Source organism: Paramormyrops kingsleyae, unplaced genomic scaffold (genome assembly GCF_048594095.1).
Source record: "Paramormyrops kingsleyae isolate MSU_618 unplaced genomic scaffold, PKINGS_0.4 ups193, whole genome shotgun sequence".
Classification (NCBI taxonomy): Eukaryota; Metazoa; Chordata; class Actinopteri; order Osteoglossiformes; family Mormyridae; genus Paramormyrops; species Paramormyrops kingsleyae.
In genome coordinates this window covers 1-53,908 of record NW_027326131.1, presented here as the reverse complement: position 1 = coordinate 53,908, position 53,908 = coordinate 1, and the positions used below count along the sequence as shown (strand labels likewise).

Below are 53,908 nucleotides of genomic sequence, written 5' to 3'. Positions count from 1 at the left end.
GAATGGAATGGACTCAAGTTGGGAAATGTATACAGGGTGCATTACATTCATGGGGCCGATGGACAAATCGAGGGGGATCATGTGATCCATCCTGGTGCCCACTGGTGAATATGCCTGCAAGTCCAAAGAGCATTTCCTCAGCTGGAGGGTTTTGTTCTTCTGGGCGGCTAGGTACTGCACCTGGTAGAAGCGACTGGCTGACATGAGGGTGATGACTGCTGCAGTGTCGATGAGGGCCTCGAGGGTGAGAACATCTTCCAGGGTGATGGAGAGGTAGAATTTCTTGGCTACCCACCTTTCCATCAGGTCACCCAGAAGCTGTGGCACAGGGGCCTGGCCAGGAATTGGTGAGGCGTCACCCCAGTAGGGTTGGTGCTCTTCTGAGTCACAGCTTACAACCAGGACAGCGCTGTCAGGCACTGGTGGGGGCTCATCCCCTCTCATCCCCCTGGTAGACTCCGACCTCTGCTTCAGTGCTCACATAAATAGCATTACCAGTACGGCATTTTACCATCTACGGAACATAGCCAAGCTTCGGAAGTTGCTTTCCTTTCAAGATGCAGAAAAACTAATACATGCCTTTATAACTTCTAGATTGGACTACTGCAATGCCCTCCTTTCGGGTTGTCCATCTGGATCCCTACATAAACTTCAGTTAGTACAAAATGCAGCTGCCAGAGTTCTCACAAAAACTAAAAAATTTGATCACATTAGCCCTATCCTGTCTTCCCTGCACTGGCTACCGGTCAAGTTTAGGATTGACTACAAATTATTGCTATTGACCTACAAAACTCTGAATGGCCTTGCACCACAATATCTCAATGATCTTCTGGTCCCTTACAACCCTTCTCGCCTGCTTCGTTCACAAGGAGCAGGATATCTATTAGTTCCTAAATTAGACAGGGCTACGGCAGGCTGCAGAGCATTCTCTTACAGAGCTCCGCAGCTGTGGAATGGTCTCCCGGTGGATGTGCGGGATTCAGGCACACTCTTGCTTTTCAAGTCAAGATTAAAAACGCACTTGTATAGCTTAGCGTATAGGAAACCTAGTTCTGGTTCCAGCTAGTCCCTCACTCCCAGTCAGACTAACAGTATGAGGTGATGAGCTGGGTGGGGATCGGTGTCATTGGCTTTGGATAAACTGAGGCGTCAGTGCTGTCACTCTAGCTTTACACTAGAGTGCTGATGTTCAGGGAGTCCCCATGCCTGTGTTCCCGCCTGTCTCTCCCTCTTTCTCATGCTGCTATACCCAGATCTGCCGGAGCCTAGATGAATATTGCACTCGATCATTTTGCTTGCACTGCCTCTGGTTTCCTCAACTCTGGCTAATACACAATTATTCTTACTTCCTCCCTCACCCCTTCTGGGGTGTGCTCCCTGGAGCACAATGTCGTTGAAGAATTTATGCCTCTGCTGCCTACAAGACAACTACCTCCACCACCAGCAACTACCCTCCAACCTGCCTGCCCTTGGCTCAACACGATGCCTCGCCATCCTTCCCTGCGGCTGTGCCTCTATTAATCCTGCCATCGTGCATCAAGCACCACGTGCCTGCACCGGTCGGCCGCTGCATTGAGACATATATTTCAACCCCTGTATTAGCTTAGTCATTTCATCTTGTTTGTTTGACTCATCTGCCGGCCCCTGGAGGATGGGCTCCTCCTTTGGGTCTGGTTCTTCCCAAGGTTTCTTCCTCTTAGGGAGTTTTTCCTTGCCACCGTTGCCTTTGGCTTACTCAATGGGGGGTCCTTATGAGGCAGAAATGTAAAGCGCATTGAGACAATGTAATGTGATAATGCGCTATATAAATAAAATTGAATTGAATTGAAAATCAAGCTCTGTTGGTGACGGCGACATCAGGTGCTCTTACCAGGCCTGAGTCAGCCGCTCTTTCTGGTTGAGGTGGAACTTCTTCAGTTATTCCAATATCTCTGGTAGGGAAGGCCGATGGCTGTTGAGCGTCATTTGGGGCTGACATCTGAGGGAGTTTGTGGGCATTGTCTGGTGTGGGTTCAGGTGAGGGTTGTGGGGTCCTGCGTGATTTGTGCTTCCGTCCTAGTCATTTTGGATCTTTCTTCCGAAAGTCATCTTGACCCTTGAGGGGATGCTGAGTAAAGAAATCACGCAGCAACTGTAGTAGATTAGCCTCTTCTTCTTCCTTGGTTCATCCAGGCCTCGAGTCTGGATCATAACCTCTCCTTCTGTCTTGCCAGTTCCATGGTGGATTCCGTCGGGAACTTGGGGGAGAGCTTGGCTTAGGAAACTGGTTTCCCTGTCGGTCTCTCCGCTTGTTCCATCGCTCCATTGGTCTTAGCTTACCCATGTTAGGATAGCGCCGTGTTTCCCACCAGTCTGGCTGAGTCTTTGACTGCTGTGGGGGTGCACCAGGGTAACGCTCACTGTGGCTTGCTGCTCTCCAACCTCGGTCATGGATTGGTGGTTGATGAGGAGAGTGGCCACCTTCCAACGCTAGGTTTGGATCTGTAGTGCCAAGGTTCAACACTGCCGGAGCCTTGGTTGCCTTCTCAGCTGCTGCTCTTTGTTTGTGGTACGCCTTGACCGCCAGGTCTCGCAGTTGTTGACTTGTCATGGTGCGGGGACAAGCCATGAGCCCCTGGTAGTGGTTAATGGTTGGGTGGAGGTTCCGAAGGAAGAGAGCCTTGAAGTTCGCATCTTCTTCCATGTCTTGCTCATTTCTGGACCCAAAATATGCCCGATGAAGGTGATTGTAGTAGGCTTGGGGAGCTTCTTGTCTGCTCTGTTTAATATCAAAGGCGACGGCAATACCTTGTTCTGACTCAGGATCAGCAAACTCCCGAGTCAGTGCTTCGTGTAGCAGCATGGCGTTGGCTTTGATTTGACTAGGTTGTCGATCCAAGAAGCTGCGGACCCCCAGGCTAGATGTGATCCTGATGAGGTAGACTCTGTCCTCATTGGTCACATTGTCCAGTCTTTGGAGGAGGAAGTCAATGTCTTGGAGGTAGGCATGAATGTCGTGGCCTCCTCTGGGATTCGGGGCAAACGTGTTGATATTCTGAGCTACTTTATCAAGCTCCTTTGTGGTAACCCGGTGCTGGTGTAACGTTCGCTTTGGTAGGCCTGTTCCATCTGTGGTGTCTTCTCTGAGAGAGACCTTCGGGGTTCTTGATTCCTCAAGGTCTGGTGAGGGGCAGGGAGTTACCTCGTCCCGATGAGAGATCCCTGTGTGCCTTGGGAGTGACCGCACTGTTGGAGATGACATCGGTCCCTCGCTGATTCGTAGGGTGCCTCGAATTCCAACTTCATCTCATATGCTTGCTTCAATTCCTGTCTCACCCGGTCAATCTCTTCTGCGTCAGCCCGATGTTTCATTATGGCATCGGTGAGCTGTTCCTGGGAGCTGATCAGTTGGTGATTCATCTTGTGTAGAGATCTCTGTGCCTCGGCCAGCTGGTTTTCCAGGGCCTAGATCCGACCATCCTTTTTCTTGAGCTCTGCGTGGGCTCTGTCCAGCAGGGTGTCGGCCTGGTCCAGTCTGGCTTCAAGGTTTTCTCTGGTGGCTCTGGCTTGCTGTTTTTGCTGGTCAGCTTCAGCTCTGAGCTCTTCCAGGGCGTATTGAAGCTTTTTGCTGGTGTGAGGCATTTCGCCTTCTTCCGTCTCCTCCTCCTCCTCATGGGGTGGAGAGCTTCTCTTTTGGAGTTCTTGCTCCAGATTCCCAATGTGATGCTGGGCCTGGGCGGCATCTCTCTGTGCCTCTGCCAGTAGTCGTTGGGTGTTTTCCTCCTGCTGCTTGAGTGATTGCACCCTTTGTTTGAGGCCAGACGTTTCCTCTTTGCTAATCTGCAGCCTGGCTAGGAGTTTGTGTGCGAGGGAGCCGAGTGTTTTGGTTAGCTCCTTACTCCCGCATTTCTGAGTGGGTGGTGTGGCCATCAGTTCGGCAATGTCCTCCTCAAGCTGGTCAGCTCCTTTGGACCGTGTGAGATCGGCCTGACCAGGCAGCAAGTTGGGAGTCACAACTTCAGACAAGGTACCAAAATCTTTCCACTGGTCCAGTGGGCTTTCCATGTGGGTCATTGTGACTCAGTCAACAGGAGGGTGGCTGCAGGAATCTGTTACTCAGGTTGGGTGTTGCCTAGGTGGGAGGCCTAACACCTAAATCTGGGCGAACAAATTAAACCAACAAAATAAAATTAAGTAGAACTGAGGCCTGTCAATGGGTAACTGGAAGGGTGTAGTGAACCACGGGAATAGTTACCCACGACAAAATAAACAAACAAAAATTGTTCCCTGGGAGAAGTTGTTGCAAGTTAGAACAGTGTGAGTTACTCTAGGGCCTGAGAGATGCCCTAGTGAGGGGGAAAGGATAAAGCCTTATCCTGGAAATTGCAGATCTGTGGCTATTGACAGTGTCAGAAGACCACAGGAGAAGTTGGGAACAGGAAATGAGAAATAACAGTTTGAAACTAATGGGACTGCATTCAAACGTAGCTTGCTGTTGCAGATCAGATTACCCCTGGGTTGGGCTCTGTTGTACAACTCCGCTTTGACCAGAAGAGGGGACCACTAGCAGGTTCTGCTTTATTTGTCCCTATATGAGGTGTTGCGGTGTTAAGCTAGTCATGCAGTTAGAGAGGTTTGAACGCTGTCAGGTGTCCCTTCTGTGTAGGGCACGTCCCACAAGCTCAATCCCAGCCAAGCAGGCCCAAGTCCAGCTCCCACTCCCCCGATCCCCAGCAATGTCAACTTGGAAGGGGGTGTTCTGTACGCACAACTGAAACAACCCAGGTGGGGCTCAGCTTATCGGCTGCACTGCCTGAGACCTGACTCGACCAAGGCTGGCAAAATAGCCTTCAGGTGTCACCCACCCTAGTGAGAATGGCCTCCTCTCGTTTGTATAGTTCTTATGTTCTTATGAGAGTCCAAGCTAGGGCCGTTCTCAGAACTCACCCTAGACGAGGTTCTGCTCAAAAGTTGTAGTGACTGCCTGAGGTACCTGTCAGCCTTGTCCTTAATGAGTCAGCGGGTGCAGCTGGGCTGGCGCGCTTTTGGGCGTCCAATTGCTGAGAACTCCCCTTCGGTTCTGACAAACTGTACGATCGTAAGCAGTGACAGCAGAGCCACAGGCAAGCTCAACCAATAGAGAGCGAATGGTAAGCACCCAGCACAGGAAAAGCTCAACCGATCACGTCCAAAACCTCAACGACTCCCTGATGTGATTGTATATGTAACTGGTTTCCTGTTATTAATAAGGGTTGAACTTCTATGCAAATCTCCTTGTTGGGGGAGAAGGAGTGGATGAAAGCATAAAATGAAGTAAAACCTAAAATAAATCAAAAAGGTAAAACAGAAATCAAACCAAATTAATTGTTTCTTATTGTTTAATTGTAAACATCAATTAGTTATGCAGCAACAACCTAATTAGATGTTAATGTGTTGTGATCTAATCGATTTGGTCTGTTAAGTTGATTCCTGCTTTCAGGCAAAAACCTGTGTCCAATTATGTGTGTTGGTATTACCGGTGTTGACCACTAGAGACCCAACTCAGATGTTGTTACACTACTATGGCTGACCACTAGAGACGCAATTTCGAAATGGAGTGGTATTTCTATGCCTGACCACTAGAGGCACACTTTTGAAATGGAGTGGTAGTTCTATGCCTGACCACTAGAGGCGCAATTTCGAAATGGAGTGGTAGTCCAATGCCTGACCACTAGAGGCGCACTTTTGAAATGGAGTGGTAGTTCTATGCCTGACCGCTAGAGGCTCAATGGGACGTTGCTCCCTTTGTGGGGGGGGGGGGTCCCAGGTACGTGAGCCTAAGGGGTGGGGTCACTGGTGACCCAGGAGAAAAAAAAACAAATGGCGTCAGGCAGGCCTTCAGGGCTCTGACCTTTAAGTGGTTAGAGTGGCGTTTGCTGACTGCACTCGTAACCAAGACGGTTGCTAGGCGGTTGCCGACGCTAGATGAGTGACATACACTTTTAATGTATGCACACGCCGCTTGCGGCTAACTTCTGTGTCTTGCGCAGTTTAAAATCCCTTAAAACAATTGCTGAAGCGAGACAGCACTCGCGTTACGGCGACGGATCTAAATAGCGAGTGCGCTATATCTCGTCGCAAATGGTGCTTAACCACGGCGGGTCTCAAGCACTGGAGACTCCCAAATTCTAAATAACACACACACTTGGCTCACAGCGCAAAGCAGTGTTAAACTTGCTTTGTCTAAAGCAGGCACACACATACGAGAAAGATCCTGATAGGTAGCTAAGCTATCGGTCTTATCTCAGGGAGTACAAATGCAACAGAATTCAGGTTAGAATCTCGTAACAAGAATTCCTGTTTGCTAATAGAGAGAGATCTCTGCCAGGATATATAGAAACGGAGAAACTCGTCCGAATCGATCCTGGAAACAACGCGCTATACCTGAGAATCTCGTCAGATATAGGGTTTAAGTTTACTGCAGTTTAAAACGAATGAAACCTAAAATAAAATTACCGAAAATAAAACAAAAGCAAATAACTACTAATAATAGAAATAAAAATAATAAGCCCGTATAATCCCGCTTAAATGCCTTCGGACTGCCGTGAGTGCAATTAATCCTCAACTTTGCAACCTGTTCACAGTAGCGCTTGTTCAACTGCACGTTCGGTCATAAAAAGTTTAAATTGTGTGCTCACAAAAAGTTTAAACCTTGTGCCCGCGTTCTTCCACCAATTATGTAGGAATTATTAGCTCAGGTAAATTTTAATATCTCCACCAATATGTTTGAATTAATTAAAGTTTAATTAATTATTATTTAATGCTGATTATTAATCAATTGTTATGCCAAATGGTCGGCTCCTCCAAACTCGATTGCGGTATCCCCGTGAGTCTGTTAATGTGAGACTTAAATGGGATTCACTAATTACCAGTATCACTTAGTAACCTGGGTTAGAAGGCTGGTCCACCGAGCTGCGTCACCAGGTAATGTAAACAATTGGTAGCGAAACCCCCCTCACGGCCAATGAGAGAGAGTCTCGCGATGTTTCAGGCGAGTTTGAGGTTCAGAGCGTGTAGCAAGATCGCACAAAGGCAGGAACTTATTGTGGAACACTCAATGACGGAGGCTAAAGTTGTGTAAAAGACATGCATTTATTCCTAGCTAACACTATAACTAACATAAGACAGACATTACACCTAACACAAACAACAAACATGAAATAACGGAATAAAACAAACAATGTAATTATGAAAATGCAATGACCGGATTTAAATGAGTAACCTTAAATGGGAAATACTGTTCTGCAAAGCAAGCACAGTTTGTGGAACACGACCCTAAAGTCTTATAGCAGGTTAACAGAACAGCTTAAGTTGTTAGAATGAAAGGAAGTTGGTTTACTTGGTTGAAGAGTGGGGGGGGGGGGGGTCTTGGCAGTTGATGGCAGAGCTGCTGAGCTGATGGCACTCAGGAAGGCGCTGCGTTTGGAGCAGTGGAGTGGAGTCCCTTTAGATTCTCTCTCGTGGTGAAGCTTTGTCTTGGGTGCTGTTCTCTGTTCAGCTGGGCCTTCACCGGAGGGTTGCCTGTGGTGCCCCTGAACGCCTCGGTTGGCCGTCCCTGCCGGCTGTGCGGGGTCAGGGATGGGGACTAATCGGGGCCAGTCGGGGATCTGGCCCCGGTGCCGGGGGGGGCCCACTCCTGGCACGCCCTTATTGCTCCCCTGGGCCCAACACCACATTTCACACAACACTAGGGCCTTGAGGGGTGGTGGGGAGGTGCGCCGAGACACTGCCCCTCAATTTTTACTTGCATGTTAGACACCACATGACACTAGGGCTGAGGAGGTGGGTTGAGGCAGGTGGGGCTCTGCCGTCTGCCAGCGGTGGGGTGCCCATGCCTCAACTGCTCGCCCACTTTTTGCACCTTAGTCATATACGCAGTCCATATTACATTAGGGCCTTGGGGGTGCGGGGAGGGGGATGGGGGACTCTGCCATCTGCCAGTGGTGGGGCCCTCATACCCGAACTGCACCCACTAATTTTAATGCATTGTAGACATAAACACACAACTCTCTCACACATGTACATGCACACTTCACACCAACATGGGTCAGGGAGGGGATGGGGGCTGAGGGGCCCCCCCTAACTCTCTGTCTCTGGCCCTGTGCGGGTGGGGTGGCCCGCCGGGGGGAAGACCCATCATGGGGGGGTTCGGGTGGCCCTGGCGGGTATGGGCGGCCTCCTCTCTTGGGCCGCGGGCCGGGTGGTGCTTGGCTCTGCTTCGCCGTGGTGGGGCCCTGGCGGGCGGTCCGGGGAATCTTGGGACACTCTGGGCCCTGCTAGGCGGATTGGGGGGTTCGGTCTGGGCTGGGCGGGGTGTCTGCCGCTCCCCGGTCTAGGCCTGTCGCGATAGTCGATAAATCGATTAATCGCACGATAAAAAAAAATGCCCTCGATAATTTTTCCAGCCGCGATAATTTCATTTGCATACTTGTTTGTTATCCGCGACTGAATGACAACTCTCGTTTCCTTAGCGTAGGACAGCGGTTCCCAAACTAGGGTAGGCGTACCCCCTGGGGTACGCAAGAGGCTGTAGGGGGTACGCGAGCGGGGGGAATCACGAATTCGAACAACGAGTCAGTCAGTAATTCTCACAACAGCGGAGTCGCTGTCCTCCAAAAAAGCCGTAAAACACAAAATACAGTCGTGTTTATGTCATATGTTTTTGTGCTTATTAAATTTAAGTGTTTCCAAAGATTAATCCCACAACAGTAATAAAATAAATGTCTTTAACATAAATACTAAAGAATAGATCGCTTTAATCGCTATTACAGTTGGGTATGGGCACGCGGTCTTATTTAGAAAACATACAAAAAGAGACGCATATAATGTTTAATCATTCGTTAATTAGTATTTGTCCGGTCCAGGAGGTTAATTTTGGGGATCGTTAAAGTGATAGATCACCTATCTTGATTAAGCCTGATTCGGTTCGTTATATATATTATTAAAAAGTAAATATTAAGTAAGAATGAGAATATGAACAACCATGGGAATTATTTTTACAGTGAAAACAATTGATATTAATTATATTGTATGTCCTTGAGTAATCGATAAAATCAGTATATGCAAGACATCAATCTGTAATAGTGGAAAATATGTCCAGTTGATATGTCCAGTATGATCTAGGTCTGTGTGGTCAGACACTGTGCAATAAACAGAATTTTTAGGAACATGGCAAATGTTCACATTGCAGCATGGAAGTAGGTTCACTGTCACAACGCTGACCGGGGAAGCAGAGGCGAGGAGACATATAGGATCGATCAGGGAAATGCGGGGTTTAATGAGCAAAAGGAACACACACTAGCGGTAAAGCAGAATTACAATACAATGACAGGACTGGAGAAACAAACGGAAACACGGACTAAATACAATGGACTAATGACAAGTTTGACAACAATCAGGAACAGCTGGTAAACACGGGGAATCCACACAGGGTTAACGAGGGGGCGTGGCACACGGAAAGAGCGGACGATCGAGGCATGACACTCACTGGAGTGCTTTGTCACAGATAACTTAATTTTCTTTAACAAAGTGCCTAACTGCACATTAAATAAAGTCCTGCATATTTTTCTATTCTGAAATTCTGCCATGGCATGCACCAGTATGATGCTGGTGCAACTTTCCCAGGACCCTAGTCAAAAATATCTGCCACTCTGGTCGCGGAAAACAAGCGCTAATGGAAATATATGAAAAACATGGGAGCGGTAGATTTTTTGAAATTTGACGGGAATGGGACGGTATGGGAATGACATCCCACGGGACTGAATGGGATGGGAATGGGTTTTGAAAATTTGGTTGAGCCTATTGTTTAATATTTTTTGAAGTGCAATTTTGTTTACTGTACATCCATTTTATTTATTGTTTTTGGTATTTATTCAAGTGCATTTTTTGTTAACAGAGACTAAATAAATATAATACTGTGTGTGTGTCATTGCTTTTATTGTTTTTGGTTGTTTTGTTCATTGTTATTGTGGATATTTAAAATGTTTTCCATTTTCAGTGTTAAATAGTCTAAAAATAAACGTTTTTGAATTTTGAAAGGCGTATGTACATTATTATGCCATTATCATTATTCTAGATGAAAATGGTCTCAGATCGACAATATTATCGTTTATCGCGATAATTTCTTGGACAATTTATCGTCCAGCAAAATTTGTTATCGTGACAGGCCTAATGGTAGACATTTGTAACTCCTTTCCAGACATCACCCCACAGTCTCTCAATGCGTTGGTTATGCGTGCTTCTTCCTCTTATAGCACTTCCCCGGTTTGAGCCTCGGAAGACATCCATAAAGAGACAAACAGCATTGTTTTCCCCTCCATGATCACATCTGACTCTGGATGGGACACCATAGTGGCTGATAGCCTCAACAAACAACTCCATTACAGTTTCACTTCTGTTGTTGTCAGAACCTTGAAGGAATACCACAAGTCTGCTGAAGCCATCAATTCCTCCATGGATCACAATCCTCCATCTAAAAAGAGGACGAAGGAGTTGGGAATAAGAGGTGGGGGAAAAGGCTATTTGCTGTAGAGCTTCAGTAAAACTGCTTTAATTGAAACTTACTTAATGAGCTTGTGGTTGCCATCAAGGTGCCATAGTGAATTTGGCCCGGCCACTTGATATGTTCTCCTCTGAAGCCTGTGGGACATAGTCCGAAGAGCAACACCTTCAGGATTGGTCCTGATGAGACTTTGTCGCACACGCCATCTCTGGACTATGATGCCCTCGCCCACAAGCCGTGCCCTGACAGCCTCTGCTCCAATTTCATCATTGGCAGAGAGGACCTCCAGCACACAGTTGTCCAGGGCGTCATCAGTGATGGTGGTGTAGCAACCTCTAAATGACAGATTATACTGTCTAAAGAAGACAATACAAAATAGAAAGCATCATAAGAACTTGGGAGCAAATTTACTCTGAGAAAAAGATAATGTTTCAGCTCCAGTGACAAAAATGTTGAAACCAAAAAAAGAGCAAAACATAGCTTAATTAAAATAAAGGAACAGAGACAAGGTCTGCTGTGAGCCTTACAGTGAACGTGACTTCACTGCAAGATTTGCAGATAGAGTTCCAATACATATCTTCATTGTAGACAGGGATATTCAGGAATGTTTTAACCTTAATTTATATGCAATTTGTAAATAAACAAAACAAACCTTAACCGACGCTTCACTGTGCATCTTGACACACCCAAGATCTCTGCAATATGTTTTCCAGCAAAGTTAAATGACAACAACATCTGCAACTGCTCTTGGGTTATTTGGTATGCCGGTCTCCCAGTCCTTCCTGCCATCCGAGGTGCAGTGAAACTATGAAGAACTGTACTCCAAAATAACAAACATCAAGGGATCTGATCAGAAAACAGTATGCTTAAAGACAGGGGACAGCCCAACCAGCCCCAAAGATATCAAAATTATATAAAATTATATGATTTAACTAGTACAAATTATATATTTCAAGATATACTAAACTTTAATTGTACTAATCTAAGTATCAAAATATCATTTAAAAGTACAAGTGGCCACTTTAACATTTCATTGCCAGACTGGACATATGGAGTTAACCATCTTCCTGGTCAAAATAGCTAAGAATATTAGACATCTGCTATGACATTCTTCCTACACACGATTGTCATTAAGATCACAATGTTGTTCTTTCTATGACAAATGAATGTCACTTTTGTCATTTGTGTATATTGGGCTTTCAAATTCAGATATCTGCAATTGTTTTTTCTTTTTGTGGAATAAACATCCTGAATATCTGTAATGAAATTATTAGAACAAACTCCCATTTTAAATATTTTTAAATAAACTGTCACAGGTCAAATGATTAGAAAATTGATTAAATAAAATGGCCTAGTTAGCTAGAGCTACATATTGAAGAATTATATCAGTAACATAACTGATAGATATGCCTAGCAAACCTACCAGGTTGTTGGTGGTGGTTGTTGGCTTCCTGAATGAACTCGCTTATAAGACTAAGCATTTCATCGGCCACCTGTGATTCAATTAGTCGCCCTCTGGCCCAATGAATACTCCTCGACATGGTCTCCATCCTGTTATTGTTAGACAATATGACGCCTGATCTTAGTTACCTTGTCTAAGTGCAGTTTTATACGTAAAATTAAGAATAAGCAAACTTCCAACCAAACTAAGCTAAACACCCACAACAAACATGTAAATTCTGCTGTATCAGAGATTATTGGAAAACCATGCAAATGATTGAAATACCGTCGTTAAACTTCTATCTATCACAATCTATACATATTTAACTTAAAATCAAAAAAATTCTAATAGCAATTTCCAATAGTGCGGAAAAGTTGTCACTGGACCTCTTTATTAAACGTGCACAGTGTTGGGCAAGCTACTTGTAAAGTGTAGTGAGCTAAGCTATTAGAGTTACTCAACAATAAATTAAGCTTCACTACACAAAAGCTTCCACCCATAGAAATATAGCAAGCTAAGTTAAACAAATATGGCAAAAGTAGTCTACTACATCAGAAGCTACTTCACGTTGTACCAACCTAATACCAGATCAGTGCAAAATGACAGTCAGATACACTGGTTAAGACATTTATTAAAGAACAACCCATGATTTAACACGGTGTAGACATTGCATTATGTGAAGCATCGAGACATAAATAAAAGGTTACTTTTGGGAATAAAACACAAAAAAAAGTTATAGGACTACCAGTACTCTAGTAAACAAATTATTTAGTACCAAATGAAAGCTACTGTGTAGTGTTCAATGGGCAAGACATGGCTATAGGTTTAAATCAATTTAAAATTTCTAGGGAAAAGAAAAACGATATTAACAGCCATCTTATTTCCTCAGGGCCTCCCTTAACGAGAAAACTTCTTCAGACCCCAATTAAACAAGTTGATTGAAGTTACAAATGAACTTTGTGTTTAAGAACTGTGTTAACTGTGTTTACGGACGACATGCAACACCATGATTAATAAACATGGCTCAGAGAGGGATCACTGAGGCAATAGCAAATGAACTGGTTCATACTGAAATGAGAATCAAAGTCCTGAATTACATGTTTTAGTGCTGGGGGGATGGAATGGAAGGGGAGGGGTGGGCGAGGGGGAGAGGGGTAATGGTGTATGGCTGGGCTCTTATTGTTCTAACAAGTGTTTGTTTACACGGCACAAGAGAAGCTTTTCAAAAGTGGCATCAGAAAGGTGGTTTTCTCTTTGGTTGCTACAGTAAATAGTCTTTCACAGGCTGCATTTGCTGGGACCCCTGTGTTGTAGGCTATCTATACTTTTTAATAATTAAGCTGGATGCATATCAAATTGATAAAGCTGGATTAATTTTCATTACTTGTAAGTGTTTTTTATGTATTAATTAGTTAAAAACCCAGGACAGAATTTGGGCAAACTTTATAAGTAAATAAATACTGTAGCGCGGAATGTTAGACTGATGCCAGCTTGTAAATAGTTCTCAGTAATCGCTTGTGTCATTATAAATGTGCTGTGTGTTATGTCATGTATAATCGTTGATGCTTTTTGTTGTACGTAGTGTGCGTGTATGTGTGCATGCACCCACCGTGTCTATGAGGATCAAGTAAACGGGGCGACATGCACGGTGTGCAGTGCGAGCTTGTGGATTGTTAGGGTGACCAGATAATCCATATCAGGTAGGACACTCTGAGCCAGGACAGAAATTGTAAATTGCCATTTCAATTAAAAGGACCTGGATTTCACTTGAGCACTGAGTTCTTGCTGTGTGCTGATTGGTCAGTCTCCTATAATCGTGCATATGTCACTAATGCTAATGTGAAACAGCAAGATGAGTCTTTCAGTCAAGGAAACAAACCAGTCAAAGCACAAAAAGAACTGAACTATTTAGCCGAGCACAGGAGCCTTTCAATTTGAAAGCAGTTTGTAAAATCCGAAGTAGCTCAAAGTGTCCTCCCTGACATGGATTATCTGGTCACCCTATGGATTGTAGTAATACTGTAATAAATGCCATCTGGTGATTAAACCACAAACTATCTCTGCTGTTTAATTATTGCGAGCATGGTTCGGCGGCCCACTAATTTAATACTTTTGATGTAAATATAATACTGTGTGTGTGAGTGTATGTGCGCGCGCACGTAAGTGAGCCTGTTTGCTTGCCTAGTGCCGCCGAGTCACGTGACAGCAGGGAGTGGCAATCGAGAGCAGCAGCGCGAACACAAGACAGCCGCAGTGCACTCAGGACAGAAATTAAAGCGGAAGTATCGATCTCATGACGCTGCCATAGATTTGTGAACTTTATTTCGATAGACAGGCAGTAGAAGCAGAGTACAAGGTCGTGTATGAACATGCTTTATTTCTGTCTGATTGTTGCGTTTCAAAATCATACTGCAGAGGAAACCTCTGCTTTTCTCAGACATGTCCTGGAAATTGCAGCTTTTGTGGACGCTATGTCGCTACTTGATCAAAAAAATAACGTAACAACTGCTAAGTTATTTGATTCAGAAATCAGCAAAGAGAAATCAGTGATGCTCCAGGCAAGCTCCTAGAAAATGTAGTTAAACTAATAGCTTCGCTACATGTAGTGGCGCTACCGCACATCACTGAACGTGCAAAATATCTTTGAAATAGATTAATATTTTCAGGTTCCGCAACGCGATCGAAGTTTTCACCTGTCATATCAAGGCGCAGATCCACGCTATGTATCATCCATATAACGCAATGTAAAATTGTTCCAATTTAATACAAGAACCTAACAATCGGTCAGTGACAATAGAGCCAGAGCGATGTAATGTATGTGTGTATAATACAATGTGAGTAGGATTATTTCTTCCGCATCTCATCCAACGACTCTTTTGCTAGTTCCAAAACGTCATTTTAAAGCTGGCAATGGAGGCTTGAGCCGTTGATAGCAGACTAATGCAGTTAATAATGAAGTTATTAGAAAGAGAGCGAGAGAGACAGAGACACAGAGAAAGAGAAACAGAGAGAGAGAGAGAGCTTGTATGAATTAGGCTACCTCTGTGTGTCCCTCAACAGTGTTCTGAAGCACCGTCTCTAAACTGTAAGTCTGCTTTAAGATGCAACGCTGTTATTACCTCGCTAGTGAGAAATGTTAATAATGTGTAGCCTTTAAGTTGCTACACTAGGCTAACTGATAAAATCGTCAGGGCAGCGCTGACACGTTTTTGTGTGAGTGTGTAACACATTCACATTTCATATTCACCGTAAATATTAAAATTTACTTTCGGAAAATCGTCTGTCATGTTGTTTTTGTTAGTCCTGTGTGCTGTATAGGTACTGTATGCTAATTTCCGTTATTACAGTTAACTATGCGAAGTGATATGGAACTGTAATGCGGTCAAGAGAGCTGCCTGGAACTACGTGCGCCGTGCGTTTCCCTGAAAATAATTGCACACCTCAGAACGTTCGTCAGCCAATCAGATTCAAGCATTCAACGGTCCCATAGTATAAGGATCCTTAATAGCATACTGGTTAGTGATGGGATTTATGGCTCTTTGAGGGGATCCGGATCTTGCCGGATCTTGCCGGATCTCGCAGTGCAGAACGATGGACACTTTAAATATTTAGTCAGTTTTAAGAAGCCAGCTTGGGGGCATCTCAGTTTATCCTGGAAATAATCACTGGGAGGAATGATGAGGTTAGATTTGTAGTCAAATAATTAAAACTCAGATATCACACACCAATATCTGAGTTTGAATTATTCTGAAATATTGATTATTACCTCATTTGTCACGTGTGGACTATATTCCATATGGTTGCACAACATCCCTCTGCTTAGACAGTGACATCACTATTTTGGATTTACCTTTAGTACAAAGTGTGTGTATGTGTAAAGCTACGTTGACTTATGTTATTCATACAATACCTACTCACAAATAAACATCAAAAACAAAGCCGGCTGCAATGAATTTCTGTGCAAAACAGCTTTTACTACAAACACTTCCACACAATGTGGAAGTGAAGGATGCGTGCACAGCTATCATCATGCTGTTAGGCAGTAGCACCCCTGCGCTGGGTGCGCCCCTCCCCCTATAACTATCTGAATCGCACTGAAAGTACCCGGATGGTGCACTGAAAACGGCCAGAAAACGCAGTGCAGAACGATGGACACTACTTGCACTAAACGGACGCCATTTTGACTACGTAGCGGAAGGGGAGGGACTTTCGGCAAGTTTAATAATGGCGGACAACACAGACACGCAAGCTCAAGCGGAGGCAACATGCGTCATATAAATGTAACATTAATAAAATTATTTTACTGATGTATACTTCGGTGTGTAGCCTGTCACTCTCTGACGACAGTTATAGATAATTTTGAGTTTGCGATTATATCGGCTTGGAAGAGTTCGCACAAGTAAATGTTAGCAGTTTTTTATCCGGTTAGGCGGTCGTAGATAAGTTATATACACGCAAATAAAACCACAAGGAAATTCATTGTAAACAAAACACGGCAAATATTTTGGGGCGCTGGAGAATCGCGATCAAATGCTAGTCTGTCACTTCCGGTAAGTGCAAAACGTTAGTGTTCCATTACCCATGGTAGTGTGCACTACAGGAGGAAGTGCGCAGTGCGCACTACATCTCAGTGCACTGAGGCAAGTGCGCGATTTCGGACACACCCAATATCTTTCATATTACTACACATTACATGGTGTGGGTGGGAAAGGGGAAATTAAACCAAGGCCCACCATCTTGTCTAATCTTATTCTAAAAGTGACGTATTTTTGTAAGGGTTGTAGGTGATTTTACTGTCATTTAAATTTGATATATATGGACATTAACTCCTAAATAAACTCCTTATTTGGATTTACATTTCATTAGCTGAATTACGTGTTTTATCTTAATTAAATATTTATCTGGGACTGTACAGGAAAACATATAACTAGCGTTACAGCGTTTACCTCATCCATCTCATCTTGACTGGCAGTGGTGCTTGGCCGTTGAAGACTTGCGAGTTCTGTTCGATGAAACGCTTTCAAGTGTTTCCACATGCACGACGTTGAACTGTTGAATTTTAAACAACGTTTACAAATATCACAACGAACTTTAGTTTTGTCTTCGGTCTGGTTGAAATATTTCCACACGGTTGAGGTCGGGGTTGCCATTATAAGTTAACGTTACTGGATTCAAAAACAGTCATCACTCAACAGTATCACTCAATCAACCACCACTTGCCAATTATGGGCATGTCCCACTCTCACCCTGAGGACTGGTACATGATTGGTTCGTAAAACCTACTGCAGTGTTTTGTGCCAATCACAACCAATTGACTGTATTGAACCACATCATGATTGATTGAGCCGCAAAACAGACCCAACAGAAAAAAACTATCTACACATTATTGTTCTTTGTTTTCCTGGCATTACTTATTTTTTCCTCTCATTTCTTTATCTTTTTTTTTAATTTCTGTATCTTTACATTCATTATAATCTTTTCGTTATAATGAACTGTTGCTGTGTTGAACTTGAAAAAAACACTCGACACTGGGAGTCGATTCCTGACCTGGAGTCGATTCTTCAACAACAAAATTTCTTATGTTCTTATGTTCTTATGATTCCGACACTAGGGCTAGTGAGAGTCGAGGAATCGACTCTTTTGGAGTCGACTCCCCATCTCTACTGCATAGATACAGTGAAAACCGCGCAAGTGGATAGTACTAAAGGTTGGTACAGTGTCATTCATATACAAATGTGCTGTTAGTGATTTAGTAATTCTAGTAATCAACTAGTCCGCTTACACTGATCATGTTGGCACTTTGTATGCGTTACAACATGGAATATTTAAAACGAAGGTCATTTTTAAACTTGTTTTTTTATCGTGCTCCATGGCAGAAACACAGATATTAGGGATGCACCGATACCACTTTTTTGGAAAACGAGTACGAGTACGAGTACTTGCAGTTCAGTACTCGCCGATACCGATACTGAGTACTTAATAAAAACATGATTTAAATTTACAGGTAACAGCTTTAGTCATATAATTTAACAAAAAAAACAAGGGACTAGTTTGGAATTAAGAACATTTATTTAAAATGAAAAGCATGTTGTATGCAACATATTACAAAATAAATAATTATAAAAAAAAATTTAAACAGTGACAGTGCAACTCAAGTATTTTTTTCAGTTTGTTGTAAACTCTGCCGCTTTGGACAACACAAGGGGCATTAATAAACATCTTTGCTATTTAGTGCACAATATTTGAATAGAGTGGCTGGTCACTCAATGCAATGTACTCGATAATTGCCTGTGTTATTTTCACAGCACGTGGATTGTCTCTGGACATTTTCTCTCGTCTTGCAAGAGTTTGCTGCAGCGTGGGTTGTGTTGGTTTAGAAGCGTGGGTAAACTCTTTGTACTCGTTGTCATGTTGGGATTTTAGGTGCTTGATTAAATTACTTGTGTTAAATGCGCTACCTTTTGAGCCTCCTCTGGACAATTTCGCTGAGCACAATTTGCAGTCCGCCTTTGTTTTATCGTCTTCATTCACTTTGAAATAGTTCCACACAGCTGACATGTCTCGCCTCGCCTTCTCCCTGCTCTGAGCTGCAGCCGGGGCCTGGGGGCGGGCACTCGGTGCCTGTGATTAACCCCTTACACGCCGCTCAAACATAGACATTTCTCAGACCATGGTATCGGTCCCCGGTATCGGGGGACTTTTAACGAGTACGAGTACTTTAGAAAATGTGGTATCGAGGCCGATACCAGATACCGGTATCGGTGCATCCCTAACAGATATGTTAGTTTCCTGGCCCTGGTTTAAGTAAGAGAGCTGGATGAAGGGCTTCTGTGGGCGACATGACAGAAAATAGTCTCTAAACCACATTTTGCATTAGAATGATTTATTGTTGGCATATAGTGGTCAGTTTCAAATGTTTTTTTTTTTGCTTCTTATTGAACAAATTCACTTCACTTCAATGTACATTGTTCCATTTACTGCATATTGCACTTTATTCATGTCTCTTATTCCACCTGCATCAACATTGTAAAGTTATTCACAAAGAGATTTATATATTTATATTTATAAATATTCTCTATTCTTTTCTGTACTGCTTTTTTATTGCCCAGTTTTTAGTTAGCCTTTGTTAAATTGTATGTCAATACATACGTATGTCACAAATAAAAGTATCTTCTAAAGTATCTTTTTGTATAGACTTTTCCCCCCAAATCATCATTTAGTTATTTCATGTTATGCTGCTAAATCGTTATCACGAAGCACAATGGTTTTAAACAGTAATTGTTACCAGTGTAACATTGAGAAATCACTATTACATGCTAAGTGTAATGTGTTATTTCTGCTAAAACCTGAACTGGTTTCCTTTTTTTTCCATCCAAAATGTATTTGATCTCATAATTTCAACTTAATCTGTTGTCTAGTACATTTTCTCTGCTCCCTCAATGTGGTCAGTAGAATAAGGGTCTCAGCACTTTGAAGAACATAGCATAAAGTAGCATCAAAATAGTTCAAATGTGTATATGGTGTTTATCTGCTTTTCTCTCTGTTTTAGATGCACATTTCAATGGGAGCACATTTTAAAACAAATTTGAGGAAGCATTTCTTTACACAGTGTGTAGTTAGAGTATGGAATAGTCTTCCTGCTAGTGTAGCGGAAGCTAAAACCCTGGGTTCCTTTAAATCAGAGATAGATCAGATTTTAGCAACTCTGAACTATTAGTTAAGTTCTCCTCAAACAAGCTTGATGGGCCGAATGGCCCCCTCTCGTTTGTAAATTTCTTATGTTCTTATATGTTCTTATGTAATTCTGCCTCAAAGCCAGCATTGCAGGAATGTACAACATGTTGCAAAAGACTCTCTCACTGCCTTCTGTGCCCTACTTTCAGCCCTACTGTCAGGGTAAAGATTGAGGAACATATAAATGGACACATTAAAAGTGCTTTTCAGCACTTCTGTAGTCTCTTTGTTGACTTTAAAGTTGCTATTCACATTGTACAGTTCAGTGCATTCATCAGCAAGAAAAAGCTTGTGTTTTTATTAAATATATTTTTCTTTCCTGTTCACCACATTGCTTGATGGCACTTGTGATCCATACCCTTTTGCTTTTATTAGGATTGGACGGTCATTGTTTTATTTATGTTTTTGTTAACATGTACACTCTGTTAGATAAATTGATTGCATTCTATATAACTACATTTAAATTACATGTGTTTTTTTCTCTCTTACAGACAAAATTATATGCCGGTGCAGGCTGCCATGTAGGATGAAAGGACACTTTCACTGCCCTGTCTGTAACAGGACAATCATATGGCATGGGGATATGGCAAGGCATTTATTGTCATGTCAGCATTCTTCGATGCCAAGTCAGCATTCTTCGATGCCAAGTCAGCCACCACTGTACTCTCCGAGGATCCCAGTCTCCCTCCCGCTGCATTCTCATTCCAGGGCAGTGGTCAGAAAAAATCTTTGACTTGAAGGTATGTAATGGTGTGAGTGTATGGTGAATTACATGAATTACGCTAGTCTTCTTTTAAGGGATTTTATTAATGAGCCTTTATTTTCTCTGTAATAAAGGGTTTTCTGAGCCAAGACTTAGGAATTGACTGTGGGATCTTCATGCTAATGGTTATTTTTCTGTTATTTAGTTTTCCTTGAGATTCATACAAAAGTAAAATTAAGCTCCAAAACAATGTAATTTTTATTTTTTGTCCCAAACAATCTGCTCTCTATGTCAGGCACGTGCACAGGTAGGGCTCAACCTGTGCAGAACACATGCCCTTTTTGTAATTACACTAGGAAATGCCCTTTTTTTGGGGGGGAGTTTTTTTTTTTTTTTAAATAAATAAATGCTATTGGTAACCCTTTACGTCTGTTTGTCTTTTTAACAAATATTTTACCAATTAAAGGCATTAAAAAGCGCATCTCTTAGAACCGCTCAAACTGTCAGTCAAACTTCACAACTTACGCGAACTTACGTTTCAGCACATCAGAGACAGAGTCATAGAGCAGAAGCAGATGAACGTCTTCATCTTGTAACGGTAAAATATCTTGTTGTTTGAATAAGTGCAACGTTGTCTTTATGAAATAAACACTAGTATGTCTATAAAGGTTCATATAATGCATCACCACACCGGTGTGATGTTGACGTAATGTAATGTCGTCGTTTTAATGATGGACAAATTGCACACATTCGCTGGTCAAAAACCCACGGTGTAACTGCATTTGAGTTTGACACAAAGCAACTGAGTGATCCTTGTCAGCTAGGTAAAATATATTATAAGAAATATCTATTTTGATTTTATGGCTATCTGCTGAATGTGCTGATGCATGTAAATTACATGATGTAATTTATTAATATTTCATCATATTATATAGCCTATGGTCACACAGCATGGTAGGTTAAAATTTACGATGCTATTATATTATGTATGTGTTTGCTGGCTAGATTTAAAAAAAAATCTAGTATTGTATACTCCCCACTCGTGTGGCTCAGTGGGCTAAGCCGTGTGCCTGTAATCACAAGGTCACTGGTTCAAGCCCAGCCTCAGCACGTCTGCGGGTCCTTGAGCAAGACCCTCAACCCCCAGCTCCCTGGGCGCCGCTACAGGTGGCTGCCCTTTGTGGACAGTTTGCTTTACAAAGAGCAAGTTGAGAGAGGTGTAAAAAAGAATTTCCCCACAGGGATTAATAAAGTGTAAAAATATGAATAGAAAAATATGGTATTATTGTGTGTTATTTTTTTGGTGGTGGAGGGGTTGGGGGGGTGCCCTTTTTTCAGATTCAGCACATGGCCCTCAAAAGGTCTGTGCACGGCCCTGCTCTACGTTGCACTGGATGCACATTTGATTATACTATAGTAAGTATCCTATTTAATTTGAGAGCAATGGAGTCTTGAATCTTTTGAAAGTTGTTAAATATGTTAAACATGTTTCATATTGATATTTTACAGTCAGACATGCCCTAATTGTGGAAATGGTGGTGCTTGCTGTTGATGGAGAACTTTGATCTCAGGAGGTATTTATATTTTGGCTTCTGTGCTATTTTGTCTCAAGGTTTAGACACATTAACAATATCAGAATTTTCTGTTAAGCTATGGCAAGCTTTTTGCACACTGGAGAGAGGACGCCAAAGCTGTGCTTCAAGGACAACATGTGCCCATTTTCAGAGTGAAAAAGCGTAAGTTACCGGAAGTCAGTAAGGTCAGTATTCACTTTAAACACTAGTGTAATTAAATGGTTAGTGACTTTTGACTCACTGTTAAAATAACCCCATTTGTTTGACACAGGAGCCAGCAGTTGTTCAAGATCTGCATACTGCTGTGCAGTGGGTTGTCCAAAATGAGGCGCTTTTCCATGGACATGTAACCACGCCAAAATATCTGTCCTTAAATAAAAAGGACCAGCAGAGGGTCTTAAGCAGAGTGCGAATTACCCCTCCATAACACTTCTATGACCATTATGGTCCGCTATCACATCAATATGAATAGTCGCCACCAGGATCAATGTTAAGAGTGCAAGATGCGCTAGGGGTGTTTACTAACATGTATGCAACACACGGTCATGGTCTGGACATGTGACAAAATGAGAATCAATACAGAAGATCTCATTATCCTTATCCCAATTCAAAAGATTTTGGTTTTGATAACTCCCAGGAATTATCCTGGATGAAGTATACTAGTAAAAGTAATAAGCCTATACATTTACAAACAGCCTGGTCTGGTCCAGCAGTCTGGTGTTATTCCTGCCCTCTCAGTACCCCCAGCTCCAACAGCCTTCAGAAATAAATATTTGCCTATTAGGCTAATATACTGTATGTCTTGATGATACAGTAGATCTTAAAGTTCAGCCTAATTTCTAACTCAACTCTTGGTCCTGCGCTCTGTCCTCATCCTGCCATCTTCCTGCTGCTTGCTCACTATCCTGCACACTGTCCTGATCCTGCCATCTCCCTGCTGCCTGCGCGCTGTCCTCATCCTGCCATCTCCCTGCTGCCTGCTCCTGTGCCTCTCCTGCCTTCTGCTGACCACCTCTTTCCTTCATACACATTGTTTGCAAAACTGCACCTATACTTTTAGCGTAATGTTCTGTAGCTCTTAACACTAATACTTCCTACTTACTCTTCTTTTACCACCAGAAAAGGGTCTGATGTCTCCATCTATCCTTTTCCTCATAGTGTATCTGTGAATAAAATCTAATCTATGTTTATCAAAACAGTATCTGGGCTATCAGATGAAGCTTCTAAAAATGTCCATAAATATGAAATTGTGGAGTGTAGAATCAATACCACTAAAATTCAAACAATAGGGCTTATTATTTGCTAGCTAATTTTTTTTACGTTGCCCCTATAGGTTTCACTTATAGTAATGTTTTTTCAGAGCAAAACGTTAGACCTTCTTATGCAATAACATTAGCCTAATAACAAACCACACAGGCTAAGTGCCAAATTAATTTCAGGAAGGCACAATTTATTCATGATAAAATGAGAATGAACCATGATCGATTTTACCTCACCAAATAAGCCTGGGTTTAAATAGAGAACTTAGCTTATCTTGCTAGTTAACGTAACTAATGTTGACTGTACCGGTGTTCTGTCGAGTTGAGCTACTTTGTCGAGGTAGGGAAGACATGCCTACCTTCAGCGTGCCACACGTGCTTCTAAAGTGTAATGCCCGGTACACACTGTGATTTCAGCAATCTTATAAAATCATTACCTATCACACTGTACGATACGGATCTAATAATCTTAGCTATGACAGGTATGCAGAGTGTACGACGACAACACCAACTCAATCATAAGATACGGCGCATAGGACAACAAAACAAAATGTAAACACTGACAGCAGGCTACTCCGTGATTTGTGATTGAAAAATTGACTTAAACAGAGTAAGTGATTACACAATCAGCTGAAATTTCATATCCTGTCTGATGCAAGAACTGTTCAGGTCAGAAGTAAAATTGAACCATTTATTTTCACAAGTATATAAAATGTTTGTATCATAATGTAAATTCTGAAGCGTCACAGAGTGGTCAAATCACTCATAGGTTATCTTGTTTTGACTCCCAAAAAGTTTATATTATGGACACACATTAGAATCTAATAACTAACTGAAGGCTGAGTTTTAACAATTTTTTTTTTTTTTTTTTTACATTTTAGGTATATTTTATGTAACATTAATGTCATGACTTGTTACACTGAGGGAATCTGGGTTTTCATGGAGTATGAAGTGAAGATCTATTCTTACCTGTTGTTTAAAATCATTATTAGGCCTGTATGGTATGTTTGGTATCTTTATTAAATTGATCAATTATAATCATGTTAATTCATGTATTGAAAGGAGTTTGACAGTATAGTCAGTGTTTAGTACTTCTGTAAGGTAAACATTACCAGGTTTTATTTATAAATGGCTAATGGTTGAGAATACTTTTCTAAATTATGAATGAATAATCAAAAAGTAATCAAATGTAATCAGTTACATTACTTTCATATAGTAACTGAAATAGTTACACTATTACAAGTTACTCTATTTAAAATGTAATTGTAACAAATTACATTTCCAAAGTAAACTTCCCAACACAGCCTACGTTTACCAATAGCCTAAACTCATTTTAAAGCAGGCTGAAAAATCCCAAGATCCCGACCCAAAATACAGGAAATTTAGAGCAGCTTCCCACTGCCATTCCTCTGTTAACAGCAAGAAAACAGACTCCAAAACTGCTGTTATTTTTAACGGAGCATACGCTCTCGCAGCACTTGCGACACCGGAGCCACTGTCCTGAACCTTGAGCTTCGGAGTTTTGGCTTCTTTATTTAAGCAATGGGTTTTCTCCACTGTTTTCCGACCTTTTTTAGCTACTATTAGCGAATGAGACACTTCATGACACACCACTGACTGCCAAACATAAATACGTTCTATTCCGATCTTTTTTGAAAATGTAAGATATACTGATAGCCTATTATTATTGGATATGCCAGGCAAGAAGTAGTCCGTGCCATTCACCCTTTTGCAGATCTCGTCTTTTAATGTCCCAAAACAAAGCCTTTGAGACTGATGTGGCACGAAATGCTGGGGAATTATTTTCTCCTTACTGTTAAGTTTGGCATCTTAAACAAGCGTCGGGAAATAGCTTGCAGCCTGTAGGCTACTCCGCACCCGTCAATGTTTAAGCGAACTGCTGAAACCATAATGTTTATTTGTAGGAAGAATAATTAAATCGTAATTAAACCAAAGAAAAAAGACAGCCTTTCCAGAACTTTGTTTGCCGAAGCTTGTTTAGCCCACCTCCCCCATTATTTTCCTTCGGATCTGCATCAATCTCATTATTAACCTTTAGTGCACTCAGTTCACATAAATCCATTATAGCGACGGAAAACAATCCATGGGTGCTATATAAATGTTCAATTCAATTCCCGCTTTGCAATATTGTCAAACTATTTTCATTCACTAGTAATGTGACATGCATCCACACAGCTGGACCTGCATTCACTATGCTCCATCTTCCTTCCAACCAAATGCCGAATAACTGAGAAGGAAAAATTTAATGGATTCTTTAATAACCAATTAATCAAGTTCAATCAAGTAATCATGATTTACGTCCAATTTATTTAGGTCCTGTAGGGTGGATAACCAAGGTATTGGTTCCTATATTGCAGTCCCCCTAGAGAAAGGGTTTATTTATTCATGAGTAGACATGTCCAAGATGAGTCTTTGATCCACTTAATACCATGACACAGCACAATTGCAGGAAAACAGGCAAGGATGACAGGACTTTTATAGTCAAACAAATCCTCATGAGAGATTTATTGAGCGATGAACAAATTATCGAAAAGATGTTCACTGGTCTTTCAGCTCCTTCAGTCTTCTAATTGCAGACTTCACAGTAACAGCAGATGTTGTGCTTAAAAACGAAAAAGAAAACTCCATGCATCACAACTGGGACCATTATTTGACAACTGATATCCCCTGTACACTTCAGCAATATGATCATATAGCCTTTGATAAGAAAACATGGAACAATCTTGAATTATTTCTATCAAGTGCAAACACTTTCTCCAAGCAGGAAACTTACTTGTATGTCCAAGCACCTCCAGCTACAGTCTTCATGCAAGAGCCACAGTTCCAGATGCCAACCGCCTCTCTCTTCATTTTCGTCTAAGAGAAATTAAACAGAAATACACATAAGACTATGCCTGTAACTAGGGACACACCGATAATCGGGTTAATACAGTGCTCATATACTCACTCATAAAAATTCTCATACCAAGAACCAATACTACTTTATTTGAAACATTATGTTAAAACTTAGCCGCGTCATTTTTTTTTCTTTACTGCTCAATCAGATTTTGGCATCAAGTGAGAGACCAGAAACATTTGGGATGGACAAATGCAGAGAACACCAGCATTGGCAAATTAGCGAGTGTGTGTGCAGAGAATGTCAGCAGATTGGACATATTTTAAGATAAGGGTCTCCATTCTAAAGTATCAAGAGGTGGAAGGGACAGCACATCATCCAAAACAAGCAATTTGATCAAACATCTAGATGCACCATAGTGCAGAGTACACAGTTTGCTAATGTAACCAGAGAAAGACAAATTTTAGCACAAATTCTGGAGAAGCGAGAGAAAATATCTACAGACAACCCACTAGCAGTAAAAACAAGAGGCTCTTACTCGGTACACTGCCAAGTAAGTCCTGTCGCACAGTTAGAGCGACTGCGTAGCAAGGTCCAGTAGAGCCATATATCCATTTCAGTCTAATGCATCACCCTCAAAAAAAAGGCTGACTACATACAGTGACACATTAACGAATGTTCTTCACATTACAACTCAGACTTTCAAAAAGTTTTGTTTATATTTGGTTGGAAATGGCCTCATGACATGCATTTTATTACAATTTAAATATTAGCATGGTTATGGGTGTAACAAGGTCTTGTGTCACGAGACAAAACACGAACCATCAAGCATTGTAGGAAAATGATGGCGTACACAGTACCGTCATAGCTCTTTATTCTGGTGAAATATGATGCTAGATATTTGTTCTGTTCTTTACTGCATATGATGGTGATTAACACATTTCACCATACATCTGCATTATTTAGCATTTTTTGTCTTTCAAATAAATCAAATAAAAGGCTTCTTTACAGTAATATATTTCCTCTTTGAAATTTTCCTTAAAATATCAAAAAACACGTGTCTGTGTTACAGGTGAATAAAAGATCAGTCAATTCTTTTTTAAAAGTTCACACATTTTTCAACATTAAAAGGTCACCTTAACAGCTATAAGGCATGAAGAGATTCCCCAGTACGTGTGTGCATGGGGATAGTTAGGACTCCAGGCTTTTCTATTCATGATTAAATTGGCATCAGAAGGGAGAATTTTAATTTTTGTTCTTGTAGCTGCTAAATACACTCATTATTAAAGCAATAATGTTGTCCGCCTGCTACATTACAATCTCCATTTAAATAAATGTTTGTGAAAATGTTTAGGCTACAATCTGGGTTTATTCGACATGGATTGACGGTGCCAATGTACGCGTTCATGCACGTTGGACTTGTTGGGACCAATGTGGTTACTGTAAACTAAAATGAAAACAGACAAGAAAATTCATGAAGTGAAATAAAAATGAAAACCACACTAAAAGTCTCCAATCTGCTAAAAGCACTGTCACACCACCATCTTTTAAAAGATGATACTAATCTGTCCCTTCATCGCAACCAGAGTCCTTATCACTTGTGTTGCATGTGGTGTGCTCCACTAACTGAATTTATCTAGCATGAAGATACGGCAAATTTATACAGATTACTGTGCATCACAATACGCATCAATTTTTTTTAGGCATACTACTAATATGCTCATCGAAATTTGGGCAAAAATAATGTCTGTATGGTACCGAAAAGCTGGTGTACATCATCTAAGGCTCTGAAATGGCATAGTTTGTCAAAATAAAATTAAACAGTCAAGTTGATTTTGTGGAGGAAAATTGTTTGGATCAATCAATTGATAAAATAATCTGCAGAAAAAGTTAGTGGCAGCCCTAACAAATTCTGCTAACCTGGGGATTTCAACCAGTGACCTTCTGATCACAGGCACAGCAGCCTAGCCTGCTGAGCTACACACCAACCTCATCGCATACTTAAAGTATGGACTATCAAACGACTGAATGCCTTTATCATTGCACAAGGTACAACAAAACTGGAAGACTCTCTTTGTAGGTGCATGAAAGAAGAGGAAAGATACAAAACAGAGAAAAAGAACAGAATATAAAATAAACAGAATATAAGTGAATAGAATGGAATTTAATATACAAGTACAAAGAATAAAAATGTAACCAATGTAATGTTATATACTGCTGCAATGTACCTGAGCTCATGTATCCAAATGGCAGAGCATGATAAATAATATAGTCATAGATCGTGATTATCAGGGTCTGTATAAGGGCCTATGGACACTGTAGCACCACCATAAGTTGGGCAATATGGCCTATTTTTTTAAACCTACAAAATTTAAAAATGAAATAGGCAGAGTCTCAATCTCATTTGCAATGTTTTTGGCAGAAACCAAGGAATGTCTGGATAATCTTGTTTCTATGACTCAGTTCTGGAGGTATAGGCTAAAATGTAAAACACGTAAAATGTAAAAAAGCTGAAATGACTAATCTGAATGACAATAAGGGTCATACTTGAAAATGAAATTGATATAGAAAATGAGTTTAATGATTACTGTGAACACCTGTGTAAAATAGGGGGTAGAAATAATCAGTTTAACTTGCATAACTTCAAAAGTAATGGAAGTCATAATCCATGTGAAAATGGTAAATTACCTGGATTCAAATAACATTCTGAGGGATAGCCAACATGGATTATGGAGAGGTAGGTCCTATTTAACTGATCTACTTCACTTCTTTGAGGAAGCTACAAGACTTAGATTTCCAGAAGGCCTTTGATGTTGTCCACCGCAAACAACTCATACTAAAGCTCAAAGCTGCAGGGATTTTAGGAACTGTAGCAGCTTGGATTAAAAACAGGATAACAGACAGGAGGCGGCGGGTAGTTATTAGATAGTTATTAGTTAGTAGAGACACATGTCACAGTGTGCCTGCACTCATAGTGGGGTTCAATTTTAGGACCACTATTGTTCCTAATTTACATTAATGATATTGACACCAATACATAAACTGATGAAATTTGCAGATGACACTAAAGTGGGTGGTGTAGCAGATACTGAACTAGCAGCACAGAGGGTACAACAGGATCTTGATTTAATTAGCGACTTGGCTGATACCTGGCAGATAAAATTTAACAGACAAATGTAAGGCAATCCATGCAGGGAGCAGAAATATAAAGTACAGATATTTTGTGGGTTCCACTGAAATAAAGGTAGCTGATTATGAGAAATGATTATAATTATGTGTCTGTTGATGCTTCCATGTGCCACTCTCGCCAGTGTGGGGAAGCAATTAAAAAAGGCTAATAGGATGTTGGGATGCATCTCTAGGTGTGTGGCAATACAGCATCTTAATTAGCAGTTAGCTTAGAGACCAATATGACAAACACGCGCAGGCAGTGATTCCCCACACAAACCTTTCCGCAGAAAGAGCAGGTGTACTTCGCGTGCTGGCTTATCTCGATCTTTTTCACCATCTTCCTGAGAGAGGCCCCGTAGCGGGTACCGTACTTCCCCACTATCCCCACCTTCTTGGTGCGCTTGGCCTACGGTACAAAGTCGCATTAAAAACAGTTCGCACGACTTTGCTCGCAGTCAGGAACGACCTGGCTTTTGCTTCTAAACATGAATACGCAATCATGCAGAAACTGACTTTATCGTATCGGTTAATGTTAGAATTACTAAGCACTTCAGTTTATGGGAGGACGCGACCATGAAGACAGCATGGAGGCACACTTACGACTCTATAAAAAAAACTCACAACCGAAGTATACACTCACAACATCTAAAGCGACATTACCAACCTTGGATATAACATCCGAGTAACCACAGATAAATAATCGACAACGTAATATTTAGAGCAGAAAAGAACGGGACACCCAACAGAGACATTTTATTATTAAAATACCGAAGTAGCTTCAAACACGTTTTAGGTCACATACTAAGTAATACAATTATTAAAATAAGCAAACATGACGTTCTTTTAACGGATGGATTTGGATTTAAAAGATACTGCAGACAACGACTTCGAACTCACCATTTCTTAGGACAACGCTTCGGTCCAAAAAAGAAAGAAGGCCCTGCGCATGCGCATTATAATCAAAATCGCCGACTGGCATTGTGGGATATAGGCGGACCGCGTTTTTTTCCCTTTAATAAACAATATAGTTACAATACAGCAACAAAGGAGGTGTCATGCAATACATTAACATTAACAAAGCAAGGGGGAAAAAAACACTGCCTGGGGCTCCGGTAACTGAGTGAAATGACACTGGTAGGTGCCCGATGCGTGCCGGCTGCACTCGGAAAGCGGCCATGTTGCCCGATGTATGCAGGTGTTATGCCGAAAAACGTATCCCTGTTGAAAAAGGCATCCCTGCCGTAGAATGCATGCCGGTGTTCTGATGAGTTGAGCTTTTAGGGTTTTTTTGGGGGTTACGGTTTTAGGGGTGTTTCGGGGGTTAGGGTTTTACGGGTTTTGGGGGGATTAGGGTTAGGGCTATCGATTAGCACTACGGTAGCAACTCGACAAAGTAGCTCAACTCGTTTCAGATCAGTGACCAATCGGTCATTTAGAGACAGGCATGCATTCTACGGCAGGGATGCCTTTTTCGGCATAACACCTGCTGCAGGGTCGGTTCCCCGCATGCGCCGCCATGTGATTGTAAAAAGACTGTTATACTTTATAGCACAGTCGGAGCCGCGTTGTCTGTTAGTTACTGCGTTGGAAGCCAGCGATAATGTCTGAGTTTTATGCAGCCCTCCGAGATTATCTCCAGAGCCGAAAATTTTGTCTACAGTTGGACAAATATTTGCGAAAGAAAGTCACCCGGGTGGCAGCAATCTGTCTGTAACCCTTTAGTCAATCACATATATTTTAATAGAAACAGGTTTGGAGCATTTTGCACTAACACTAGACAATATTGTATATAATCATTATGAATGAAATTAGATTTAATAAAATATAGGTTATATGTGCCATGCATTTGTGTGAAAATGTCCTATACTGTATGGTGGTATCTGATTTCCAACCCAGATTCTTCAGTAGTGGGTTTGGTGAAGAGTTTTGATATCTTTTAATAACATTTTTGACACCATAATTTCAAGTGGTCAGTGTTTAGTATTCCACAATGAATTAAATCTTAGTGTTTTATAAGTGAAATGTTAATGTATTTTAAAAATGTTATTCAAATTTAGAGATCTACACATATCCATATTATCACACATGTCCATATTATCTGCTTTTCCATCGACATCCCCATCTTCCTGAGGTGATGAATGCATGTCCCGTTGGAGAAGATTTCAAAATACAGGACCCGGAGGATGAATTTGAACAGAGACTGACTGACATTAAAGCCCTGGGTGTTCTATAACACATCTGTAACTGTATGTGCTGTACTGTAGTATACTAAATTCTTTTCACTGATCCTTCAGGTTCTTAGCAACATTGAGCAGGCACAAAGTCAGCAGAAAAAAAGCTTTTCTGAAAGAAAAGGTAAGCGAGTGAGACAGTGTACCCTGGAAGCTGGTGATGGGGTGCTGATAAGTGAGAAGCCCAATAAACGCAGAGTGGGAGACACACTTTTGAACAGGCACCAAGGACGGTTTACACTTACTTCAGTGTCAGCTAAAGGTGTGGCGACTATAAGAAAAGGCAGTGGCGACTTGCGTATTCATATTTAGAAGCAAACATGTCCAGACTGAGACCTTACTACAGGTTCAAAGGTTACATTAATTGCATTTGTCATTGTTTTTGTTGAGGTTTATTATTTTACAATTTTTATTCTTCACACAAGTGACAGAAAAATTATACATACTGTAATTATGCAAGGTCATGGCAAAACACATAGAGGACCTTAGGGAGTATGCAGCAAGTGCAGAGTTGACAGACCATCAGTATGCTAGCCATGGTCCTCTATGGTTCAATGATTTGGGGGTGCTCCAAAATGAACTTGTGAATGACAAATCTATAACTTTTCATGTACAGTATGTTAGTCTGCTTTCTAGACACTATCCATGACCTAAGTGTCCTCAGAAACATAATAAGTTTTATTGCCAAGGTATGATTGCATATATAATGAATTTGTTTTGATGGATGTTGCCTAAACATTAAGATAAAGTAGAGCTATAAATGGAGCAAAAATTAAATGTTGTCATAATTGCTAGTTTTCTTTTTCATTTTTAGTTGAAATATGTCCTTCATAAGACATGTCCAGCACAAGAGCTTATTGTGTGGGGTGGCTCCATCTGCCTAACACGAGAAGACTTTTGGAGTTTGGGATTAAAGCAGGACATCGAAAGTAATGTAAGCAGATATTTGCTACAGTTTTTTGCAGCAGGGCACTGGGTGAGAGATTTCGTAAACCTTTCTGCACTTTCTGTGTTTGTAGATTGGGAATGCTTGTTTCAAAATCATTGCGGAATCGGCCCACAGATATATACCTCATACTTGCCCCAATTTCACTTTTTAATTTTAAGTAATTGTGGATTTATTCATTTTAAAATACTGATTTATAATACTTAGGGAATGGATGTCCACATTGTGGATTTGTATACAGTTCCCACTTGGAAGATGGTGCATGAGATCCAATTACTGGTGAGTTCAATACCGGTACCTCAGTACATTGCATAAATGCAGCAAACTCGAAAACACAAATTGGAAATGTAGAGTTGTATGGATTTATGGGTGTCCAAACCTTATGTTTACAGGAGCACATGGGCTCCAAAGATGCCCTGATAATACCCGCATGGAGTAGGCAGCATGGTGAAGGGGACCACTACACGCCTTGTGTACATTTTCAGTTATTAGCATTCTTTTACATAGGGATGGCCCATATGTTTGTTACTGCATATCATAACGATTACAGAATGTTTTTTACAGGTACTTTTGATAGCACAGAGAGGTGCTTTTCTTGGAGTCTCTGTGTCTGGATGATTTTGGTGATGAGACCTACAGGAGCATATTTAGGTTCATTCAGTCTAAAGAGTTTGTTGGCCTTATTATGGCTTAAGGCTGACGTGTAGACATATAAAAACAGTACGAAATTGCGCACTTGCGCACTTTAATGCGTGATTTTAGGGCGTAGTGCGTTCACAAACTTCACACTGACAACTAAGCTAAAATTCAGTGCACTGAAAGTACCCGGTTGGTGCACTGAAAACGGCCAGAGAGAGAGATAGAATACCGCTTATGTCAAAGTGACAGGTTGGGTCAAAGGTCACAAAGGTCAAATAAATCAAAAAGTGACAGGCGGTGGGTGCAAGCCGGGTGACGTCATGAGGTAGTGGGAGGGGGGGTTTTTTTTTTGGCTGTGAGCCAGTTGAGCGTTGGGATAGGGGTTTATTTGTATATAGTTTATTTATTTATTATAATTTAATTATGTATTATTATTTAATTATTTATTATTATGTAATTATTATTATTTTATATTGAGTAGAGTGCTTATGAGTGTGGTGTTTTGTCTGCATCCAGCGGGTGCCGAGCAGGGGGGACTGAGCAGGGGGGTTGGTGCGTTAAGGTCCCAAACACTGGGTCTGAGTGGGGGTGGGTTACCTGATGGAGTGTGAGCGTACGCTGTACCACCGTGGTAAGGTCCGTGGCTTTGGAGAATCTGTAGAAAAGGGCTCTGAGAGAGCGATGCTGTGTCTGTTGCGGTACCGTGGTAAGGTCCCATGGCTTTGGATAATCCGCAAAGGACTCGGAGAGAGCGATGCCGGAGAGCTGAGAGTTGTGCTGCGCGAGACTGAAAGAAATCCTGTGAGAATGACCAAGTTGGAGCTAAGAATGAGAGGAGGAGCTGGGTCTGACGTCCAGTAAAAAAACGCTTAGCAGTAGTTTGACCGTCTGTGTGTGTATGTGTGTGTGTGTGTGAAAGCCGACACCCCCCTGCAGCAGTAGCAGTTTGGCCTTGTGTTTTTCCTCATGCAACCTATGTACATCCCGATAGGTCAAATCCCGGTCAAACTGTAATTTGGGGCACAGATCAAGTTTGACACTTTGTATTTCAGTAAATTTTGTTAAAAGTTTTGTCTTTTCCCCCCGACTCCCCGCCACACATCAAGTTTGACATTTTGTATTTCAGTAAATTTTGTCTTTTCCCCCCGACTCCCCCCATACCGTCTGCGCAGTTAAAATGTACATCGAAATAGACATCAGATAAAACTTGACAGGACGTATATTTCTCCTTAAAGAATCCTAAAAAGTAAGCAACCCCAGAAATTTTTAGTATGCCGAGAAGGGTTTCACTCCTTTGGTAGACACAAGTACCCCACACCCCGTATCATCAAGGCATTGCCCTACTGGAAAGAGAAAACTACATGGGACCTGCATAGAGTAAGTATATTATTTCTTTTACGCGTGTTTTATGATATTTTACGCGTGTTTTATGATAAACACAATACAATAAAATAACTTAAAATAATTATTTTATTTTTAGAGATTCAGCTATTTTGGGTTTGTTTTTTTTTCTCTACGGGAGACACTGCGGATAGAAAACTCCATATAGTGAGTATATTATTTCTTTTATACATATGATAAACGCTATACATTAAAAATAACTTATTCTAATAATAGGTATTCTCTATTATTTTATGTACAAGAGAGACGGCACGGACCGGTCAAGAGAAAATCTACGCAAGACCTGAATCAGCAGGTATGGATGGAGCAACACCCCCCCTCCTATACCTGAAGCGCTATTAAATGAAATAGACAACATCAACAACGCTAATAATGATGAAAATGATGCGGTTTACTTTGCTCAACACGACTCGCCACCCGCAGCGTCTGGTGAAGCGACGGCCCAAGAGCCCTGTTTGCTACCATCCTTAGAGACATTATTAATAACCTTCCGGTGCTGATAGGGTCGGCACCGACCCATTTTTAAGTTTAACATGCATAAAAGCACCACATATATTTGTGCATACTCTTAAAACAAAAGGCTCCATATTGAACCTTTTAGCTTGGTACATATATGACACTCCTTGGACATTCTCAATTAAAAGAAATGGCACCTTTTTGAAGGCAATGGTTATATTTCCTCTGGTTAGAACCCCTATAGTTCTATATAGCACACCCAAGAACCTTTTTTTTCGAAATATATACTGCATCAAAGTTTTTTGACTTTGTCAGGAATCTCTATTTAAACTAAATAAATTAAAACAAAATCAAGGTAAGGCATCCCCACACATGTAAGGTAAGATAAGACCAGTTCAGTTTATTTATATAATTCTCTAGAGGTTTATTTTATCATTATTTTTTATTGAAAACGAGAGGAATGCTGTCAAAAGAAAGGTCCAGAAAGCCACACCAAAAATATTAAAACCAATCTTTTCATGGATAAGGAAGCCTAACAAGGTAACCAAGAAGTAAGAAACAAATTGGATGATAAATAATTGTTTTGAGGGTATCTTATGGCTGATGTACTGTAAGACACGTGCTGCTTGACACCGACCCGTCTAACATAAGAGACAGGAACAGAAAGCTAACATAGGCCGAAGGTTAAGCGTGTTAAATGAAAGGCAGCGGGATAATTCCCCATAATGCCGCACTATAACAAAATCAAACGCGACGTGAAAACGTTTAATAGACCTCAATAAAAATGTCAGGGACGTCTACGACAAACGCAGATTGTTGCCTAGTGGGGAAACTGCCTTTTGGATACCGAAATGTAAAACTAGCAGCATCGCAAAAAGGGTGTTGTAAGTCTTTAAAAATATTTCATCGAATGAATTTGTTAGTGTAACATGAAAGTGTTTCAAAGATGTACAGATGTTTTAAAATGTAATATGAAAGTTTTTCAAAGTAAGATGTACAGATGTTTTAAAATGTAACATGAAAGTTTTTCAAAGTAAGATGTACAGATGTTTTAAAATGTAACATGAAAGTTTTTCAAAGTAAGATGTACAGATGTTTTAAAAAATGTAACATGAAAGTTTTTCAAAGTAAGATGTACAGATGCTTTAAAAATGTTCGGGTGTTTTATTTTCTAGACGCGTTGTACAAAAACGGTTTGTTATGTGTACGCAGCGCAAGCATGTTTGTACAAAGTTTTATGCATTCATTTTGCGAATCAGTTTTGAAATCTAATATGAACGTGGCTTTTATTTTACAAAAACAAAGTTGCAAAAAATTTGTAGGCTCTTTATCAAAGCAGATTTTGTTAATATAACATGAAGTTTTTTTTTATTATTTTCAAAGTTGCACAAGGGTTTTAAAATGTAACATGTACACGTGTGTTTTATTTTTCAAACTTGTACAAAAACGTGTGTGTACATTTATCAAATGAGTTTTAAAATGCAACATGTACAGGTATTTTATTATTCAAAATAAAAGTTGTACATACATTTTGTTATATGTATGCAGCACGGTCATGTTTTTAAAATGTGCTAATATTTGCGGGATGGTGGGAATAAAGCGTATTTAAAAGGGGTACCTCTCGTGGAATCTACCAATCTTTAGCAGCTTTTGAACCCTGAGCCACACGGGGACTGGGGTTTTTAACCGTGAGACTCGACACCTAGCTACGCATTAGATCCTTACTTCAGCAATGGTCCCCATGTACCCAGTGTAGGGTCAGGTCCATCGCAAGAGAATGTCTCCGCCGTGAAAGAACGATCCACCAGCATTTTGTGTATCAACGAATCTGTAATCATTCTTTCCATTCATTATATGCTGAGTTTTCCAAAATTGTTTTTTAGCTGAAGCATCAAAAGCTGTAACTTCGAGTGCACCTGGTTTAATAGCATTTTATTTATAACAGTAGGAGCTTGTAAACTGCATTTAGCGGTCGCATGAAAACACATTAAAAACTTTAAAGAATAAAGCTTTAGTTATTTTTAATAAAGACGGCTTTCTAGTAAATGGTTTTCCTACAAGGTGACCCCGCGGCCTATACTTAAGACATCCGGGCGCCTGATTTGAGATGTTTACTGAGGACGGTATGTTAAGTTAACAGTGGTGACTGAGCTGCACCGTGTTTGACTCTTAATGAAACTTAGACCTAATTCAACAGAACCAGTCGTCATCCACTTTGCAGTGAGATTTCTGTGCGAAATGTGAACAAAGATTCATTTTCTTACTTTACCACTTATCGGATAACAAGGGAAATGGCAGCGGCAATAACCTACACAGTTATTTGTTCCTTCCATATGTATATATATAGCACCGCAGAACGTTTTGCACTTTTTTGCACTATTTGTTTATTGTTTGTTGTGTGTTCTACATGCATGTTTGCACTGGAGGATCTGCTTTTTATTCTCATTGTACATGAGTATAGTGACAATAAAAAGGCATTTCATTCATTCATAATATGTCGGACACAATGGCTCTGAGCACCAGGGAGTCCGCCGTGAGGCGCACGAGCTGCTAGCTGATGTAATGCTGCGAACGGTCGGGGCTCTGACATTCTTAAGGTGCGGCTATCTATCCCCGAGACACTTTAGCCAGGAGCGTGTATATTTGCGCTTATTAATGCTGCAGTGTCAGGGTTTTGCTGACTCTTATAGGAAGCTGGCTAGCAATAACATTTTTAGCTGGTCTTTTTCATTTAGTACATACACGGTTTAGAAGAAAACCTAATCACCATTAAAAAAAATAAATAAATAAACGTACAAAACTATTGAAATCCCCCAGAAGCATGTGCATATTTTTCTGGTTTGCATGTTGTGTGTGTGTGTGTGTGTGTGTGTGTGTGTGTGTGGTTACCTAAGCACAGTCGGCCTAGTGTTTGATAGGTGATGGAGAAGCGTACGGTCGTGGGGACAATAAACTACATGCGCCTATGCCAACATGTGTTTAAGTATAGCGACAAACATGGACGCTTTCTTTAACGTAAAACAGTTAAAGGCTCATACGGTTTTGTTTACATTTTTATTTTTTTAATTTCAAGTAGCCTCTAATCACCTTACATTAGTTCTGATTTACTGTAGTCACCAATCAGAGTATTTTAAAACAATGGCACTGAAATGTCACCACATGTTAAAGCTAACAAAGTAACATGATTATATCAGCGGAACAAACCAGTCGCCGGTACGTATAGACAGATCATGTGTTGCTCAACAATCGACAGCATTTTGAAATCTATTTGTATTTAGACAAATATATTGGAAATAAAGCGTTGTGTTTTAAAAGGCAGACATTGAGGTCGAATTTAAATTGGTCACAATTGTATTGTTTTCCGCAGCTAGAAGTGTCGGCTGAGGTTGATTTTAATTGGCATGTCAGTTTAGGATTCTTGCAGTAGAAGTTATGTAGTGAATTGCGGTACTCTGAAATTAAGTGATATGTGTATTAGAATCGTGAAGCGTCATCTTCCTTTGTTTTAGGTTCACCCCGGGCATTTTATGAATTGTAATGTAATATCAGACAGTGTGTGATGAATTTCTGAAGGCCTGTTATAGGCCTATATGACAATTTCGTGGAAACGTCTCATGGAAAAATGTAGTTGCAGTTTGTCAGGACTAAAGACTGGCTAATGTGACATGGTGAACAAGTCCTGTGGTTAAAGAATGCCGGCCTGTTGCTTAAAACATTGTGTTGTATGCCGAATGTTTCTTGCCCATAGACTACATGTTGCTATACTGTTCCTTTATAATATTCAACTATTATTTTTTAAATCATTTAATGAAATAGGTAAATACCTCATCATTGATGACTATGGTCCACCTGAGTGACAAGTAACCCGTCCTGGACAGAGGTTTCTTCAAGGCCTGTTGTGGGAACCCCATGGTGTAGGATTAAGAGAAAGAATACAGGGAGTGGTACAAATGAGCAGTTGTCCTGCCCCCTTTTACTCATTTTGGATGCTTAAATTACTAAATTGTGATTTTAATGCTCATCTGTATGATTCTATGGTCTGAGCGAGTCTCCAGTACTACATGAATGGTAAACTTAAAAACTCTACTTCTCTTAGCTTAATGATATTTTCTTTTACTGTGTACGATTGGTAGAAATGAAAATCGTGATTTGTCTCTCAGCTTGTGTGTGTGTGTGTGTGTGTGTCTGTGTGTGTGCGTGCGGTGTGTCAACAATGGCAATTATTCACTAAATTCTAAACAAACCCACATATAAAACCCCCTCCCCACCCACCCCAGACACCTATAAAACACAGCATTCTTGCTCTCACCCCCCACTCATTTTGTGAAAAAGCATGTCTGTTGCCAAGACTACAGCTCGTGTCTTGAGTCGTACATACTATGACCCCAGCCACCCGGGGTCATACGGAGGGGCCTCCAGACTGCAGAGAGCCGTGCAGGAAGATACGGGGGAAAAAAGTGGCTACTGATGACATCAGAGAGTGGCTGTCTATGCAAGACAGTTATACTTTACATAAGCCGGCTAAAAAGAATTTCCCCAGGAGCAGAGTGTTTAATACCGAGAGCCATGTATCAGCGGCAGGCCGGTTTATGCGACATGCAAGGGCTGGCGATGTACAACGACGGGTTAAAGTATCTCCTTACGGCAAACCCACATATAAAACCCCCTCCCCAACCTCCCCAGACACCAGCCCTTTTCCTGGAGGACATGTCTGAATTTACTTTTGGGTCGATACAGCACAACAAGTCTTCTCCTCAACTTAACCCCCAGCGATCCCCATCCATGACCCTCTATACTTTTGGACAGCGAATGGATACAACGCCACCAGAGCTTCCTCAATACACTCCGCGGCAGGCCGCATCATGGTGCCCGTATGGGGTTCTGTTCCAGTCACAACCTCCGCGTGCGGACTCTGCCCTAATGGATACATCGCGGGTTACTGCATCGATGTTGGATGATTTCCGCGATCGTTTTGCGGCTCCATCATTATCTGGAGATTCTGGGTGTGGCGGCATCACCGTAGCTGCCATGAAGATAATCAAAGGGTCACTTGCCTTTATTCTGGATCGGCTAATCGAAGATGACTTGAAGGCGACCTGTATCGGCTGTACTGTGAAACACCCTAGCCTGCTTCAGCACACGTGTCGCTATGAACCTGTACCGTTTTATTTCTTTAACAATTTTGAAAAGCTGTTCAAAAAGCTGTATAGGCCACGGCTTAAACATATTATCACAAAGGCGGTGGCCATGTTTCACCCTCATACCGCTCCTGTAAAAATACATGCATCAATCGATGTGTTAGTTTCTGAACTTAAAGGCCAAATTAATGTACGGGCCAAATTGCGCGAGCTGAAACGCTTCGCTGAAGACGGTGATTGTGAGTATGCTGTAGATGAGGCGTTTAATGATTTCTGCAATTTGTACACATGCGAGCACCCTATGGCTGGTGTGTAAACGTCTGTCAAAATGTGATTGGCTGCTCATTTTTATATGCTTTCTAAATAAAATGAGTTGAGTCATGAAAACATTGTGTCGTTATTGCTAACAAGTACTTGACCGTGTTTATTTTACGCCATCAAAACCCTGGGTCATTTGGTGGCGTAGATAGATTATACAGGGTGGTACACATGTTGCCTGCTTAAGGGTGACATAATGGGGTAGTTGTACATCGCCAGCCCTTGCATGTCGCATAAACCGGCCTGCCGCTGATACATGGCTCTCGGTATTAAACACTCTGCTCCTGGGGAAATTCTTTTTAGCCGGCTTATGTAAAGTATAACTGTCTTGCATAGACAGCCACTCTCTGATGTCATCAGTAGCCACTTTTTTCCCCCGTATCTTCCTGCACGGCTCTCTGCAGTCTGGAGGCCCCTCCGTATGACCCCGGGTGGCTGGGGTCATAGTATGTACGACTCAAGACACGAGCTGTAGTCTTGGCAACAGACATGCTTTTTCACAAAATGAGTGGGGGGTGAGAGCAAGAATGCTGTGTTTTATAGGTGTCTGGGGTGGGTGGGGAGGGGGTTTTATATGTGGGTTTGTTTAGAATTTAGTGAATAATTGCCATTGTTGACACACCGCACGCACACACACAGACACACACACACACACACACAAGCTGAGAGACAAATCACGATTTTCATTTCTACCAATCGTACACAGTAAAAGAAAATATCATTAAGCTAAGAGAAGTAGAGTTTTTAAGTTTACCATTCATGTAGTACTGGAGACTCGCTCAGACCATAGAATCATACAGATGAGCATTAAAATCACAATTTAGTAATTTAAGCATCCAAAATGAGTAAAAGGGGGCAGGACAACTGCTCATTTGTACCACTCCCTGTATTCTTTCTCTTAATCCTACACCATGGGGTTCCCACAACAGGCCTTGAAGAAACCTCTGTCCAGGACGGGTTACTTGTCACTCAGGTGGACCATAGTCATCAATGATGAGGTATTTACCTATTTCATTAAATGATTTAAAAAATAATAGTTGAATATTATAAAGGAACAGTATAGCAACATGTAGTCTATGGGCAAGAAACATTCGGCATACAACACAATGTTTTAAGCAACAGGCCGGCATTCTTTAACCACAGGACTTGTTCACCATGTCACATTAGCCAGTCTTTAGTCCTGACAAACTGCAACTACATTTTTCCATGAGACGTTTCCACGAAATTGTCATATAGGCCTATAACAGGCCTTCAGAAATTCATCACACACTGTCTGATATTACATTACAATTCATAAAATGCCCGGGGTGAACCTAAAACAAAGGAAGATGACGCTTCACGATTCTAATACACATATCACTTAATTTCAGAGTACCGCAATTCACTACATAACTTCTACTGCAAGAATCCTAAACTGACATGCCAATTAAAATCAACCTCAGCCGACACTTCTAGCTGCGGAAAACAATACAATTGTGACCAATTTAAATTCGACCTCAATGTCTGCCTTTTAAAACACAACGCTTTATTTCCAATATATTTGTCTAAATACAAATAGATTTCAAAATGCTGTCGATTGTTGAGCAACACATGATCTGTCTATACGTACCGGCGACTGGTTTGTTCCGCTGATATAATCATGTTACTTTGTTAGCTTTAACATGTGACATTTCAGTGCCATTGTTTTAAAATACTCTGATTGGTGACTACAGTAAATCAGAACTAATGTAAGGTGATTAGAGGCTACTTGAAATTAAAAAAATAAAAATGTAAACAAAACCGTATGAGCCTTTAACTGTTTTACGTTAAAGAAAGCGTCCATGTTTGTCGCTATACTTAAACACATGTTGGCATAGGCGCATGTAGTTTATTGTCCCCACGACCGTACGCTTCTCCATCACCTATCAAACACTAGGCCGACTGTGCTTAGGTAACCACACACACACACACACACACACACACACACACACAACATGCAAACCAGAAAAATATGCACATGCTTCTGGGGGATTTCAATAGTTTTGTACGTTTATTTATTTATTTTTTTTAATGGTGATTAGGTTTTCTTCTAAACCGTGTATGTACTAAATGAAAAAGACCAGCTAAAAATGTTATTGCTAGCCAGCTTCCTATAAGAGTCAGCAAAACCCTGACACTGCAGCATTAATAAGCGCAAATATACACGCTCCTGGCTAAAGTGTCTCGGGGATAGATAGCCGCACCTTAAGAATGTCAGAGCCCCGACCGTTCGCAGCATTACATCAGCTAGCAGCTCGTGCGCCTCACGGCGGACTCCCTGGTGCTCAGAGCCATTGTGTCCGACATATTATGAATGAATGAAATGCCTTTTTATTGTCACTATACTCATGTACAATGAGAATAAAAAGCAGATCCTCCAGTGCAAACATGCATGTAGAACACACAACAAACAATAAACAAATAGTGCAAAAAAGTGCAAAACGTTCTGCGGTGCTATATATATACATATGGAAGGAACAAATAACTGTGTAGGTTATTGCCGCTGCCATTTCCCTTGTTATCCGATAAGTGGTAAAGTAAGAAAATGAATCTTTGTTCACATTTCGCACAGAAATCTCACTGCAAAGTGGATGACGACTGGTTCTGTTGAATTAGGTCTAAGTTTCATTAAGAGTCAAACACGGTGCAGCTCAGTCACCACTGTTAACTTAACATACCGTCCTCAGTAAACATCTCAAATCAGGCGCCCGGATGTCTTAAGTATAGGCCGCGGGGTCACCTTGTAGGAAAACCATTTACTAGAAAGCCGTCTTTATTAAAAATAACTAAAGCTTTATTCTTTAAAGTTTTTAATGTGTTTTCATGCGACCGCTAAATGCAGTTTACAAGCTCCTACTGTTATAAATAAAATGCTATTAAACCAGGTGCACTCGAAGTTACAGCTTTTGATGCTTCAGCTAAAAAACAATTTTGGAAAACTCAGCATATAATGAATGGAAAGAATGATTACAGATTCGTTGATACACAAAATGCTGGTGGATCGTTCTTTCACGGCGGAGACATTCTCTTGCGATGGACCTGACCCTACACTGGGTACATGGGGACCATTGCTGAAGTAAGGATCTAATGCGTAGCTAGGTGTCGAGTCTCACGGTTAAAAACCCCAGTCCCCGTGTGGCTCAGGGTTCAAAAGCTGCTAAAGATTGGTAGATTCCACGAGAGGTACCCCTTTTAAATACGCTTTATTCCCACCATCCCGCAAATATTAGCACATTTTAAAAACATGACCGTGCTGCATACATATAACAAAATGTATGTACAACTTTTATTTTGAATAATAAAATACCTGTACATGTTGCATTTTAAAACTCATTTGATAAATGTACACACACGTTTTTGTACAAGTTTGAAAAATAAAACACACGTGTACATGTTACATTTTAAAACCCTTGTGCAACTTTGAAAATAATAAAAAAAAACTTCATGTTATATTAACAAAATCTGCTTTGATAAAGAGCCTACAAATTTTTTGCAACTTTGTTTTTGTAAAATAAAAGCCACGTTCATATTAGATTTCAAAACTGATTCGCAAAATGAATGCATAAAACTTTGTACAAACATGCTTGCGCTGCGTACACATAACAAACCGTTTTTGTACAACGCGTCTAGAAAATAAAACACCCGAACATTTTTAAAGCATCTGTACATCTTACTTTGAAAAACTTTCATGTTACATTTTTTAAAACATCTGTACATCTTACTTTGAAAAACTTTCATGTTACATTTTAAAACATCTGTACATCTTACTTTGAAAAACTTTCATGTTACATTTTAAAACATCTGTACATCTTACTTTGAAAAACTTTCATATTACATTTTAAAACATCTGTACATCTTTGAAACACTTTCATGTTACACTAACAAATTCATTCGATGAAATATTTTTAAAGACTTACAACACCCTTTTTGCGATGCTGCTAGTTTTACATTTCGGTATCCAAAAGGCAGTTTCCCCACTAGGCAACAATCTGCGTTTGTCGTAGACGTCCCTGACATTTTTATTGAGGTCTATTAAACGTTTTCACGTCGCGTTTGATTTTGTTATAGTGCGGCATTATGGGGAATTATCCCGCTGCCTTTCATTTAACACGCTTAACCTTCGGCCTATGTTAGCTTTCTGTTCCTGTCTCTTATGTTAGACGGGTCGGTGTCAAGCAGCACGTGTCTTACAGTACATCAGCCATAAGATACCCTCAAAACAATTATTTATCATCCAATTTGTTTCTTACTTCTTGGTTACCTTGTTAGGCTTCCTTATCCATGAAAAGATTGGTTTTAATATTTTTGGTGTGGCTTTCTGGACCTTTCTTTTGACAGCATTCCTCTCGTTTTCAATAAAAAATAATGATAAAATAAACCTCTAGAGAATTATATAAATAAACTGAACTGGTCTTATCTTACCTTACATGTGTGGGGATGCCTTACCTTGATTTTGTTTTAATTTATTTAGTTTAAATAGAGATTCCTGACAAAGTCAAAAAACTTTGATGCAGTATATATTTCGAAAAAAAAGGTTCTTGGGTGTGCTATATAGAACTATAGGGGTTCTAACCAGAGGAAATATAACCATTGCCTTCAAAAAGGTGCCATTTCTTTTAATTGAGAATGTCCAAGGAGTGTCATATATGTACCAAGCTAAAAGGTTCAATATGGAGCCTTTTGTTTTAAGAGTATGCACAAATATATGTGGTGCTTTTATGCATGTTAAACTTAAAAATGGGTCGGTGCCGACCCTATCAGCACCGGAAGGTTATTAATAATGTCTCTAAGGATGGTAGCAAACAGGGCTCTTGGGCCGTCGCTTCACCAGACGCTGCGGGTGGCGAGTCGTGTTGAGCAAAGTAAACCGCATCATTTTCATCATTATTAGCGTTGTTGATGTTGTCTATTTCATTTAATAGCGCTTCAGGTATAGGAGGGGGGGTGTTGCTCCATCCATACCTGCTGATTCAGGTCTTGCGTAGATTTTCTCTTGACCGGTCCGTGCCGTCTCTCTTGTACATAAAATAATAGAGAATACCTATTATTAGAATAAGTTATTTTTAATGTATAGCGTTTATCATATGTATAAAAGAAATAATATACTCACTATATGGAGTTTTCTATCCGCAGTGTCTCCCGTAGAGAAAAAAAAACAAACCCAAAATAGCTGAATCTCTAAAAATAAAATAATTATTTTAAGTTATTTTATTGTATTGTGTTTATCATAAAACACGCGTAAAATATCATAAAACACGCGTAAAAGAAATAATATACTTACTCTATGCAGGTCCCATGTAGTTTTCTCTTTCCAGTAGGGCAATGCCTTGATGATACGGGGTGTGGGGTACTTGTGTCTACCAAAGGAGTGAAACCCTTCTCGGCATACTAAAAATTTCTGGGGTTGCTTACTTTTTAGGATTCTTTAAGGAGAAATATACGTCCTGTCAAGTTTTATCTGATGTCTATTTCGATGTACATTTTAACTGCGCAGACGGTATGGGGGGAGTCGGGGGGAAAAGACAAAATTTACTGAAATACAAAATGTCAAACTTGATGTGTGGCGGGGAGTCGGGGGGAAAAGACAAAACTTTTAACAAAATTTACTGAAATACAAAGTGTCAAACTTGATCTGTGCCCCAAATTACAGTTTGACCGGGATTTGACCTATCGGGATGTACATAGGTTGCATGAGGAAAAACACAAGGCCAAACTGCTACTGCTGCAGGGGGGTGTCGGCTTTCACACACACACACACATACACACACAGACGGTCAAACTACTGCTAAGCGTTTTTTTACTGGACGTCAGACCCAGCTCCTCCTCTCATTCTTAGCTCCAACTTGGTCATTCTCACAGGATTTCTTTCAGTCTCGCGCAGCACAACTCTCAGCTCTCCGGCATCGCTCTCTCCGAGTCCTTTGCGGATTATCCAAAGCCATGGGACCTTACCACGGTACCGCAACAGACACAGCATCGCTCTCTCAGAGCCCTTTTCTACAGATTCTCCAAAGCCACGGACCTTACCACGGTGGTACAGCGTACGCTCACACTCCATCAGGTAACCCACCCCCACTCAGACCCAGTGTTTGGGACCTTAACGCACCAACCCCCCTGCTCAGTCCCCCCTGCTCGGCACCCGCTGGATGCAGACAAAACACCACACTCATAAGCACTCTACTCAATATAAAATAATAATAATTACATAATAATAAATAATTAAATAATAATACATAATTAAATTATAATAAATAAATAAACTATATACAAATAAACCCCTATCCCAACGCTCAACTGGCTCACAGCCAAAAAAAAACCCCCCCCTCCCACTACCTCATGACGTCACCCGGCTTGCACCCACCGCCTGTCACTTTTTGATTTATTTGACCTTTGTGACCTTTGACCCAACCTGTCACTTTGACATAAGCGGTATTCTATCTCTCTCTGGCCAGAAAACGCAGTGCAGAATGATGGACACTACTCGCACTAAATGGACGCCATTTTGACTACGTAACGGAAGGGGAGGGACTTTCGGCAAGTTTTTATTGTTAAATTAAGGCGGACAACACGTAAGCCCAGGCGGAGGCAACTGCTTCATATAAATCTAAGTAACGTTAATAAAATTATTTTACTGATGTATACTGCGGTGTGTAGCCTGTCACTCTCTGACGGCAGTTATAGATAATTTGAGTTTGCAATTATATCAACTTAGAAGAGTTCGCACACGTAAATGTTAGCAGTTTTTTAGCCGGTCGTAGATAGGTTATATTCTATACACGCAAATAAAGCCACAAGGAAATTCATTGTAAAGAAAACATGGCAGATATTTTGGCGCACTGGAGAATCGCGATCAAATGCTAGTGTGTCACTTCCGGTAAGTGCAAAACGTTAGTGTTCCATTTAGGACAGCACTTTCCCATGGTAGTGTGCACTACAGAAGGAAGTGCGCACTACGCACTACATCTCAGTGCACTGGCGCAAGTGCGCGATTTCGGACACACCCTCAGTGTCAAGTTGGGAAAAAGGGGATATTTGCACCTAACACCAACTACTTGTGTCATTGAACAATTACTGGAAGCTGGCTTAAATGTACACGTTATTCTATTTGATATGACTATGTACTAATACGGTGTTTGACCCCCTTTCGCCTTCAGAACTGCCTTAATTCTACGTGGCATTGATTCAACAAGGTGCTGAAAGCATTCTTTAGAAATGTTGGCCCATACTGATAGGATAGCATCTTGCAGTTGATGGAGATTTGTGGGATGCACATCCAGGGCACGAAGCTCCCGTTCCACCACATCCCAAAGATGCTCTATTGGGTTGAGATCTGGTGACTGTGGGGGCCATTTTAGTACAGTGAACTCATTGTCATGTTCAAGAAACCAATTTGAAATGATTCAAGCTTTGTGACATGGTGCATTATCCTGCTGGAAGTAGCCATCAGAGGATGGGTACATGGTGGTCATAAAGGGATGGACATGGTCAGAAACAATGCTCAGGTAGGCCGTGGCATTTAAACGATGCCCAATTGGCACTAAGGGGCCAAAAGTGTGCCAAGAAAACATCCCCCACACCATTACACCACCACCACCAGCCTGCACAGTGGTAACAAGGCATGATGGATCCATGTTCTCATTCTGTTTACGCCAAATTCTGACTCTACCATTTGAATGTCTCAACAGAAATCGAGACTCATCAGAACAGGCAACATTTTTCCAGTCTTCAACTGTCCAATTTTGGTGAGCTTGTGCAAATTGTAGCCTCTTTTTTCTATTTAGTGGAGATGAGTGGTACCCGGTGGGGTCTTCTGCTGTTGTAGCCCATCTGCCTCAAGGTTGTGCGTGTTGTGGCTTCACAAATGCTTTGCTGCATACCTCGGTTGTAACGAGTGGTTATTTCAGTCAAAGTTGCTCTTCTATCAGCTTGAATCAGTCGGCCCATTCTCCTCTGACCTCTAGCATCAACAAGGCATTTTCGCCCACAGGACTGCCGCATACTGGATGTTTTTCCCTTTGCACACCATTCTTTGTAAATCCTAGAAATGGTTGTGTGTGAAAATCCCAGTAACTGAGCAGATTATGAAATACTCAGACCGGCCCGTCTGGCACCAACAACCATGCCACGCTCAAAATTGCTTAAATCGCCTTTCTTTCCCATTCTGACATTCAGTTTGGAGTTCAGGAGATTGTCTTGACCAGGACCACACCCCTAAATGCATTGAAGCAACTGCCATATGATTGGTTGATTAGATAATTGCATTAATGAGAAATTGAACAGGTGTTCCTAATATTCCTTTAGGTGAGTGTATGTTAACCATGTATTTGCAGTGATTCAATGACAATACGTCAATGTGTTAATCATTAATCAATGAAACACCAAAACATTAACAGTGATTCAATGTCATATAATCAATATCTATATTCATATCTACCCCCTGGGGATAGGTTCTATGCAGCAGTGAAGGACATGGATGGAGTGTACCAGCCCAGCACTTGGGAGCTGAGCCAGGTGTTAAAGAAGAAGTTGGGGCCTGCATGGGCTGCTTTGGGAGTATCATGGGACACTGGGATCCAGAGATTAGATGGTGCTAGGTGGGCCCAGCATATGAACTGGAGAAGGCTCTTAAGTCTCGTTTTCCCACAGCGGTAGACTGGTCCTGTCTGTATGCAGCTCAGTAAAGTGATAAAGAACATGTGTATGACTGGGAGCTCCCATTGCAGAGCCTGGTGGAACAGGAGAAAGCATGTAAAATGTTTAAAGTGAGACATTTTGCTATTTAGTGAAAAATATTGGCTCATTTTGAATTTCATGACAGCAACACGTCTCAAAAAAGACACAACATTTTGTTAGCCATTGCTCACCAAAAAGTTACGTAATAGTTGTACAAATGTTACTACCTAAAAGTTTGCTATTCACGAATACAGAGCAATAATAAAAATAAACAATGGACTGGATTCAAAGTTTTTATTGTCATGTACAGACTACAATGCAATTCTTACTTGAATGCCTTCTTCACAGACTGGACGATTAACCAAATAAAGCAGCGCAACATTACAGTAACTAACAATAAATAAACCACTAACTTATGTCTACTATTAGAGCATTTATGTAATTTATTTAAACTTTATTTTACCAGGTAAATTAACTGAAAACTAGTTCTCACTGCTTTACGTGATATTCGGAAGAAATAGCAGATTACGCATCAGAACTGCCTGGGATACAAACGTCATTCGTGTAACTAAACTCTTCAGCCAGTAAGGGCAAAGGTGTGTCGTCACGGAGGCGGTTCCAGTTTGTGCAGCCGGGTGAGAGGTCGCAATGCATCTAACCGTAATGCATTGCGTCAGGATCAGAATGTGTTGCTTTAAGCCAGTGCTGTAAGCAAGTCCAACGCACCCAATGACCTGACCGGGGAAACAAACTGAAACGCTGGACTTAATACAGAGGACTAATGACAACCAGAAACAGCTGATCACATGGGGATCCCACACGAGGTTAACGAGGGGGCATGGCACACGGAAGGAGCGGACGATCGGGGTAGGACAGGGGTAATGCTGGGATAAGATCTTTATCGTTTTGGAAGCCATTAAGAAAAAAATGCTCTTCTTGTTTTATCCTGTTCATTTTGTGTTTAAATGCTAAAAAAAAAACATATTTAGGTGTAATTTTGGGGGGCCGGGAACCAATTAATTGGTTTTCCATTATTTCTTATGGGGAAAAATTCGATCAGAACTCGAACTTTTTAGGATTCGATCCGGAGTCAGGAACGGATTAAGTTCGAGAACCAAGGTACCACTGTACTTTTTAAATATTGGCATTTGAGGTGTTCAGACATTAAGTATCATGTTTTAAAATTATTCAGACAAGTACATACAATATTTCTAATAATTATTATTAACTGGCATTTCATTACATCACATTTTGACAAGTACAAACAATATTCTTATTAACTATTAAGTGACATTCCACATTCAGACATGTACTATTTAGGACTCCACTATAGATATCAGACATATGCTCTTATTCTTCTTCAACCTATTGACATTTCATTTTTAAGGTATTCAGCTAGATCATTCTTTCGGAGAAAAATGCTTCATTGGTCAATTTTTGAGTGGTACCAACTAGAGGTCGACCGATATATCGGCCGGCCGATATATCGGGCCGATATTTAGCATTTTTTTATGTATCGGCATCGGCCGATATCCGAGTGCACTACGCCGATTTTCAGACAGGCACGTCTGCGGGCAGCCCAGTGTAATTGTTGCTGTGGAACACGTGACCCATGCTGCCTTGTGCAGGACCACAGCCAGAAGTTTTGGAAGAGTCCTGGGATAAAACGGTAATTTTCAATTATGATAAATGATATATATGGACATATACAAGAGGACATGGGGAGATCTTTGTTTGCGGATGATGGGGCACTCTGGAAAAGAGGAAGAAATGTGGAGTATATAGTTAAGAAACTGCAAGAAGGTATCCAGCAGTTTGAGAGGTGGGGAATAAAATGGAGTTTTAAATTCTCTGTTGAAAAATCTAAAGTAATGTTATTTACTAGGAAGAAAGTTAATGAGGGGATTAATTTAAAATTATATGGAAGTACTTTGGAGAAAGTTACTACATTTTGCTTTCTGGGTTTACATTTTGATCCATGGTTGACCTGGGGAGAACATATAAGGAAGGTGGAGAGTAAGTGCAAAAAAGTAATAAATACAATGAGGTGTTTAACAGGACGAGAATGGGGTGCAGACTAGAGGTCGACCGATGTATCGGTTTTGCCGATTAATCGGCACCGATAGTTGATTCCCGGAACTATCGGTTATCGGCAAAAATCCACGGCGATAGTTTTTCCGGGTTGCGTCAGAGCTGAAGCGGCTGAGAACGGTCCGTTGTCCTTATACAGTGCAAGAGCCAACATATATATCTATGGCAAGAGCCACCTCTATAGGCGAAAATCGCTGTAAAGCACATGCTTTTGTTTTGACACGTGATACTGTTAGTTGCAAGGAGAGCGCAAGCTGCCTGGAGAGAGCGCGGTGCACGGACAACGCTGACACTTCAAATGCACGTTTAAAACATAGACAGCGAAAAGGTATGTATACAGTACACTACAGTACATGTTTTCATCTCAATATAAAGTAATTCATTTGTTGATTAGATTCTGCATTGGAGAAAGAACAGCAGTATGTTTGTCGACAAGGCTGAGAGGACGCTAACATTAGCAGTAGGCTACATCAAGCGGTTAAAATAATGTGGCAAAAATACACGCAAGTCTGACCCAAATGTTTAATGTCATGATTTCAGTTCTTTTTATCTTCAGGCACAGGGTGCGATTTGCCGGGGGGATGGGGGGATCCGACTGGAGCGCTTTGAAACAGTGAATCTTTTTGCGACGCAGTATTTTACTGATTCGGAGTTTCAAAAAGCTCTGTTGATACTTTGCTCACCTTCTCTATATAATATATTTGTTATTTGAAATGAAATCATTACTATTATAGGCCTAACTTACGATGTTTTTATTAAATTTGTTATCACGTACTGTAATACAGCTCCCTTCGTATTAAAACTATTTCATGATGTGACACTCATTATCTGGTTCTTGCCTAAAAAGACGGGTACCGGTATATAATGAGCGTTGTTAACAGATTACACAAACAGTTTGGTCAACCTCTGTCTATGGAGAGAGAAAAAAGTTTTCAAAATAGAAGCAAATATAGTGGGAGACTACACATATAATATACATTTATATAATTAATATTATATATAATTATAATATTATATAATTATTATTATAATTCATTTTGTATGTAACTTTTTTTTTCTTTATTTGGAGTGTTACTTTTTGTTTCAGTTTGAAAGCATGTCTTTAATTTACCTCAATATTTATTAATATATTCATATTTATTTCATATAGCACATTTTCATGATTCAGTACTGTTTTTTTGTTTGGTTTTTGTAATAAAGTTTAGTACTATTTTACATGTAGTGTTGTGTTTTAATTTAGTTTTTTTTTTTTTAATCCAGTATCCATTTTAAAAACTATCGGTTAATTAATCGGTTATCGGCAAGTACGGACCAACCTAACTATCGGTATCGGTAAAATTCAATATCGGTCGACCTCTAGTGCAGACTATCAATCACTGAAATATATATATGTAAGTTTAATAAGATCAAGAATAGACTATGGGAGTGTGGTGTACAGATCAGCAGCCAAATCTGTACTTACGAGGCTTGATAAAATACAGGCTAGAGCTTTAAGGTTATGCTTAGGTGCAGTAAAAATGTCTCCAGTATGTGCGCGGGTATGTGGAAGCGGGAGAACTGCCTTTGCACATTCGACGTAAGCAACTGCTTGTAAATTATTGGGTTAATTTGAAGGGACATAGAGACAGTCACCCCACTAAGAGAGTGTTACGAACCTGTTGGGAAAAGGAAAGGGTACAAAAGAATAGTTTTGGGTGGGTAGGAGATGAGGCAGCTAGAGATTTGGGGGTGAGAGAAACAGAGTTCTGTCCTACTGTGATGTGGCCTGACTGTCCAGTGTGGAAAATAGAAACCATGGAAGTTGATTTTCAATTGCGGCAAGTCAAATCAATAAGTAATAATATAGACCTACAGTAGTAGATGAATTTTATAGATATGTGGAACACAAGTATGGAGACCATATTCAGATTTACACAGATGGATCGAAAGATCCTGAATCTGGAAGGACTGGATCTGCATTTGTTATAGGTCACCATGGGAAGTGAAGAAAGCAAACGAACATCGAATGAACTGAGTGTGTATACAGTCGAACTATATGTCATCATGATATACATAAGGATTTAGGAGGGCACAGCCACTTTGGCCTTGGCTATTCATATTTTTTCTAGGGCACAAGGCCATTAAGCCTGGGCACAAGGCCAAAATCTGGAGTAAATTAGCTAGTGTGCAGTGGTATTGTTTTTTGTGAAGTCATTGACAAATTAAAAATTTTAATTTGAAAAAATGTTTTTTTCATTTATTTAAATTTCATAGGACACCTCGGGCCTTGTGGAGGAATTTTATTTCCATAAAGGATGCATTTTTTTATTTTCAAAAAAGCAGAAACTTTCCAAAAAGGCATTGGGCCAATACTGAGTCACTAATTACCAATTACTGTAATTACCAAGTTTAGACAACCTACGCAATACGACCTTCGATTTGAGACAGAATATATATATATATATTTATATATATATATATATACACTCACCTAAAGGATTATTAGGAACACCATACTAATACGGTGTTTGACCCCCTTTCGCCTTCAGAACTGCCTTAATTCTACGTGGCATTGATTCAACAAGGTGCTGAAAGCATTCTTTAGAAATGTTGGCCCATATTGATAGGATAGCATCTTGCAGTTGATGGAGATTTGTGGGATGCATATCCAGGGCACGAAGCTCCCGTTCCACCACATCCCAAAGATGCTCTATTGGGTTGAGATCTGGTGACTGTGGGGGCCATTGTAGTACAGTGAAC

General features: G+C 40.7%; 2 protein-coding genes and 4 long non-coding RNA genes across 8 annotated transcripts; 3 read left to right on the top strand and 3 right to left on the bottom strand.

The window, feature by feature from the left end:
• Window positions 1–9,273: 9,273 nt before the first annotated feature.
• Window positions 9,274–17,155, bottom strand: LOC111841109 (uncharacterized). The gene is made up of 5 exons (XM_023806613.2): window positions 16,907–17,155; window positions 11,943–12,070; window positions 11,172–11,334; window positions 10,582–10,875; window positions 9,274–10,489 (listed from the first exon to the last, which is right to left on the bottom strand). The coding sequence occupies exons 1-5, from the start codon at window positions 16,918–16,920 to the stop codon at window positions 10,186–10,188; spliced, it is 903 nt and encodes a 300-aa protein (XP_023662381.1). The 5' UTR covers window positions 16,921–17,155; the 3' UTR covers window positions 9,274–10,185.
• Window positions 16,187–22,762, top strand: LOC111841112 (uncharacterized). 2 transcript variants are annotated; one of them, XR_002837600.2, is made up of 5 exons: window positions 16,187–16,240; window positions 20,186–20,434; window positions 20,940–21,813; window positions 21,907–21,971; window positions 22,048–22,762. It is a non-coding gene; the product is annotated as an uncharacterized lncRNA (long non-coding RNA). The 2 variants fall into 2 exon arrangements; XR_011989086.1 differs by having other exon boundaries at window positions 20,940–22,762.
• A 2,962-nt stretch (window positions 22,763–25,724) lies between these two features.
• LOC111841110 (large ribosomal subunit protein eL43) lies at window positions 25,725–30,293 on the bottom strand. Its single transcript, XM_023806614.2, has 4 exons — window positions 30,156–30,293; window positions 29,536–29,664; window positions 26,025–26,107; window positions 25,725–25,853 (listed from the first exon to the last, which is right to left on the bottom strand). Exons 1-4 carry the CDS (start codon window positions 30,156–30,158, stop codon window positions 25,790–25,792), a joined length of 279 nt encoding a protein of 92 aa, XP_023662382.1. The 5' UTR covers window positions 30,159–30,293; the 3' UTR covers window positions 25,725–25,789.
• LOC111841111 (uncharacterized) lies at window positions 30,273–49,362 on the top strand. Of its 2 annotated transcripts, XR_011989084.1 has the most exons (6): window positions 30,273–30,392; window positions 31,553–31,613; window positions 32,304–32,423; window positions 32,643–32,714; window positions 48,091–48,147; window positions 48,853–49,362. It is a non-coding gene; the product is annotated as an uncharacterized lncRNA (long non-coding RNA). The 2 variants fall into 2 exon arrangements; XR_011989085.1 differs by lacking the exon at window positions 32,643–32,714.
• On the top strand, window positions 34,280–36,468 carry LOC140587373 (uncharacterized). Its single transcript, XR_011989089.1, has 3 exons — window positions 34,280–34,451; window positions 34,555–34,622; window positions 34,718–36,468. It is a non-coding gene; the product is annotated as an uncharacterized lncRNA (long non-coding RNA).
• LOC140587372 (uncharacterized) lies at window positions 43,670–45,858 on the bottom strand. The gene is made up of 3 exons (XR_011989088.1): window positions 45,687–45,858; window positions 45,516–45,583; window positions 43,670–45,420 (listed from the first exon to the last, which is right to left on the bottom strand). It is a non-coding gene; the product is annotated as an uncharacterized lncRNA (long non-coding RNA).
• Window positions 49,363–53,908: the final 4,546 nt, after the last annotated feature.

Bases quoted from the DNA above. Each gene is read 5' to 3' on its own strand.
- LOC111841110 (XM_023806614.2), bottom strand. The intron at 26,108-29,535 runs GTTTGTGTGGGG...AATTTCTCTTAG, and splicing joins CCTGCTCTTTCTGCGGAAAG to ACGAAAATGAAGAGAGAGGC. The intron at 25,854-26,024 runs GTAAGTTTCCTG...TTCGTTTTTAAG, and splicing joins GGAGGTGCTTGGACATACAA to CACAACATCTGCTGTTACTG.
- LOC111841109 (XM_023806613.2), bottom strand. The intron at 11,335-11,942 runs GTAGGTTTGCTA...TTTGGAGTACAG, and splicing joins CAACCACCACCAACAACCTG to TTCTTCATAGTTTCACTGCA. The intron at 10,490-10,581 runs GTAAGTTTCAAT...TCCTCTTTTTAG, and splicing joins GGCAACCACAAGCTCATTAA to ATGGAGGATTGTGATCCATG.